At 41.5% G+C, this 72089-nt stretch overlaps 1 protein-coding gene across 2 annotated transcripts; it reads right to left on the reverse strand.

The window, feature by feature from the left end:
• Nucleotides 1–2809: 2809 nt before the first annotated feature.
• On the reverse strand, nucleotides 2810–51269 carry LOC137376500 (suppressor of cytokine signaling 5-like). Of its 2 annotated transcripts, XM_068045183.1 has the most exons (3): nucleotides 50980–51269; nucleotides 9645–11260; nucleotides 2810–9485 (listed from the first exon to the last, which is right to left on the reverse strand). In XM_068045183.1, exon 2 carries the CDS (start codon nucleotides 11243–11245, stop codon nucleotides 9662–9664), a length of 1584 nt encoding a protein of 527 aa, XP_067901284.1. In that variant the 5' UTR covers nucleotides 11246–11260; nucleotides 50980–51269; the 3' UTR covers nucleotides 2810–9485; nucleotides 9645–9661. The 2 variants fall into 2 exon arrangements, with proteins under 2 accessions (XP_067901284.1, XP_067901283.1); XM_068045182.1 differs by having other exon boundaries at nucleotides 2810–11260.
• Nucleotides 51270–72089: the final 20820 nt, after the last annotated feature.

The following is a 72089-nucleotide window of genomic DNA, read 5'->3' on the forward strand; positions in this document are numbered from 1 at the left end:
CCACCAAAATCAGTAACCTCACATTTATCCATATTATACTGCATCTGCCCACTCACTCAACCTGTCCAAATCACACTGGGAGCTTCTCTGCATCCCCCTCACAGCTCACGCTCCCACCCAGCTTTAGGTCATCTGCAAGCTTGGATATATTACATTTAATTCCCTCATCTATATCATTAATACATATTGTGAATAGCTGGTGTCCTAGCACTGATCCCTGCAGTACCCCACTAGTCACTGCCTGCCACTCGGAAAAAGACCCGTTTACTCCTACTCTTTGTTTCCAGTCTTCAAACCAGTTCTCTATCCATTTCAGTACCTTACCTCCAATCGCATATGCTTTAATTTTGCACACTAATCTCTTATGTGGGACCTTATCGAAAGCCTTCTGAAAGTCCAAATACATCACATCCACTGATACTCCCTTATCTATTCTACTAGTTACATCCTCAAAAAAATTCCGATATGTCAAGTATGATTTCCCTTTCGTAAATCCATGTTGACTTTGTCCGATCATGTCGTTTTCCAAGTGCTCTGTTATTACATCTTTTATAATAGACTCTAGCATTTTCCCACTACCGATGTCAGGCTAACCAGTCTATAATTCCGCTTCCTCTCTACCTCCTTTTTTAAAATAGTGGGGTTAGATTAGCTACTCTCCAATCCATTGGAACTGTTCCAGAGTCTACAGAATTTTGAAAATTGACCAGCAATGCATCTACTATTTCAGGGGCCACTTCCTTAAGTCTCAGATCATCAGGCCCTGGGGATTTATCAGCCTTAAATCCCATCAATTTCCCTAACACCATTTCCCTACTGATACTGATTTCATACAGTTCCTCCTTCTCACTAGATCCTATCTTCCCAACATTTCTGGGAGGTAATTTGTGTACTCCTTTGTGAAGACAGAACCAAAGTATGTATTTAATTGGTCTGCCATTTCTTTGTTCCCCATTATAAATTCCCCTGTTTCCGACTGTAAAGAACCCACATTTGTCTTCACTAATCATTTTCTCTTCACATATCTATAGAAGCTTTTACAGTCAGTTTTTATGTTCTCTGCAAGCTTACTCTCATACTCTATTTTCCCCTTCTTAATCAATCCCTTTGTCCTCCTTTGCTGAATTCTAAACTGCTTCCAATCTTCAGGTTTGCTGCTTATTCCAGCCATTTCATATTTCTCTGCTTTGGATTTAATACTATCCCTAATTTCTTTTGTTGAGCCACCCTTCCGGTTTTATTTTTGCACCAGACAGGAATGAACAACTGTTGTAATTTATCCATGTGCTCTTTAAATGCTAGCCATTAGCTATTCACTATCAACCTTTTAAGTAACGTCCCCCAATCTGTCATTGCCAACTCACGCCTCATACCTTCAAAACGATATAAAATCGGTTAAGTGAGTGGAGAAGATGGTAGATGGAGTATGTGGGAAAACGCGAAGTTATTCTCCTTGGTAGGAAGAATATAAATTTTTTTTCTTTTAAATGGTGAGAAACTATTAAATGTTGGCAGAGGGATTTGGGTGCCCATGCACACAAAACATCAAGTTAACATGAAGCTACAGCAAGCAGTTACGAAGGCAAATGGTACATTGGCCTTTATTGCAAGGGGGTTGGAGTAAAAGAGCAAGGATGTCTTGCTGAAATTGTACAGGGGTTTTAGCAAGATCACGCCTGGAGTACTGTAGTTTTGGTCTCCGTACCAAAGGATATACTTGCCTTAGAGATAGTGCAATCAAGGTACACTAAATTGATTCCTAGGCTGAGGGCTGTCTTATGAGGAGAGATTAATAGAATGGGCCGAGACTTGAGTTAAGAATGAGGTGATCTCATTGAAACACAAGATTCTTAGAAGGCTTCAAGAGGTACATGCTGAGAGGCTGTTTCCCCTTGCTGGGGAGTCTAGAATTAGGGGGCATAGTATCAGGATAAGGGGTTGGTCGTTTAGGACTAAGATGAGAAGTTTCTTCAGGGGGTTGTGAATCTTTGGAACTCCCTACCCGAAAGGGCTGTAGATGCTCAATTGTTAAGTATTGTTAAGTATATCCAAGGCTGAAGGGTCACTGACCTGAAATGTTAACTCTTGCTTCTCTCTCCACAGATGCTGCCAGACCTGCTGAGTATTTCCAGCATTTCTTGTTTTTATTATCTGAGATAGATAAGATTTTTGGATACTAAAGGAGTCAAGGCATATAGGGTAAAAGCAAAATACTGCAGATGCTGGAAATCTGAAATAAAAATGAAAAAAGTCAGACCTGAAACATTAACTTTGTTTCTCTTTCCACAGATGCTGCCAGACCTGCTGAGTATTTCCAGCACTTTGTTTTTATCTAAGGAATATAGGGATCTGGCAGGAAAGTAAAGTTCAGATGGTGGATTAACCACTTATTCTTATGGAATGGTGGAGCAGGCTCAAGGGACTATAAAACTCATTCCTGCGTCTGAGGCTTTATGCGACAAAAGTAGCTAACAAAATCCTACCTACCTGCAACATCACAATTACGTATGAGCAGGTGTGCATGCTCAACTGATCAAGCTAGGCTCAAAATATACCCATGTGCTAAGAATGCAGAATTAGAGATTCTCTGGCCAGGCTAAGCAATTATAGTTTAGTTGAATCACATGTTTTACTACCTTTGGTTAAAAAGTTTCAGCTGGCCTAAAACCCAAAATCAAAAAGTGGATTTGCAGAATTTCCCTGGATTGAAATAAGCAACTATGTCATTCTCACTTTTGAGAAGCAGCAACACTGTTTTTGATACTCTACACTGGGAAGAAAAGCACAAGTACAAATGCATTTAGTGTGTGTAGTCTTTATTCCATATTAAGACAATGAAGCCAGAGTGAACATCGAAGAAGTCTTCATGGTGTAAAGAAAGGGAAGGATGGTTGCATTATTACAGCAAAGTGTAAAGAGCTGATACTACAAATAAACTATTGTACAACACATCAGAATGAACATTAATCTACAGTTAGCAGAATCAGATTATTTTTTATATGCAATGTAAACAATATCCTAAACAAGCATTTACTTGTTAAGAGTATAACAGAATACATATTACAATAAATGCATTTATTGGCCACATAGCTAAAAACTGGATTTCTCAGAAAAACAAATGTAGCCAGGTTTTTAAAACTCAGAAGCACTAACAGTTATAAACAAAGCATTACTTACTTTACACATCTATAGCATTTAGCATACATCAACACACACTTCCCTCACAAAAAAAGTAAATTTCTAAAAATCTAAAAAGTGCACAATGTATTTGTTTGAAGGGCTGAACATATATGCAAATAATTACTTTAAGCTAAGCTGCTAAAATACTGTGACAGCACAAAGAACTTTAATGCAATATAAAGTACAATTAGAAATAATGACCAAGTATACAACCATATAATATGGGCTCCCATGCCACAAGTCACAGTGCCCACACAAAAAAAGCTGTACATTTTCTTTGAACTTTTATTTCTTTTCCTAGAATGTTTGCTAACAATTACAGATGGAGGCCAAAAACCATGAATGTACTACATAGGTTAAGCGGCAGTTGCTGTAACAAATGGACCTGGTCACCATCTTGCTCAAAACTGATTTTCAAAAATAAAACACGTTCAAAGGATGATCCAGCTTTTAATTTCTTCAACTAAATTAACTAAATACATGAATAGCTTGCTACAAGCCATTTACTTGCTGCTCGTGTGTGGTGCAATCTTTTAGACGAATTTTATAGAAAAAAAATTCAGATTCGAACCTTATCCACTGACCTTTGGCTCTTCCTCTTAAAAAAAAAAATGCTCATGCTTGCCTCTTCAGGATTTCTGCAGTCTATTCATCAGGTTGTTCAAATGAAAAATAAACCAAAGGAATAAACAATGAACTCAATATTTATAAATCGGTTTAGAAATCTTGCAGAGTGCTTCAGAATCCACTAAGCAAACTAGTCACAGCACAGAAAAAGGGATGAAAAGCTGCAAAACTCAACATTTTCTTCCCACCTATGTGCACAGCAAGAGACAGCATTCATTTTGATAGTTCATATACAGCAGACTTTAAAACCGTTCAGGGGAAATCGCAGAGACAATAAAAATGTGCCTTTTTCTTTCACAAGCATAGAAGAACCAAGGTATGAGGACCAAAAGGGGTCTCATGAAAATTCCAAAAATTGAAAGCACCAGAGTAATATTTTGCTGGGGTTTAAATTCATAACTGGGAATTCCAATTTTCACACTAGCCATCTTTATGGCCAGTGTGTGTGTCAGTTCAGCAGCAACTTTGTGCTGTAGACCCATGTTCATTTAAAACTGGGTTGAGACTGCCCTAATATTAAGTTTACAAAGACCATTAAAAGTAGGAGGTATATTTTCATTCAATTATTGGCTTGATTTAGGTTAGTGTGTTAGCTCAATATTGAATTCGTATAATCTTCCCTGCCCCCACCCAAGGCAATATTAAAATCACAGAATTGCACTAACTCAAGAACTACCATGAACATTTTAAATCATCCTTTGTAAAATTCAGAGGTACTGAGAATTTCATAATTTATTCAAATGGAAAGGCAATTTTTCATGGAACTTAATATCTACTTGTGGAGGCATTCAACTGTATTGAATTATTTTAAATTTAGAATCCATTATGTACATTCATAAACACAGATAAGCAAACAAAATAGGACACCTCTTTAAAACAGCTTGAAAATGGTGTATACGTAAAACACAATAAAGTGCAATACATAGACTTGACAATTATGTTTGGGTTTCACAAGAATTGTTTACCTTTAGAGCTATTAAACTGATACAAGATGCAGTTTTGATCAAAATCTGAACTTGAATTTATTGAAATACATTAATATAGAAACTTGGGCTGAGTCCTAGCTAGTGGGAGTTATGGAAGTGTTCAAATGCATTTTATTTTGCAACCACATACAGGACACTATTATTGCGCTATGAGAATCAACGGGTACCACATCATTTTAGAAATTTGTGCCTTGGAGAGTCAAGTGATTTCCACCCCATTATGTATATAAAAAGTTGTTCCTGGCCAAACAGCTTGGAGATCCAAAAGTACTGAAACTTAAGAGTGACACACACACAAGGGGTAGGCTAAGAGGAAGTTCAATATATGAAGGTTGATTATATAGCGACACCCCTTACTTAAATTATGATAGGTCAACAAATTCTCATTTATCCAATAAGAGCTTCAACTTCCACATAAAAACAGCTTCAAACTCTGAAAAATTGTGCAATAATGAAGATACAGAAGACATTTCAAGAGTTTTAGAAAAAAAACATTCTCAACTACCTATTGTTTCTTAAAAAGTTAGGAATTCGCATCAATTGGAAACCACAGTGCAATTTGACTGGTGTAGGCCCCAATAGACCACTACTCAAGATAGCATTGGTGGAAATGGTACAAGAACACTGCAGACGAAAAGTAAATATCTGTATTTATAATGCCTTCAAGCATTTATACAATGAATTGCTTCTTGAAGTGTGGTGACATACATAGGCAAATACGGCAACCATTCTACATTAGCACCATTTATAAACACCCAGGAAATCAATGATCAGCTAGTCTGGTTCAGATGGTACTGAATGAGGAAGACATGGTAAGGACACCACAATTTCCAATTCTTTGAATAATGCCATAGAATCTACAGGCCGCATCTTGGTTTAACTTAAGTGAAGTACAGCACCTTATGGAGATTATTGTCCAACCACAAAAGGGCAAAATTCTGTTAGTGGAATGTCCTACATCAATTTTCCTCTTTGGATGACAAATACCTTATTTGTACACAAAGGTTTAAATAACAAAAAAAGATTTTATTAAATTTCCTTTTCAACTACATTATCTCAATTGATGAAAAATGTGTAAAAAAAAACTTCCCTTCAGATTTATCTTTAAGTCAAGATTCTGAACATAATTAGACAGTTTGGGAGAAAAAGTTAATTGCTAGTTGTAAATAGGGTTGTGGACCCTGCTCTCATCACCATGCCTCCTTCAACAACCTGAGTAAAAGGGTCGTCCAGAAATTGAGAATCTGTCAAATAAGATTCCTTTTAGCTGAAAAATAGTACAGCATATAATGCTTCAAGTTTCAGGCTCATTATAAAACATCTGACAGGCATGTCACTTGAACAAATTATTGCATTCAAAAGCACCTTAAGTTGTAAATCAGGTGCAGCGAGAAGTGTTGATCAGAGGCCTATACTAATTAAAAATTACAGAGACTCTGAAGAGAACTAACTTACACAGTTGAACCAATTCTATAATTGAGTATGCATCGCCAGGGCACAACATAAAGATGGCTATTTTGCAGACAAGCTTAGATTAGTTTCATAATTTTCTGCAGGCATAGAAATGCAAATTGAAACCAGATGCAGTTGGGATATATACACAATTACAGTTATGGGAGGCTAACTGTGCTGGTGATACAAATAGTTACAGCTTAAAATGTGTACCTTCGACACATTTAGTAAGACATTAAATCAAACTACATGACCATATGCATGGCAAGAATCAGCCTTCTATACTAATGATTAGAACAGATTGGAACAAAAGTGAAACAGGAGTATTTAAAAGTTTACTGAACAGCTTAGAAGTTGAAAGAAACTAATTTGGAAGTATTTGGATGAAAGTTTGCATGCACAGCACTTGTGGACAACAGATCACAAAAATAAGTATACAACTCTTATTTAAAAAGAGGATAGTAGGGTGGGTAAGGATTTTCCAGGATATACCTGCACAGCACATAGTAGAAAAATGTGCGTTATTAAAGCAAAAGGAGATAAATATTGATAACTAAAATATGGAATAAAAACTGTTTAGTTTTAGAAACAGATTTCACATGAATACACTATCTAATTGACCTGGAAACCCCGAATCTGAAGTTTCCAGTATATATTGAATTAAGCTGGCACCTTCTAATGTCTTGAGCGGTCCTTTAAACAGTTAAAAGCTAAAATCCTGGCTGCACATTTAAGATTCTGAATCAGCACAAGGACATGAAGCAAACAATCTGGTTCACAAAATAAGTGTTTTTTCTACAATATAAAGCAACTCTGCTACATGCTGCTTTTTCCTTTGTCACAGAAGGAAGCTACACGGCATGGCAAGTTAGTTATACAAGCTGCAGTACACACAGGCCCAAATGAGCTAATCTTTGATAGGAATGGGCTTGTCATAGCCAAAATTGCAATAGCTGCCTAGCATGGCTGTTAGCACAAAGCAGGTGAGAATCACATTGCATTTTAGAGAGTGTCTATTGATCTTCTGGTCAGTGCTGCACTGATTTTATTTGTATTAGAAGAACAAGGCTAGAGTTAAGAAATATCAGTTTTTTTGGGAACCAATACATAAAGTATTTTCTTTGAAACCTTCGGAGTACTGGATATTTTAAGAAAAGTTTTAATCCAATGAGAACATGCAAGTAAAACACTCTTCAGAGTGATGTTACAGACATGAAATCATTTGAAATAAAAGTAGTGAAACTGACCCAGTTGTGACAAAGTGGGTGGAATCAAAAAACTAATATTTGGTGAGCATTGTAGTCTTCATCTTTATAGTGAAAGTTAAAACTAATTAACAATCCCTTCACTAGATGTTCACTAAAATACTTAGTTCATGTTTGAAATTTCAATTATGGTTGGTCGCGAGTCCCAAATAAGCTAATGGTCACCTTAAAAATGCAAATCAAATTCCCTCCAAAACATTAGCCACCTAAAACTTGCATTAATACATGGCATAAAGCTATGTAACTGTAATTAATACAAATAAAATTCTTGACCTTACTTCCTGGTAACCACATATTTGGAAGTGGCCCCATATTCATCAAAACATTGATACTAAGGGCCTATATTTGAGGGGAAATTCACTTGCACAAAGACAGAAAAGTTCACTATCCTGTGTTCTGTGATGTCTCAGTTAAACACTAATTGAGAGATTGTTGACATCATGAGACTTAGAATATTTTCATAGCAAAAACTACTGCCTGAATAGGGCAACAGCAACTACAGGAAAATTACTTTAAAAAAAAAGTATAATTAAAACACAGGAAGCAAAATCTGCCTACTGAAGTTCATCCCTCCTCTACCTTAACATAGCATCCAGCTGCAGTTTTACAAGTCCCTAGTGTTTGTGTGTCTATTCTCTTATGTCAAATTATTCCAACCCAAACCTTTGGGCATTGACTTTTTCTGATCAGTTTTAAATGTACTTCTCACTCATTTAAATTTATATTCTCTGGTCCTATACTCACCCTTAATTACAAAAATAAACTGTTATACTCCAACTGCACAATTGCTAGCCTGGAATCCTGCTCACACTTTTAAGAACAAACGATTTGTATGCAGTATCTGGATTTCTAAACTCAATTCAATTTACAGAATCCTCTACTGCAATCTCAGTTAAAAAGAAATTTCCTCTACACTGTTCAGACAGATTTTACATTGAGTGCCATTTTCAGAAAGTAACATCCATTGAGCTATAGTCTCGAATTGGTCACTCATTAGTGTTACTTAACTTTTCACTGGAGGATGTGGTGCAAAAACTGCAAGTAGCAACTTTGCCAAAGTGTCATGACACCTGCCACCAAGGAAAGAACAAAACAGAAGTTGCCTCATCCCCTCAAAGAAAATGCTTGCAAATGATTTCAAGATAGTAATCTCAAGCATGAGATACTGGTCATAAAAGAAAAGAAACACTTGCACTTTATAGTGCCTTTCACAACCTCAGGACATCCCAAAGTGTTTACAGCCAATGAAGTTCTTCTGAATGGTACTCACTGTCGTACTGCAAGAACTGTGGCAGTCAATTTGTGCATAGCAAGCTCCCACAAACAGCAGTGTGATTGACCAGATAATCTGTTTTTAGTGATGTTAACTGAGGGATAAATATTGGTATAGAGACTGGGATAACTCCCCCGCTATCCTTTGAAATAGTGCAACGGGATCTTTAACGTCCACCTGAGGGACATCTCACCTCAAAGATAGCACTTCTAACAGCGCAGTACTCCCTCAGTCAAGCACTCAAACTGCACTGTATAACAATATGCTACTCAACCATCATCTTGAAATCACTCCAGAGTATCTATCATTAACAAAAGTGAACATAACCTTGCAGACATCCAAACAAAAAGAAATCCTTCTAGTTTGGTTAAAAACATCCAGGTTAAATGCCAGAATAGTAATCCAACACAAAAGTGGTGTTGAATCTCCACAATGGCGATCTCATTAAAATTTGATTTCATTCCACCATGTGATTTCCAAGATTCTACAGTAAATGTGCATTCTATTTGCAGCTTCTGCATCAATTCTACAGAGCCCCATAGTTGCCCTAAATCAAATGATTCCTTTTTGACCATACTCTGAACAGACAACTACAAAAGCTAGCAAGTCCCTAAATGCCAACATAATAAACACATGCACATTCATCTATAGATGGACCTACAGCATCCACTGGAAATCAGACACCACGAAGTGCTCAAGTACCTGAAAGAGAAACCACACATTGTTAGTCAATTCAAGCTTTGAATAACTCAAAACACATTCTTTCTGAATAAATTTGCAACTATAATATCCCATGTATTTGGAGAGTAAGCAATTTTCAGCAATATAAAAAAGCCAAGAACTGTTGGGTGCAATCCTCACTTGATCTTTGATGGCTCTCATTCTAACCATCGCACCCTTACTTTCTGTTTGTAGTGGTACTCTTTCAGATACTCTTGTAGAGGCGGGGGAAGTGGAAGTGCATCTATTCCATCATATGTTGTACAGCTGCAGATGGCTGCACGGCAGATATACTGCAGACTGAAAGGAAGAGTCCTGGTCAGTGGAACAGTAAGCAAAGGTTCAAAAAACATGCATGAGCTAGGATCCTTATAATGTTCCAGAAGGCCGGTTACTGTGGAGGAGTGAAAAACACAGGGGTCATGGGCATCAAAACTAAAATTATGATTCCACTGCTCAATCCTGGCATGCAAGGAGCGGTTATATCGGCGGAAGCTCACAGAGAAGAGGTAGTCCTCTTGTGCCGAGTCCCTGAGTAAAAATGTGCCTTCAGGCTTGCCATCAAGGAGAGCCTCAGCTTCGTAACGGTCCATCACTCCCCAGTAACAAGAGTTACTTGTAATCTGAAGCAAGTCTGGCACCAGGCAATGAATGTAATCAATTTGCGTGTGTACTTTCCAGGGCCCAGTTCTGGCAGAGTGACTAAGGTTTTCTCCTGGCACCTGCCGTGGTTTCTGTTTGCGTGCCTGGAGACAGAGTGTCGTTGTGTCCTCTTCAGAGTCCCACTCTCCATTTGTCATTGCGCGATTGTCACCAGAAAGCTCACTCATCCCAGGTGCTAACTTTGGTCCCAGCTTGTATGTTTGATTCATTTGTGCAGTGGATTCAAAAGTGTGTATAAGGGCATTGGGAGGAGGGTCAACCCCTTCTTCGATGCTGAGCCTTCTTCTTTCTCGAAGCCTATCTTCTTCATCTTCAGCAGAAGCAAATGTCGGATCAAACGTCTCAAGCCAGCAGGGTGATTGCGAGCTCACAGGAGCAGTATGTTGCTTAATAAGATGCCATTTCTGGGCTAGGTCTGACCCAGCTGGGAAAGGACATTTTTCAAGCATCAGTTCAGAGAGCAATATTTTTCTCCTGTTTGAGAATAAGCTCTTAGACTGTTTATTACGTGTTCGTAGTGGAAAACATAATCCTACAGTTTCTTGGAAACGTTGGCGTATTGATTGTCGTGTCATAGTCCGATTAGACAAATTATCCATATCATGCATGGAACTTACACCATATCGTCTTTCCCGTCTCTGTAACCCATACCTTGTCCTACTAAAGCGTTTATCTGTATCAAATGACATTTGCATTTTTGTAGAACAAGAATGTTTCTTCTTCCCACCCCATGGAGCATGGCGGGAGTAAGAGTCTCTTCGAACAAGATGAGACTCTGGTGCAGCAACCAAATTTTCATTCTCTTTATCTAAATCAGCTTCAACCACCTCTGGGATGTCAGAAACACAGTTTCTAGTTCTTCTATTTGTGTTTAGACATGTGCCTGTAACCAATGGTATAGTTCCATGTCTATTTAGTGGACTCAAACCTTGCTGAGGCAGATCACCAACACTTGAGATTTTACCAACCGAACACTTCGAACAGTTTAAGTCATTTTCATTTCGGCCTCCAACTTCATTAACAAAAAGGTTCTGACATCTGTATTTTAAATTGCTCCACATCTTTCCAACTTTATCCATAGGTTAAACACGTACCTAAGGATACAAGAAAAAAGACAAGCTTAGCATTAGCAGTTCAGAAATAAGACAATATCCAATCCTGCACCATAATCTAAATAAACCAGAAATTAACACAGCCTGTTTCGATTGCATATCAAAATAAAATGCAATTTTACCAATTAAATTGAATTCTTGGTTTTATGCTTTTCATGCTTTAATCATTTGCATATTTGAATTCTAACTCTCAATCTTTTCACTAACAAAAGCACATGGATAGATTTAGTCAAGACAAACAATGCCAAGCCCCAGTAAATTCTCTGAACACTTCTACATTGGCTGTAAAACTAAAATTAAGCCATCAATAAACAAAATTTGCTTTATTTGATACTACATCAAATCATAACATCTCAAATTGCTCCAGATGCAATGATTTACTTTTAAAATGCAGACACTTATGTCGGCAAACATAGCCACCAGCAAGATTCCACAAACTGAAAATGGGAGGAATGGTCAGTTCATCTGTTTCTAGTTATATTGATTGAAAAAAAAAAGGGACATTGGCCAAGACTACAGGAGAATTCCCTGCCCCTCTTCAAATAGCACAATGAGGAGTTTTACATTCGTCTGAATTACCCAAACAAGCAGATAGGGACTGGATGTACTGAAGCACTCTCACATTTTACTTGCAGTTTGTAAAACCAACTCACTAGCAACATGACTGGCCTGTACAAGCAGTTTATATTACTATACAGCTTTCATGTGGTCAGTTTGAATACCTCCATAAACCAACAGATGTCTCATACTAAATTACAACTCCAAATCATTACCAAACTCTCACTAAAATTGATATTCTAAGAAGTGTATGAAACCAGACAGCCTACAACTTAACTTTTGGACAAAACATTTAAAAAGTCTCTTGTAACTTCAGCCACGATATACATTCTTTTTCCAAAAAGCCTTCCTACAGTTAAACTCGGCCTCCTTTTGAAACATGCAAGATAGTTCCAATTATTCAGCTGAGACCTCCTGGTTATTGACGTAAATTGATCTGATTTACTATTAAATCAAATGGTATGCTGATCCTTAACAGAAATAGATATCTTATGCTCGAAGACAAGTTCCAACATATAAGTTAGAGCTAACATGGAAATTTAACAAAGTGACTAGATATCTTCCCCAGCAACAAAGGAAGTCCTTACTTTTTTTTTTATTTGCTCATTCGGGGGAATGTGGACGTTGCTGACTAGGTCAGCATTTATTGCTCATCCCCAATTACCCTAGAGGTGGTGGTGGTGAGCTGCCTTCTTGAACCGCTACTCTCCTTGGGGTAGGTACACCCACAGTGATGTTAGGAAGGGAGTTCCAGGATTTTGAGCCAGCAACAGTGAAGGAATGGCAATATAGTTCCAAGTCAGGATGGTGTGTGGCTTGGAGGGGAACTTGCAGGTGGTGGTGTTCCCATGCATCTGCTGTCCATGTCCTTCTAGGAGGTAGAGGTTGCAGGTTTGGAAGGTGCTGTCGAAGGAGCCTTGGCGAGTTGCTGCAGTGCATCTAGGATATGGTACACACTACTGTCACTGTGAGTCAGTGGTGAAGGGAGTGAATGTTGAAGGTGGTGGATGGGGTGCCAAGAGGGCTGCTTTTTCTTGGATGGTGTTGAGCTTCTTTGAGCTGTACCAATCCAGGCAAGTGGAAAGTATTCCATCATACTTCTGACTTGTGCCTTGTAGATGGTGGACAGGCATTGAGGAGACGGGAGGAGAGTTACTCACCGCAGAATTCCCAGCCTCTGACCTGCTCTTGTAGCCAAAGCATTTATGTGGCTGGTTCAGTTCTGTTTCTGGTCAATGGTGACCCCCAGGATATTGATAGTGGGGGATTCAGGGATTGCAATGCCATTGAACATCAAAGGGAGATGGTTAGAGTCTGCTGTTTGAGATGATGATTGCCTGGCACTTAGGTGGCATGAATATTACTTGCCACATATCAGCCCAAGCCTGGGTGTTGTCTAGGTCTTGCTGCATACAGACATGGGCTGCTTCAGTATCCGAGGAGTCACGAATGTGGAATGTTCAGCACTAATCAGTGAACATCCCCACTTCTGACTTTATGATAGAGGGAAGGTCATTGATGAAGCAGCTGAAGATGGTTTGGCCTAGGACACTACCCTGAGGAACTCCTGCAGTGATGTCCTGGGACTGAGTTGATTGACCTTCAACAACCATAACCAGCTTCCTTTGTGCTAGGGATGACTCCAAGCTGCAGAGTGTTTCCCCCGATTCCCATGGACTCTAGTTTTGCTAGGGCTGCTCGATACCATACTCTGTCAACTGCTGCTTTGATGTCAAGTCTCTCACTTCGAATTCAGCTCTTTTGTCCATGTTTGGACAAAGGCTGTAATGAGATCAGGAGCTGAGTGGCCTTGGTGGAACCCAAAAGCAGCATCAGTGGAGGAGGTTATTGCTGAGTAAGTGCCGTTTGACAGCACTATTAACGACCCCTTCCATCACTCTGCTGATGACTGGGAGTAGACGGATAGGGCGGTAATTGGCCAAGTTGGATTTGTCCTGCTTTTTATGCACAGGACATACCTGGGCAATTTTCCACATTGTTGGGTAGATGCCAGTGTTGTAGCTGTACTGCAACAGCTTGGCTAGGGGCACAAGTAATTCTAGAGCACAAATCTTCAGTACTATTGCTGGAATGTTGTCAGGGCCCATAGCCTTTGCAGTTTCCAGTGCCTTCAGCCGTTTGATATCATGGAGTGAATCGGATTGGCTGAAGACTGGCATCTATGATGCTGGGGAACCCAGGAGGAGCCAGAGATGGACCATCTACTTGGCCCTTCTGTCTGAAGATGGATGCAAATGCTTTAACGGTGTCTTTTGCACTGATGTTGAAGATGGAGATATTTGTGGAGCCTCCTCCTGCCGTCAGTTGTTAAATTGTTCACCACCGTTCACGACTGGATGTGGCAGGGCTGCAGAGCTTAGATCTGATCTGTTGGTTGTGGGATCGCTTAGCCCTGTCTATTGCATGAGGTTTGGCATACAAGTAGTCCTATGTTATAGCTTCACCAGGCTGACCACTCATGTTTAGGGATGTCAAGTGCTGCTCCTAGCAGGCCCTCCTGCATTCTTCATAAGACCCCAGATGTTAGTGAGGATGACTTTGCAGGGTTGACAGGGCTGGGCTTGCCGTTGTAGTTTCTGGTGCCTAGGTCGATGCCAGGTGGCTTGCTTAGGCTATTTCACAGGGCAGTTAAGAGGGATGCCCAGTTTTTTTTTGTTGAGTTGCTAGATCTGTTCAAAATCTATCCCATTTAGCACAGTGGTAGTGTCACCTGTGGACCTGGACTTGCATGTAGGCCAGACCAGGTAAGGAGGGCAGGTTTCCTTCCATTAGGGAACCAGATGGGGTTTTACAACAAATCGACAAAGGTTTAATGGTCACACGAGATAAACCTTTTAATTCCAGATTTATTAATTGAATTCAAATTCCACCATCTGCTGTGGCGAGATTCAAATCCATGTCCCCAACACATTAGCCTGGGGCTCTGGGTTACTAGTCTAGTGACATTATCACTACGCCACCACCTCCCCTTTTACTGTATTATAAAATCTGCTATCGAGTGTACTTCATGTGTACAAAAAGAAAATGCATAGTTGCTTCTCAGAAGCATATAATGCATAGACTGTAATACCATCTCATTTCCAATGACTTATCAAAAGTAATTTAAGTAGCTTGTTTACAATGCTCCCAAACACAGCCATGTAGAAATACATGCCTTCAATAGTCATCCATTCACAATATATCTGCAATACTGGAACTAACATTTAAAGAATGGGCAATCAATGCTAAACGGTTTGCTTGAATGTGCAGCATCTTTTTCAAACATACATTTTGTGACCTTCATTTTTGGTACCTCAAATTACAGACAAGTCAATCACAAGCTTAAAACAGGATGCACAATATTTTCTTTTATATAGGAACACCCAGTGCCTTGTATGTTGCAGTCATCATACATCAACCAAGTTTGAAATGATGTACAATGCATGATAGCTGAACTGGAATTCCAAAAGCAGTATAGAAGGGCAAATAAATACAGATGAATGCTGCAGTAGAGAGAGAGATCTCAGGGTCCTTGTACATGAAACAGAAAGTTAGCATATAGGTACAGCAAGGAGTTGGAAAGGCAAATAGTGTTGGCCTTGATTGCAAGGGGGATGGAGTATAAAAGTAGGGGAGTCTTACTACAATTGTACAAAGTGTTGATGAGACCACACCTAGAGTACTGCTTACAGTTTTGGTCTCCTTATTTAAAGGAGATATATAATTGGATTGGAGGCAGTTCAGAGAAGGTTCACTTTATTCCTGGGATGAAGGGGTTGTCTCATGAGAAACTTTTTTTCCCCCCTTGTGGGATGTTTTACTGGTGTTGCGTTGATGAGCATTTTTAATCCGTCTTACCATCCCAGTAACGTAGATGGATTACAGGTTCTTGAGAGTGTTAAACTATTGTCTCTCTTGTTATGACTTGGTGAGAAAGTAGTCTAAGGTTCCCTTTCAGCCTTCACCTAGTCTTACCGTAACAGGGATTAATTTTAAACACACCGTTGTTTTTAGCTCCCCCTTGGCGAATCCTTGTTCACCGCCTTCCAATTGTAAGGCGGAGAAACCAGCACAACAGGCTTTCTTAGGTTTAAAGATGAAAAGTTGAAATAAAACTCCAATTTGGTTGGCACCCACACTGGCATGCATATGCGATACACATGCAAATAGAGACAGAAAAACGAAGACAGGTAAAGTGGAAAAGTTTGAGGCAATATCTGAACAGTTTTTATGATTCTTCGAGCTCACTGTAGAGTCCTTGATTCTAGGTAGATATTGCCTTTCGTTAGAGCCCAGTATTCTTCTTAAACCTCATTCACTGGAGGAGACTTTTCTCTCTTGGGGTTCATACATCTTCAATGGATTCAGAGGCTTGAGAGAAAGAGATGGAAGCAGACAGCAGCGATCTTCTCAGTCCAGAAACAAACAGACTGAGTTCAAACTCTGGCCAGTTCAAAAGAAAACCCTGAAACAGCCAGTTAGTCATGTGCTCAGCTGGTCTAACCACTCCTGGCCCTTGTGGATTGCATCCTCCTTAGAGGCCCTGGAATGCACTTCCTCACCTTCGATGTCTGTTAGCATGTAAATTTTTTTTCCCCAGCCACAGCTGATCTGTTTAACAAGTCATTTCCTCACTCCAACAAGAGTTAAAAATCAATGTTCATGACAAAATTGATGTGCCTCATTCTTGGCAGGTGGGGGCCTAGCATGACACTCTCCTCATTCTTCCTACTTCTCCCATTCCAAGTTCCAGGCTGTAGGCTCCAGCTCAGCCCCCAGCTGAATGAGCAAGTGCAGAATAGTGGCTGACTTGGCTTGCAATTAATTACTCTGCTGATCAATGTTTAACAATAGTGGACAATCCTACCCAGAATGCTATGTGCTGTAGAAAACCATGTATCTACACCAGCAGGGACAATGCACCCTCACATTTCACAAATCTAGAACTAGGGGGTCACTCATTGAAGACAGATGAGGAAAAATGTTTTCTGAGGATCTTGAGTCTTTGGACTCTCTTCCTCAAAAGACAGTGGAAGCTGGGTCTTTAAATATTTTTAAGACAGAGGTAGATAAATTCTTGATAAGCAAGGGGGTGAAAGGTTATCGGGGTAGGCAGGAATGTGGAGTCAAGGTTACAATCCAATCGGCTATAATCTTATCAAATGGTGGACTAGGCTTGAGGGGCCTACTCCTGCTCCTAACATGTATGTACGATATTTAATTTCATTTCCTATTTATCTGCCCAGACTGTTTATGTCTTCCTGTATTTTGGTGCAGGACTCCATATTCTTAGTTACACCAATCGTTGTCATCTGCAAATTGCAACAACATTCTTCCAATTAGCAAATTTAGAACAGTGGTCCCTGTTGGATAGAGCCTGGTAGGAGACACTCTGGTCTCTTCCCCATGGTGATCACACAATGACCCAGCACGTGGCTACTTCACACCTTTTGTTTCAGAAGACGACATTCAATTCCAGAATGTTTTAGGATGGGGTACAATTGACACCTCTTAGCTTTGAATATTTGTCCTTTTTTCTTGTCACAGTTTGAATACACAAAGGCCAAGCCTTTTTCTTTGGTGGCCATTTTGGAGTATTGTTCACTTTTTAAAAGAAAGGTCCCTTTTTTTTTTAAAAAAAAAAAAAGACTTTTTATAACTCCTCAGATTTTGTTCACGATTGTTACATCATCGCACTTCTTGTGTGCATGACACATTGCTCACAGAACGAAGTCTAGAAACACAGACCAATTAAGAGTCGCTTTGTAGCAGTGTGGCTGTTGGATGAGGAAGTCCTTGTCAGGCCTCCTGTGTAGCTCTTTTTTGTTGCATCAGTTTGAGCTGGAATGCAGATGAAGGAGAAGCTGCTGGGTTTAACTCCAAGTACTTTTGAGCCCATAGGGCCCAACAATTTCCAATATGGGACTGTCAAGGGAGATTAGGTTGCTACACAGACATATCCGTTCAACATAAAAGTATTGTTTTAGTAACAAATATTTCTGTCTAGGCTTTTAATCCATTTTACATAGATTTTTCTTTACTTCATCCTTGGAATATGGGTGTCACTCAAGGCCAGCATATACTGTCAATCCCCAGTTTCCCCTCGAGATGATGCTTCTTCTTGAACTGCTGTAGTCTGTGTGGTGAAGGTACTTCCACAATGGTGTTAGGTAATAAGTTACAGGATTTTCACCCATTGATAACAAAGGAACAGCGATATATGTCCAATTCAACATCAATTTGTATTTATAGTGTCTTTAACAAAGAAACGTTCCAAGCTGTTTCACAGGAGTGTTTTAAAGTAATATTTGACACCGAGCCACATAAGGAAATATTAGAGTCTCAGTACAAACCTCTTGTGTATTTGTGGAGACACAAACAATGCTGCACATTATTGAGGAATGTCCCCTCTACAGACTAAGTGGCGGACTAATCACCTTAAATTCAGCAAATGAGGCTATCGCTTGGCTCAGCAATTTGCACTCGCTAAATAAATAGGGCAAATGACCAAAAGCTTGGTCAAAGAAAGGTAGGCTTTAAAGAATGTCTTAAAGGAGGAAAGCAAGTCAGAGAAGTGGAGACATTTAGTCAGAAAATTCTAGAGCTTATGGCCTTGGCAGCTGAAGACACTGCCACGAATGGTGGAGCAATTAAAAACAGGGACGTTCAACAGGCCAAAATTAGATGAGCCCAGATATCCGGAAGGTTGTACGGCTGGAAGAGATTGTAGAGAAAGTGAGGGGCAAGGCCATGGAGGGATTTGAAAACATGGATGAGCATTTTAAAATTGAGGTGCCGCTTAACTGGGAGCAAATGCAGGTCAGTGAGGAGTGAATGTAGGTCAGTGAGCACAGTGAACGAGACTTGGTGTGAGCAAGGACACAGGCAGAACTTTGGATAACCAAGTTTATGGGGAGTTGAATCTGGGAGGCGGGTCAGGAGTGCGTTAGAATATTCAATTTTCAAGGTAAAAACATCTCCATATTTAAGGAAGGACATACTTGCATTGGAGGCAGTAGAGTGAGGTTCATTAGATCAGTTCCTGGGATAAAGAGGTTGCCCTATGATGAGAGGCTTAGTAAATTAGCTCTATACTCTCTGGAGTTTAGAAGCCTGAGAGGTGATCTAATTGAAACATGCAAGAATCTGAAGGGGCTTGGCAGAGTAGACACAGAGGTCATTTCTCCTGGCTGGGGAATCTAGAACAAGGGGTCACAGCCTCAGGATAAGGCACTGATTATTTAGGACTAAAATTAGATACTTCTTCACTCAAAAGGGTTGTAAATCTTTGAAATTCTTTATCCCAGAGGGTTGTGGATGCACCATTAAACATATTTAAGGCTGAGAGAGATATTTTTCTCAGGAAATCAGGATATAGGGAGCGGGCGGTAAAGTGGAGTTGAGGCTGAGGATTAGCCATGATCATTGAATGATGGAATAGGCCCGAGGGGCTTAATGGTCTACTCCTGCTTCTACCTAAATTCTAGTGAACAGTTGAGCAGATTGTGCCTATATTCATTGGAGTTTAGAAGAATGAGAGGTGATATTATTGAAGCATACAAGATTCTGAAGGGCTTGACAGGGTAGATACGGAGAGGATGTTTCCACTTGTGGGGAAGTCTAGAACTAGGGGGCATAGTTTCAGAGTAAGGAGAGGTCACCTATTTAAAGACAGAGATGAGAAGAAATTTATTCTACGGGTCACGAATCTTTAGAATTCTCTATTCCAGAGAGCTGTGGAGGCTAAGTCACGGAACATATTCAAGGCAGAGATAGATTCTTGAACTGTAAAGGAATTGAGGGTTATGGGGATCAGGTAGGAAAGTGGAATTGAGGCCAAGATCAGATGAGCCATGATCTTGCTGGTGGAGAAGGTTCGAGGGGATGTATGGCCCACTCCTGCTCTCATTTCTTAGGCTCTTATGCAGGAGGCGGGATAAGGAAAGAAACCCCCCAACTTCAGAGAACAGGAGAACAATACACATGTGGGGAAGTCAAGTCCAAAGGCTTCAAAATGACAGGGCAAAGCTTGGGCAGGAAATTAAGATATAGCCAGTTTCTAACAAGAAAAAAAGAAAATGAAAAAAGCATTAAGATTGCTATTTGGGATAGCATTACATTTGTGTTATACATTACGGGAAGAATTAAAGTTTAAAACAAAAGTGGAATTACTAACCTGTTCATCTGCTTTCTGCAAAATGAACCAAAATTTTACCATGACATGATCCTAGAGTGTTCATCAATTCCACCTACTGGAAGACTTAGGAAGTACATACAGGGATACATGCAGGGATTATGACATCCAGTTCCTGTTATAAGGAGAAGGTATTGTCAGACACCCAAGTTACATTACTGTTCAACTAGCTAATTGCAAGTGCGGATGTCTAACAAAGTGCATAAGATTGGAGCCTGCGTACCAAGGGAGCCGCAATGCAAGGGCAGACGAGTGCAAGTGAGGTTATTTTTTTTTGGGGGGGGGGGGGGGGGGGGGAAAAGGGGGCAGGGAAGAGCACAAGATGGGCAGAAGGAAAAGCTAAGAAGGGAGGGGGTACAAAATTAATGAGGGGGCAGAAGGCAGAGAAAGAATATCTATGGCACACTCAATTTTTAAACACGCTCTGCTCATGTTCCAGTTGTCACTGAATCATAGAATGGTTACAGCGCAGGAGGCTATTCAGCCCATCGTGTCCATGCCGGCTCTCTGCAAAAGCAACTCACTTAGTCCCACTCCTCTGCCTTATCAAATTCTCTTTTGAAGGCCTCAATAGAAATCTGCCTCCATCACGCTCTTGGGCACTACATTCCAGATCCTCAACCACTTGCTGTGTAAAAAAGATTTTCCTCATATCGCCATTGCTTCTTTTGCCAATCACCTAAAACTGTTGTCCTCTGATTCTGGATCCTTCCACCAATGACAACTGTTTCTTCCAATCCACTCTGTCCAGAATTCATGATTTTGAACATCTCCACCAAATCTCCTCTCAACCTGCTCTTCTCCAAGGAAAACAGCCCCAGCTTCTCTAACTTATCAGCATAACTGAAGTTGCTCATCCGTTAAATAAGCCTGCTTCATGGTGCTTCAACTCATGTCTGTTTGGTGCAAATTTGCTTCTTGCACCTCTATGTATGTTGCCCTTTATTCTTTAATCTAAACATGCATGCAATTCATCTTCCCTGGTGTTGAAACAGAAGAGAAAAAGAAAACCAGTTTACACATTAAAAAAAAAGGCATCACTTAATCATAAACAGTCAAGATGTGTACCTGAAAATCTATGTTTAAGTTCCGATCCAGAAAAACTGAAATAACGCAAGATGTATTAGGTGAACACTTAAAGCATAACTTAAAGAACGGGCACATTGATTCATGTAAGTGAGGTCCTGTTTAAACTCATCTGATGTGAAAGTATTCACAACATGGCAACTAAGGGAAAGATGATGATCAAACATTTGGATTTGAGAAAACTTTCCACAAAGGTTTCACATTGCCATTCAATGGCGAAGGTAATGAAGTCATGGAACAGGATGCAGGAGGTCGTCATTCAAATGGAAAATTAGCCAAAAAATAACTAGAGGATAGTTCAAGTGTACCTTTTCAGGCTGGAAAGAAAAATGACAAAAAGGGTAACCCAGAGAGTCAGTGTCAGGAACTTTGTTTTCAGATACATAAATAGTCAAATTACCTACAGTCTGGCTGATAAAGTCCTCCCTTAAAACTACACTACACTAGCTACTGGTGACTTTGAACATTCTGGTTCTCTGTCCTGTCTAGCAGCGCTCACCAGCATTGTTCCCAGCAATGAAACAAGTTTGGCACTGCAGAATGAGAGACCAGATCTCAACCAAGAATGTGTTCTAACTGTACAATAAAAAATCTAAACGACGAGACAGAGGCCTGCTTAAAATCATGCTGCGAGTCTTCACCTAAGCTTTTCCAGAAGCAATAGAATCCGTAAAAGCAGAAAGCAAGTCAAGTACCTTTATCCATTGAAGATTCATACCAGTCCAAGTTGCCTGCATTATTATAAACAGATTCCACTATCAATACTTTTCCACAAAAGGAAGACAACAATTTTTAAATGCACAAACCTTATACTGAAGTATTAGCGTGAAGGGATAAACAGCAAAATGGTTCTTTTTCCATGTCGAGATGGGAGTCATGATTGACCACTGGAATAGGAGTAGGCCACTCAGCCCCTCAAATTTGTTCCACCATTCATTGAGATCATGACTTCTGTATCCTTACTCTATCCATCAGTCACCCCTCTTGGCTCCATATCCCTAATACCCTTCACTAACAAAAATCTAGCAATCTCAGATTTAAAACTAATTGAACTAGCATCTACTCTTTTTTGTAGAGAGTGTTCCATACTTCTACCACCTTTCGCATGAAGTACTTACTAACTTCTCTCCAGAATGGCCTGGCTCAGATTTTAAGGTTATATCCTTGCCCTAGACTCCTCCACCAACAGAAAACTTTTTGTTCTACCTGATCAATTCCTAAATCCTAAAAACCTCAAGCAAACCACAGCTTAACCATCTATATCCCAGGGATGCAAGGGTAGTTGATGTAATCTCTTCTCATGTTCTAATCCTTGGCAACATTCTAGTGAACCTGCACTCCACTCCTTTCTAGGTCAATATCACCTTTCTAAGGTGCGATGTTCAGAACTGTACAAAGAATGACAAAGATTGATAAGGAAGGTAAAATTAAAGTACGAGAGAAAACTAGCCAGAAATATAAAGACAGATAGTAAGAGTTCCTATAGATATTTAAAAAAGAAAAAAGTTAAAGTGAGCATTGGTCCTGTAGAAAGTGAGTCTGGGGAATTAATAATGGATAAGGAGATGGCAGATGAAGTGAACAGATATTTTGCATCAGTCTTCACTACTGAGGATAAAAGTAACATCCCAGTATTAGCTGTAAGTCAGAAAATGGAAGGGAGGGAGGAACTCAAGAAAATTACAAATCACCAGGAAAGTGGTACTGAACAAATTGTTGGAGCTGTAGGCTAACAAGTCCCCTAGGGTCCTAAAAGAAGTGGCTAGTGAAATAGTTGATGCGTTAGTTCTAATTTTCCAAAATTCCCTATGTTCGGAGAAGGTTCCATTAGATTGGAAAATAGCGAACGTCACTCCTGTATTCAAAAAGGGAGGGAGACAGAAAGCAGGAAACTACAGGCCAATTAGCTTAACATCTGTCTTATGGAAGATGTTAGAAACTATTAAAGATGTTATAGCAGGGCACTTAGAAAAATTCAAGGTAATCAGGCAGAGTCAACATGGATTTGTGAAAGGGAAACTATGTTTAACCAAATTATTGGAGTTCTTTGAGGGAGTTACATGTGCTGTGGATAAAGGGGAACCGGTGGATGTATTGTACTTCAATTTCCAGAAAGTATTTGATAAAGTGTCATATCAAAGGTTATCGCAGAAAATAAAAGCTCGTTGTGTAAGGGATAACATATTGGCATGGATAGAAGATTGGTTATCTAACAGGAAACAGTAGGCATAAATGGGTAATTTTCTCATTGGCAAGATGTAATGAGTGGTGTGCCTCAGGAATCTGTGCTGGGACCTCAACATTTTACAATTTATACAAATGACTTAGATGAAGGAACCGAAGGTACGGTTGCTAAATTTGCTGATGACAAAGATAGGTTGGAAACTAATTTGTGAAGGGGACACAAGGGATATAGATAGGTTAAGTGAGTGGGCAAAGATCTGGCAAATGGAGTATAATGTGGGCAAATGCAAAATTGTCAACTTTGGCAGAAAGAATAAAAAAAGCATATTATGAGAAATTGCAGACCTCTGATATACAGAGGGATCTGGTGACCTAGCACATAAATCGCAAAAGGTTAGTACGCAGGTACAGCATGTAATTAGGAAAGCTAATAGAATGTTATCATTTATCGCGAGGGGAATTGAATACAAAAGTCGGGAGGTTATGCTTCAGCCATACAGGGCACTGCTGAGACCACATCTGGAGTACTGTGTACAGTACTGGTCTCCTTATTTAAGGAAGAATGTAAATGCACTGGCAGCAGTAGAGAGAGAGTTTACTGGACTAATACCTGGAATGGGCAGACTGTCTTATGAGGAAAGACTGGACAGGCTAGGCTTGTATCCGCTGGAATTTAGAAGAGCAAGAGGCGATTTGATTGAAACATAAAAGATCCTGAGGGGTTTTGACAGGGTGGATGTGGAAAAGATGTTTCCCCTTGTGGGAGAATCTAGAACTAGGGGTCACTGTTTAAAAATAAGGGGTCGCCCATTTAAGACAGATGAAGAGAACTTTTTTTCTCTGAGGGTCGTGAGTCTTTGGAATTCTGTTTCTCAAAAGGCCGTGGAAGCAGAGTCTTTGAATAGTTTTAAGGCAGAGGTAGATAGACTCTCGATAAACAAGGGGGTGGAAGGTTATCGGGGTAGGTGGAAATGTGGAATAATCAGTTCAGCCATGAGCCAATTGGCCTACTCCTGCTCCAAATTTGTATGTTTGTATGTTCATATATTCAATTTACTACTTCTCCAAAAAGTAAGTAAATCTAAATTAGTTTCCTGATGCAAGGTCAATTTCACCACAGTATGTCAATTCAATTCCAATCACAGTGGCACAGTGGTTAGCACCGCAGCCTCACAGCTCCAGCGACCCGGGTTCAATTCTGGGTACAGCCTGTGTGGAGTTTGCAGGTTCTTCCTGTGTCTGCATGGGTTTCCTCCGGGTGCTCCGGTTTCCTCCCACATGCCAAAGACTTGCAGGTTGATAGGTAAATTGGCCATCAGCAATTGCCCCTAGTACAGGTAGGTGGTAGGGAAATATAGGGACAGGTGGGGATGAGGTAGGAATATGGAATTAGTGTAGGATTAGTATAAATGGGTGGTTGATGGTCAGCACAGACTCGGTGGGCCGAAGGGCCTGTTTCAGTACTGTATCTCTAAACTAAAACTAAACTAAACAAAACGTTTTACACAGTTTAAAAAAAAAATCAATTGATACAATTGTGAATAGATGGCAGGGAACATGAAAATAAAATATAGCTTTAACAGTTAGGTCACAAAAAAAAACTCTACAATCCAAGTACAGTAAAAGCTTCGTCATCCAGCACTTTACCTACCGGCAAGATCTTTCATCCAGAATTTCCATAATCTCCCAAAGCTCTCCCATGCCAAGTTACCCTGAGTGCACTCACGCATACTGCAGGTATATTGGTGCACCAACCCTGAAGCATTAAGAGAAAATTTAAAAAAAAAAAAAGAGCTTTCCCAAAGCCGGGCCCTGGGTACCCCTTGGTCTTCCAGCAATAACTTCAGCACAGAAGGTCTGATCTCCATGCAGACAAAGGCAGGCGACAGGGCTCAGTGAGGCACAGCGGGCAGCATCAGTGCCCTACGGCTGTACTTCTGCCCAGCCGAGTGACAACAGGAAAGGTGGAAACCACTTTCCATCTCTTAAACCTGCAAGGCTAAGGTCGCCCTTCGCTGCTCATCAGTTGGTGGTGGCAGGGCTCAAGGGCCATCCAACAGTACCAGAACCAACCTGGTCAAACACTGAAAAGCTGCTCGGGAGAATTCTTAACCAATCAGGTTGGACCACCAAAAACTGCAAGAATTAAGGTTGCCATCTTCAGGTGGAAATGCTACCTTGCCTCAGTGACTGGTCCCCCATTCACTACAATGGGATTCTTGGCCCCTGCAGTCAAATGCGTTTTGCTCTGGAGTTCCGGGTAAAACTCTTATCTGGAATTTTTAAAAATATCATGCACCTCTCAGGTCTAGCACGTGCCAGATAAAGCTTTTATTGTATAATTTTAGTTCTCAATTAAGATACGACATACAAGCTCAAAGTTACTCCCTTCTTTCAAAACTGAAATTTTAAAAAGAATTTTATATCAGCATGCAAGTAACTCCTAAAATTTCACAGCATACATAAAAGCAGATAGGTGAATGAAGCTTATAAATCTATTTTACAACACACTTTCTGAAAGTTATATCCATGTACTAAGTATTCATGTCAGGATGTGCAGATTATTTTTGGTCATCCACACACAATCCTTCCTCATTAATCTGTTGCAATCAAGTCCTGATTTTAACATAATAAAAACAAAAAATGCTGGAAATACTCAGCAGGTCTGGCAGCATCTGTGGGGAGAGAAGCAGAGTTAACATTTCAGGTCAGTGACCTTTCATCAGAATTGGCAAATATTAGAAATGTAAAAGGTTTTAAGCAAGTGAAGCAGGGGTTGGAGGAAGAGATAAGAAAAGAGGTGTTGATAGGACAAGGTCACAGACAATAACTGACCAGAAGGTCATGGAGCAAAGGCAAACTGTATGTTTATGGTGTCGTGAAAGGCAAAGCGTTAGTACAGAGAGGGTGTTAACTGACAGAAAAATGAACAGCCCTGATTTTAACACTATTTTTCTAGAAGAGTGAAGAGCTATCAATCTTTTGGTTTTAACATAAAGTGCAAGATGCTTCACATTTAGTCCCTCCTTAGATGTGCCCGGTATATACAATTACTGCCCAGGAAAATAACATTTAACCTAGCCAATTCTAAACTTTAAAAAAATCCACACAATTAAATTCAATACAAGTGATTGCTAGTTAATCCACTCTTTTTCAAAAATAAAGATTTAATGGCGATGGGAATAAAACCTATAGATTTTGTAGGAGTTTGCTGAATTGTTTTCAATACGGTCTTTAATTTTAATGGTTATCTTTGATCTGGAGTGCGTAAAAGTTCATATAAACTTTAAGTCTGAATCTTCGTCCATGCTTCTCAGCAGCACTAGAATCAACAGGGATTGTGCAGCAGGTTGAAACTGACCATCCACCTTTGGTACCTGGGTTTAATCTGACTACTGTAATGGTCTGCATTACAAAATTGTTCCTAATTCTGCCCTAACTGGAAAGGCCACTTAGACAAGCCAAAAGAAAATGATGCAAGAGAGCAGAATAAAAAGTTTACTCTGCATTTAAACAATGCTATTTGAGTTGGGGGCATTGATGCAGAGTGTTCCTTTTCCTTGCATCTTGAACACAAAGGTTGTTTCTCTCCCCCCACCCCCCCCCCCCCCCCCCAACCACAAAAAGGTTTAGAAACAGAAAAAACTACGTTTCTGTTGGAACAAAATCAAGTGTCTCAACCTTTGCGTGCAAAATTTCTCATGTTAAGCATGATTGAGAAAATTTTGCCCATGCATTTAAGTTGACACACAAAGCTTACCTTCCCAAATTTTTAGACATGCAAAGGCAGCAAATGATACCTGCTGCAAAACTACAGACTTATTCAGTCTTTCAGTTAACAATCTTGACTGTTAAATCATACCATTTTGTTTCTTTCAATCTGTGCAAATTCGCTTTCCTAACAATTCTTCACTCAAATGAACTATTCCGATCTCCAGATTGACACTGGATCTATTAAACAGAATTTTACAACACTGAATGAGCGCATTCTGCAAAGGTCATGCACTGCCAAAAATCAAAGACCTTTATTATATTTTATCTACACAGAGTACAATGTGGGTGGAACAGAAATTATGTGCTTCAATTCTGAATTGTTTGTGAAATTGAACAGTTGCAAAAAGGGAAATGTGGTTAGAATTAACAGCTCCAATGCAGAACTAGCTCAGGCACAAGTGGCCTATGAGATTTCTACATTGTGATTTCACAGAACAGCATCAATATTGTTTCTAGAAACAACTAGCTGTTTTAGGATAAAAGCAAAATACTGCAGATGCTGGAAATCTGAATAAAAACAAAAAGTGTTGGAAATACTCAGCAAGTCTGGCAGCATCTGTGGAGAGAGAAGCAAAGTTAACGTTTCAGGTCAGTGACCTTTAAGCATATTAAAGTGGGGGTGGGGCAAGAGAACAAATGGGAAGGTGTTGATAGGGCAGAGGGTCACAGAATAACTGACAAGGTGGTCATGGGGCAAAGACAAAGACAGTGTGTTAATGGTGTGGTGAAATACTAATGTTAGTGCAGAGAGTGTTAAATGAATAATGAAAGCCCTAACCCAAAGCAAAACATGGTTAAAAAGTGTAATGAAAATACAAATAAAATGAAAAAAAAAAGGTAGGACTAAAAAATGTCATGCTCTGAAATGCTACTTTAGGATTTGTCACTGAAGGAACAGAATTAAATTTTTTATAAAAACTGCAGTTTTTTTGTAGAAAGACTCCAATTTTTGGGGAAAAACTTTATAATTCTGTTCCTTCAGTGACAAATCCTCAAGCAGCTAGTGGACATATTAACCAGAATTGATTTATACAATTAATCCCACAATTCAAAATCTTGGGCCAATAATACAGGTACGCAAACAGCCCAATCCTAGAATTAATTTAAGTAGTAGTAAGCAATTCTTATCTACAACAGTAAGTTGCCATATGCCATTTCTCTAACCTTTCTTAAAACAGCATATGGGGCCCTCCAAAAAAAAACGCAAAGAAGTCAGGGAACACAATCACACTAAACCCTCATCCCAAAATGCATATGCATTTCCAAAAGGCTGTGTCAACACCAAATAACTCCAGTATTTGTTTCCACAAGTGATCAATTCCTGACATTAACGGGTGATTTTCTCTACAGCTATCAGAGTAATTTGAGCTGAATTTTGGAAGCAAAAGGCCCTCAAGCCACACTTAGAACATTTTTAGCTTTAGTCATAAAATATGTTGGCCAGTTCCTTTCTTCCTGGAACCTTTGTATAAAAGGGAGCCAGAAGAGGCAGGACACAGGCTGAAACCAATGGTGAGCCATCATTATCTTTCTCACTGCTGTACAAGCTTCCTCCTAATTGGACCAAAATTGATGGAAGAAAAGTTACATCTCTCCACAGGTCTCTCAAATACATGGTTGAACTGATCAAGCTTATGACGATCACAAAAATCTTAATACTTTAGAAAACCTAGGAGTATAGAAAGTGCAGGGGCGAAGTAAAAAAGGAAATTAGAAAAGCCAAGAGAAGACATGAAAAATTATTGGCAGGTAAAAAAAATCAAGGAAAACTGAAAGATGTTTGATCAATACATTAAGAGCAAGAGGATAACTAAGGAAAGGGTAGGGCCTATCAGATGTACAAGCGAACTTATGCGTGGATGCAGAAGAAGTGCGCAGGGTTCTTAATGAGTTTATTTATTTCAGTCTTCACAAAGGAGAGAGGGGTAATGTACAAATTGTAGTTGAAGAGTGTGAAATATTAGATATGATAAGCATGAGAGGGGAAGTACTAGAGGGTCTGACATCCTTGAAAGTGGATAAATCGCCAGGACCAGATGGATTGCATCCCAGGTTGTAAAAAGCCAGGGAGGTAATAGCGGATGCACTGAGGATCATCTTCAAATCCTCAGAGGTACCAGAGGATTGGAGGTCAGCAAACATTGTACCATTGTTTAAAAAGGGTGCAAGGAATAGGCCAAATAATTATAGGCTGGTCAGTCTGACCTTCATGGTGGGTAAATTGTTGGAATCTATTCTGAGGGACAGGATAAATTGCCACTTGGAAAGGCACGGATTAATCAGGGATAGTCAGCCTGGATTTGTTAAGGGAAGGTCATGTCTTACTAACAATTGAGTTTTTTGAGGAAGTAACAAGGAGGATTGATGAGGGTAGTGCAGTGGCTGTGATCTACATGGACTTTAGTAAGGCATTTGATAAGGTCCCACATGGCAGACTGGTCAATAAAATGAAAGCCCATGGGATACAGGGGAACGTGGCAGGTTGGTCCAGAAATAGCTCGGGACAGGAAACAAAGGGTAGTAGTCGACAGATGCGAATGGAAAGTGGTTTCCAGTGGCGTTCCACAGGGCTCAGCATTGGGTCACTTGCTGTTTGTGGTATATATTAATGATTTGGACTTAAATGTGGGAGACATGATTGGGAAATTTACTGATAACACAAAAATTGGCCATGTCGTTGACAGCGATGAGGATAGCTGTAGACTCCAGAAAGATATCAATCATTTGGTTGAGTGGGCGGAAAAGTGGTAAATGGAATTCAATCCAGAGAAGTGTGAGGTAGTGTATTTGGGGAGGGCAACTAAAGTGAGGGAATACAAAATAAACAGGAGGATATTGAGAAGGATAGAAGTAGAGACACCTTGGGAGTGCATGTCCACAGGTCCCTGCAGAGTGAAGGCAGCATATGGAATGCTTTCTTTTATTGGCCGAGGTATAGAATTCAAAAGCAGGGCAGTAGTGTTGGAAATGTACAAAACGCTGGTTAGGCCACAGTTGGAATATTGCTTACAGCTCTGGTCACCATATTACAGAAAGGACAGAATTGCTCTGGAGGGAGTACAAGAATGTTGCCAGGGCTCAAAAGTTGCAGCTATGAGGAAAGATTGTGAGGGTTGTTTTCCTTAGAACAGAGGAGGCTGAGGGGTGACTTAATAGAAGTGTACAAAATTATAAGGGCCTGTTTCCCCTAACAGAGGTCAATTACCAGCGGGCACAGATTTAAGGTGATTGACTGAAGGATTAGAGGGGACATGAGGAAAAGGTTTTTTGTCTGGAATTCACTGCCAGGAAGGGAGGTGGAGGAAGAAACCCTCAATTCTTTTTAAAAGGTATTTGGACATGCACCTGAAGTGCTGTAACTGGCAAGGCAATGGACCAGGTGCTGGAAGGTGGAATTAGATTGGGTGGCTAGTTTTTTTTTTTCTCTGGCTGGCACGGACACGATGGGCTGAATGGCCCGCTTCTGTGCTGTAATTTTTCTATGGTTCTATTTTATGAAGCCTAGCATAATCAGATATTACAGCACATGAGAAGTCAGTCAATTATAACTAGGCCAGCACTAGCTCTTCAACTGGAGCAATCTACTTCAAATCCATTCTCCTATCTTTTCACCCATATTCTCTCTTTGCAAATATCTATGCAATTGCATTTTGAAGTATTAATTTCTGCCTCAAAGTAGCTTATTGTAAAGTATTTTACAATAACATCCCAATGACCCCATGAGAAGAAATGTGTAACTTGCCTCTTCATCCTCTAGTGATAATCGTCAGTTAACACTTACCAATTTGCCAAGAAGCAGAAACAATTTGATTTTCCATCCTCAAAACCTCAATTGAAAATCTGTCATAATTACATTGTCTCACTCTTGCTTTATTTTGCTGAATGCTCTGTAACCTTTCCACAGTTCTAACATCCTATAATAGTATGCACAAAAATGCATGCAATACTATGACTGTAGCCTCATCAACGTCTTATTGAAATTCAAAATTAATTCCTTGTTTTGATGGCCAATGCTGAAGCATAAAAGCCAGGATCTCACTTGTTCTTTATAGCCTTTTAACTTGTGCTATACCATGTATCTGCACTTTTAGATTCACATTCAGGATATATTTATTTTTGCTTTTTTCCCCCCTCAAAATGTATTGTTTCACATTTTTCTCCACCTGACTGCTGCTAGCAGTCCATCCAATCTGCCAACCTGCGTTGTCAGAGAGACTCTATAGACGTTTAAGCCAGAAGAAGCTAGTCTCTCTAATAATTTATCTCTGGTAGCATGCTGATTAATCTACACATATGGCTTTAATGTCCTTGGACAAATTTAAATCAAGATTTTGTTCTTGTCCTTTATTTTTTTAAAAAAATAAAATGGCTTTTTGACCTGCACTTTCAAATTATATATTTAAACTCCAAAATCTTTCTGTTCCAATACCCTTCAACATCTTTTCATTGAGTTTATACTCCCATTCCTTGTTTTCCCTCAAAAATGCATTCCCTCACATCTGTGAAAGTAAGGCCAAAGTAGCTGAAGACTATGCCATGCTGGTGGGCAAAGGGAGGGATAGATAGATGACCAGAGTTGAATGAGCCAAGGGTATAGAAGGGGATAAGGAGGAAGTTGGAAAACAGAAGGCAAAGTAAGACCATGAGCCATGAAAGGAATAAAGATCAAGACAAGGAGGAGTTTAAATCCCACGTGTTGGGATAGATGAAACAGTACTGACCAGTAATGACAGGTGTGATGGGTGTACAGATGATGATATGGGCAGGTAAATTTTGACCACATTGAACTTAATGGCAGAAGGAGATGGAAGCCAGCAAGGAAGCCACTGGATAAATTAAAGCTCGAGGTAATAAAAGCATGCTTAAGGGTTTCTGTTGCAGTGAAGGTAGATGGGAACAGAGGCAAACAAAATTATAGATGTGGAATTAAGCAGTGTTGGTGATGTTTAAAACTTAAGACACCAAAGTTTCGCAAGACCTGACTCAGCATGGTGCTAGGGAAGAGTAGAGTGTGACTGGGAAGAGAGCAGAGTTTATGGCAGAGGCCAGAAACGATAGCTTGTCATCTGAATGTTGAATTGAAAGAAATTTTGACTCATTCAACACTTACCAGTGAGATATTCCTAAAGTAGATGGATAGTTGTGGGGTCAAGGGAAGCTGTGAAGAAACGCTAGATGCAGCCAGCATGAACGTGAAAGCTAGCCCCAAGCTTGTCGATGATGTCACTGAAGGGAAAGCATATTGACAAGGAACAGAAAGGGGTCAAGGATATATTTTTGGGTAACACTAGAATTGACTGAAAAGACAGGCAAGAGAAGTCGCTCCTAAAGACGCGATAGAACAAGTAGCAACAGAAAAACAAGCAGTCCCACAGACTGGATAACGGGGAAAGATGACTTAGAAGGATCAACCATTAAGAAAGATCAAGGAAATGAAATGAAAAGGTTAAAGGCTCTAACAGGATGTTATGTGACGCTGGCCAATGCAGTCTCTGCTGTGAGCAGAGAAGAAGCAAGGCAAAGGATTCATACAGGGAGTCTTGGGAGTAATGCATACACAACTGGGAGGCAATTAGATGTTCAAAGACCTTACAAAGAAAGGCAGGTTAGAGATGAGATGGTAGTTGAAGAGGTGGAACCAGTAAAGGATGTTTTTTTTTTTGACAAAGTGGGTGAAGATGGCAGCAGAAAGGAGGGAGGTGCTGCTTGAACAATGGGAACCATTAACACAGATAGCAAGCATGACAACTGCAAATGATTCTTTCTTGGATGAGTGACGAGGATGTTCCCCCCCACTTCACCTACTATTTATGAAAATGTAGACATAGCTGTGAGATGGACATTGAGATTGGAGAGGAGTTGAAGTCTACCCCACCAAAATTTGTTGATCAGATAACATTACTGGCACATCACATCTGACTATATTGAAGCTGTGACCCTCACACCTGTAGACAAAATATTTCACGGCAGGTTTTTAAAAAGTATTCTGTGGATAACTATGACAATTGCTGAACCCCTACACCAATTGTCTCAGCAGTCATCCCATCAGCTGGAAGCCAGGGGAGGAGTTATTACAACTACTGTGATAGTATCCTGCTTTATATACCATGTTCAGACCTAATTTTTGTGAAACCGAGAATAGATGACTTACAAAATCTGATTCTTCAAATAATTGTTTTATGCAGGAGGAAGAAAGACAATACAAGATTATCTAGAGATAGCTATTAGCTTACAAGGGAAAGCAGCTTACTTTGGTCTGCCTAGATACTAAATCAATTCAAGATGCCTATAGTTTTTGAAATTACACATTTGCAACAGTGAACAAAACAGAACTCAAAAGGTTAATATTATGAATACTGGATTTTTGAGAAAGAATAGAGTTATTTTTCAACGCCTGCCTTCCCTTCAAAAGAAAGCCTTGAGTATATTTGGACATGCTCTGTTCCATTTGACATTCCCGCATTAAAGGACTCCGTGGAGCTGAAGCACCCAAGTAACATTCCTTAGAGTAAGCCCAAATAAAACAAATATGAGCAGCTCTGCTAGACTGCTGGCAAAACAACTCACTACAATTCAGTTATTGACACCGCCCTCCATAACACTTCCTGGGAGAAGATTAAGACTTCTTCTAAAATACACTGGACTGCATGTTAACAGAATTTAGTTAAAGGAGATGCTTTATGCCTAAATTATAGCAAAGGAACAGAACAGAAAAGGTCATTTACAGATGTCCATAGCCAATTACACCTACAGCTATAAATTGCTTTATCTCCACCATTAAGTGGTGCATTTGTCTCAGTATAGAATTACTTTAGAACAGATGAGCTTTTACATCCAGATAAACGGTGGGGACAAATTTTACTTTTCTGATCCACTCTCCAATTCTCAGAAGTTCCTTTTACCAAATAAGATAGAAGCACAGAATAGAACTGCACAGGAGGAAGTAACTCAGCCCATCAAGTCTGTGCCAGCTCTTTTGAAGAGCAATTCAGTTAGTTCCAACTCTCTGGCTCTTTACCCACATCCCTGCAATTTTTCTTTCTCCTTCAAATATTTATCCAATTTCCTTCTGAAATCTACTGTTGAATCTGTTTCTATCAGCCGATCAGACAGTGCATTCCAAATCCTAATCAATCGTGGCGTAAAATAGGTTTCCTCATGTCTCCCTGGTTCTACTGACAATCTTAAAATCAGTGTCATCTGGTTACTGACTCTTTAGCCACTGGAAACAACTTTTATTTGCTCTATATAAACCCTTCATGACTATTAACACCTCAATCAAATCTCTTTAGCCTTCTCCACTCTAGGTTCTCCAGTCTAGACATGTAACTATAATCTCTTAGCTCTAGAACCATTCTAGTAAATCTCTTCTGTACTTTCTCCAAAGCCTTTACATCATTCCCAACCTGTGGTACCCAGAATTGAACACAAGATTCCAACTGGGGAAGAACTCGGGATTTTTATACGTTTAGCACAACTTCCTGGCGTTTGTAATCTTATACCTCTATTTATAAAGCCCAGGATCCCATATGCTTGATTGATTAATTGCCTCATTAACCTGCCCTGTCAGCTTCAAAGACAGATGTACAAACACCCCGGGGTCTGTGTTCTTGAGCCCTCACTCAAATGGTTACCATTTAGCTTGTATTGTCTCTTCGCATTCTTCCTATCAAAACCTATCACCTCACACTTTACTGCATGGAACTTAATCTGCCACATAAAAATTGTAAAGTTCAACCCATTTCTGCCAAAAAGTTACTTTAAAAGAATTTTCTTAACTGTACTAAATGCAAAAACAAACAGTGGCCATCAACAGATGAAAATCTAACTAGCCTGATCCAACGTAAGCTTGTCTTTACGTGCAGATAAACCATTGTCCATTTCACCCATCTGATAACCTGAGGGGGAATGAACAGTATGTCTGATCCTAGAGTTGCACTCCATACAAAGGATGCCAGCTTCAGGCTTGGGCGGACATGCATGTTTAAAATTGAACCTGCGGCTACAAGAGCAGGTCCAAGGCTAGGAATTCTGCGGCGAGTAACTCTCCTCCTGACTTCCCAAAGCTTGTCCACCATCTACAAGCACAACTCAGGAGTGTGATGGAACACTCTCCACTTGCCTGGATGAGTGCAGCTCCAACACTCAAGAAGCTCGACACCAAGTCAAAGCAGCCTGCTTGATTGGCACCCCATCCACAACATTCACTCCCCCCACCACCAACGCACAAGGGCAGCAGTGTGTACCATCTACAAAATGCAGTGCAGCAACTCACCAAGTCTCCTTTGACAGCACCTTCCAAACCCACGACCTCTATCAACTAGAAGGACAAGGGCAGCAGACACATGGGAACACCATCACCTGCAAGTTCCCCTCCAAGTAACACACCATCCAGACTAAGAACTGTATTCAGTTCTCCTTCACTGTCACTGGGCCAAAATCGTGGAACTCTCTTCCTAACAGCACTGTGGGTGTACCTACACCACATGGGCCGCATCAGTTCAAGAAGGCAGCTCACCACCACCTTAAGTGCAATTAGGGATGGGCAATAAATGCTGGCCGAGCCAGCGATACCCACATCCATGAATGAATAAAAAAATTCTTTACCAATCTGTATTTTCATGCAGTAACACTAAAAATGTTAAAGGTGGCAAAGACTAGCACCTTCAATTCCCTAATGCCATCTTCTAGGAAGTGCAAAATTTTATTTAGTATGGGAACATGAGTCTTCAGGGAGTGTACCACTCTCAAACTGGACACTGCAGTGAATGACAACACCTTGAAGGTGTGCAGTCCAGATCATGGCACTACACAGGAAGGGACAGCAAAGAGTAGAAATGCAGTTAAGAGATTCCATAGTTAAGGGGACAGATAGGCATTTCTGTAACAGCCATCCTGAGTCCTGCAATGTATGTTTACCTTCCTGGGCCCATGATAAAAGGACATCATGGAGAGGGTGTAGAATATTCTGCAGGGTGAAGGGAATGAGCTCAAAGTTGTGGTACATATCTGTACCAACAACAGAGAGCGCAGGTACTGAGGTCCTACTGTCAGATTTCAAGGGACAAGGGAGAAGCTAACAAAAAAAGGTCCTCAAAAAGGTAAATTCTGGATTACTCCCAGTGCCATGCGCCAGCAAGAGTAGAAAAAGGATGGATCAATGAGTGACTTGAGGCATGCTGCAGGATGGAGGACTTCAGAGTCTTGGGACATTGGGAACAGTTCTGGGGCAGGAGGCACCTATTCAAGTGATGGGTTGCACACCAACAGGACAAGGACAAATGTCCTCGGAGGGAGGTTCATTAGTCTGGTTGGGGAGGGTTTAAATTGGCAGCAGGATGAGCACCAGCATATAGAAGCAGAAAAGAGGAATAAGGTGCATAAAGAAGTGAGAGTGTTGGGCAGTACGAGAGAAGGAAGTAGTACAAAGATAGGTTTACAATGCATGTAAATGCACAAAGTGTGGTGAATAAGGTTGGTGAGTTACAAATACAAAGCTATGTGGGAATAGGATGTTGTTGCAATAATGGAAACATGGCTCAAAAATGGTGAGAACTAGGCACTTAATATTCAAGTCTACCAAGCGTTCAGGAAAGATAGGGAAGGAAAAAGGAGATGGGTTTGCAGTACTGTTTAGGGAAGACATTGTAGCATTGGAAAGGGAGGATATCCTTAAGGAGACAAAGATAGAATACATTTGGTTAGAGTGGAGAAGTAAAAAATGTACAATCACACTACTGGAGGTACTCTTATAGGCCTCCAAATTCTGTGTTTGTGTCTTGCACACACACGCAGCGAGAGCGAGAGAAATCTGCAAGGAAAACAGATGTGCAAGAAGAACAGAGTGGTAAGTTTTTTTATTCTTCCACGGGATGCGGTTGTCACTGGCTAGGCCAATATTTATTGCCCTCAATAAGGTGGTGGTGAGCCACCTTCTTGAACTGCTGCAGTCCAGTGTTGTTAGGAAGGGAGTTCCAGGATTTTAACCCAGCGACAGTGAAGGAAAGGCAATATAGTTCCAAGTCAGGATGGTGTGTGACTTGGAGGGGAACTTGCAGGTGGTGTTCCCATGTGTCTGCTGCCCTTGTTCTTAGAGGTGGTAGAGGTCACAGGTTTGGAAGGTGCTGTCTAAGGAGCCTTGATGAGTTGCTGCAGTGCATCTTGTAGATGGTACATACTGCTGCCACTGTGAAGGGAGTGAATGTTGAAGGTGATGGATGGAGTGCCAATCAAGCAGACTGCTTTGTCCTGAATGGTGTCAAGCTTCTTGAGTGTTGTTGGAGCTGCACTCATTCAGGCAAGTGGAGAGTATTCTATTACTCTCCTGACTTGAGCCTTATAGATGGTGGACAGGCTTTGGAGAGTTAGGAGGCGAGTTACGCACTGCAGAAATCCCAGCCTCTGACCTGCTCTTGTAGCCACAGTATTTATATGGTTGGTCCAGTTCAGTTTCTGGTCAATCCTAACCCCCAGGATATTAATAGTGGGGGATTCAGTGATAGTAATGCCACTGAATGTCAAGGAGAGATGGTTGGATTTTTTCTTGTTAGAGATGGTCATTGCCTGGTACTCTTGTGGCACAAATGTAACTTACACTTATCAGCCCAAACCTGAATGATGTCCAGTTCTTGCTGCATATGTACACTGACTGCTTCAGTATCTGAGTGCTGAATGGTGAACATTGCAAAAATCAGTGAACGTCCCCACTTCTGACCTTATGATGAGGGAAGGCCATTGATGAAGCAGTTGGTTGGGCCTAGGACACTATCCTGAGGAACTCCTGCAGTGATGTCCTGGAGCTGGGATGATTGACCTCCAACAACCAGAACCATCTTCCTTTGTGCCAAGTATGATTTCAACCAGTGGAGGGTTTTCCCTGATTCCTATTGACTCCAGTTTTGCTGGCACTCCTTGATGGCAAGAGCAGTCACTCTCACCTCACCTCTGGAATTCAGCTCTTTGGTCAAAGTTTGGACCAAGGCTGTAACGAGGTCAGGAGCTGAGTGGCCCTGGCAGAACCCAAACTGAGCGTCAGTAAGCAGGTCATTGCCGAGTAAGTAGAGTGGTGATATTGGGGACTTAGGTACCCAGATATCAATTGGGATAATGTTAGAACAAAGGGAAAAGGAGGGGGAAGAATTTCTGAAATGTGTTCAGGAAAACTTCCTTAATTAGTGTGCGCTCAGTCCAACTAGGAAGGAGAGATTGCTGGATCTGATGCTGGGGAATGAGGTGGACCAAGTGTCTGTGAAGAAACACTTTGGTAAAAGTGATCATTGTATCATAAGGTTTAGACGAACAATGAAGAGGAAGGAACAATCTAAAATAGAACTTCTAAATGGGATGAGGGGGGATCTAGCCAGGGTAAAATGGAACCAAAGATTGACAAGAAAAACTGACAGAAACTATGCGTGATCTTTAAAGGAAGAGATGTTTCAGATACAGGCTAAGTACATAACAAGGGCGAAAGGCAAGGGAACTAAAGCTAGGGCTCCTTGGATGCCAAAGGAAAATGGAGAATATGAAGAAGCAAACCAGAGGGTGTATGATGTCAAGTGAGAATCGGCCAATACAATAGATTGAGAGGGGAAGTAAAGAGGAAAATATGACTCGCCAGGAGAAAATTGAGAACAGAATAGCAGTCAACATAAAAGGGAACCCAAAAATCTACCAGCATGTAGAATAATAAATAGGTAGTAAGAGGTGGGGTGGAGCCTATTCAGGACAAAGAGGGTGATATATGCTTAGAGGCACAGGGTATACTTAATGAGTACTTTGTGTTGGGGTCTACTAAGGAAGAGGTCACTGACAAAATATCGTTAGAAGCAGAGATAACAGAGTGAAAACTGACAAGGAGGATGTACTGGAAAAGGTTGACCATGCTTAAAGTGGATAAGTTGCCTTGTCCGGATGACTTGCATCCCAGGTTGCTAAAGGAAGTGAGAGTGGAGACAGTGGATGGGCTTCTGAAAATCTTCTCTTGATATAAGAGAGGTACCAGAGGATTACAGTGTGGCAAATGTGACACCCTTATTCAAGAAAGGGGTCAGGCTGTTCCCAGTAACTACCGGCCAGTCAGTTTATCAGTCACAAGTAATGTTTTAGAAGCAATAATCGGGGAGGTTTGAGTTAATTAAGGAGAGCCAGCACAGATTTCTAGAAGGCAGATTGTGCTTGGGTAATCCAACTGAGTTTTTTGATGAGAAGGTTGATGAAAGGAAAGCAATGGATGCTGTCTACATGGATTTTAAGAAATGTTTGTCAAAGTACCACATAAAAGTCTGGTTAACAAAATGAAGGCTCATGGAATAGGAGGATTAGTGCCAACTTGGATAAAAAAAAATTCTCATGGACAGAAAAGGTCATGGTTAAATGCTTGTCTAACATCCTCCAGTCTGATAAACAATGATGTTCCCCAAGGGTTAGTGCTAGGGCCACTGCTTTTTTAATAAATATAAATTACTTGGATATTGGGAGAGTGTAAAATTTCAAACATTTGTCAATAATACCAAACTTGGAGGTGTGGCAATAGAGTCAGAGGTATACAGCACAGAACAGGCCCTTCGGCAATGAGGATGCTACCAAACAACTGGACACAGGCTAGCAGAATGGGCACACAAGTGGCAGATGGAATTTAACAGAAGTGTGAGGGGACACACTTTGGCAGAAGGGGTAGGGAGAGGCAATACAGGCTAAATGGTACACTTCTAAATGAGTTTTCAGGGACAGAGGGACCTGGGAGTCAATGCATAGACCTTTAAAGGTCGCAGGACATATTGAGGAGAGTAGTTAAAGCATTAGGATCTTGAGCTTCATAAAGAGGTACTGAGTACAAAAGCAGGGAAGCTATACTGAACCTTTATAAAAGCTCTGGTTAGGCCACAACACTTCAGGAAGGATGTGAGGGAGCAGAGAAGATCTACCAGAATGGTTCCAGGGATAAAGGGATTTTAGCTACAAGGTTAGGTTGGAGAAGCTGAGGTTGTTTTCCTGGGAGCAGAGATAGAGGGGCGATTTCATAGAGGTGTACATTATATGACAGGTTTAGATAGGGTAGACAAAGAAAAGCTGTTTCCATTAGCTGATGGTACAAGGACTAACGGGACTCAGATTTAAAGGTTTTGGGCAAGAGATGCGGGGGATGCAAGGAAGAACTTTTTGAATGCAGCAAATGGTAATGACCTGGAACTTGCTGCCTACAAGGGTGGTAGAAGCGAAGATGAAGGATTTCAAAAGGAAATAAACCTGCAGGAGTACAGGAATAGAGTGGGGAATGGGACCGCTTGGATTGCTCTACAGAGCTGGCATGGACTCAATGGGCCAAATGGCCTCCTTCTGTGTCATAATGACTAGGACTTCTGCTGTCTCAAAAGGCTGCCAGTTAAACAGACTTGAAATTTAGCAACCCTACACAACTTTTGCACACTGCATGTTGAAAACCAGGTACAGTGGTTAGCACCGCAGCCTCACAGCTCCAGTGACCCGGGTTCGATTCTGGGTACAGCCTGTGTGGAGTTTGCAAGTTCTCCCTGTGACCGCGTGGGTTTTCGCCTGGTGTTCCGGTTTCCTCCCACAGCCAAAGACTTGCAGGTTGATAGGTAAATTGGCCATTATAAATTGACCCTAGTATAGGTAGGTGGTAGGGGAATTGAGGGACGGTGGGGATGAGAGGGGGTAATGGGATTAATGTAGGATTAGTATAAATGGGTGGTTGATGGTCAGCACAGATTCGGTGGGCCAAAGGGCCTGTTTCTTAAAATAAAATAAAACCCCACACTTCCAGTCAAAGACTGCTAGCTGCAGATTACAATTCACAGCCTCTAACATCCTTGTTGTACAAGGATGCCCTTCATCATGCAACACACCCTGGCACCAGCAGAAAACTCAGTACGAACAGCAACATCCACACTTGAAGACTGCTTCCCCATAATGGCACCTCTGGTGGAATATTGTGACTTTCATCACAGAACCAATTTCTAGGCAAATTAGAAGCTCTGCTGCTACTACTTTTAAAGCTCTCGAGTTTTTTTTTAAATTTATTTTTTTATTTAGAGATACAGCACTGAAACAGGCCCTTCGGCCCACCGAGTCTGTGCCGACCAACCACCCATTTACACTAACCCTGCAGTAATCCCATATTCCCTACCACCTACCTACACTAGGGGCAATTTACAATGGCCAATTTACCTATCAACCTGCAAGTCTTTGGCAGTGGGAGGAAACCGGAGCACCCAGCGAAAACCCACGCTGTCACAGGGAGAACTTGCAAACTCCGCACAGGCAGTACCCAGAATCGAACCCGGGTCCCCGGAGCTGTGAGGCTGCAGTGCTAACCACTGCGCCGCCCTACAAGCCTTTTCTGCAAGCTTTGTGAATACCCATAGATCCTCAGCCATGCAAGATGTCAGAACTATCCACAGCTGCAGTTTAGCATCTTAGCTGTGATCAATTACCTTATCCACAATTGCTAGCTATGAAAAAAATTATGTGGCAGCTGTTTGACTTAACAATTAAGTAGACAAGTTATATGCAAAGGTTCCCTCATGAATACATTCGCCCTCCCATGTGTCTAGCTGTTTTTACTCTTACTGAATGGGAGACTTATTTTGTACTTACAAGAAAAACAGGCTAATACAGGTAGCTGTGGAAATCAGAGCCTTGAGAGCTATGGGGACATTATTCAACCTCCCATATTGTTTCCATAGGGACTTTCACTGGAGATGTTAATTGAAAACTAACATTTGACTATTTACAGGCAGTAATACTGCAAAGTAAACAAGATGGTCCTACTACCTCCTGACTGTGATGGACCACTTTACAACAATGAATTCCCATATTTATTCAGGGGTTGTCACCCCTAAGCAGTAACTGCCTTCCATTTTTCTATTTATGAGTAGGTGCTTAGCCTGCCCACACAGGCTCATTGTGCTGCTTATAATTCATGTTTTGGTGGGGTGTTCCAAAATCAAAAAAAGCCTTACAGCTAGAGATAAAAGGTGATACTTTGCACTTTTCAGAACGCTGCATAGGTACAAGCAATAAAAACATCCTAAGTTTCAACATTACAAAAACTAGTTTTTGAGTTGATACCCTATGGTGAGTGAGGGATGGCTGCTCAATCAACATGGCAGCCCACACGCGAGAATAACTTTTCCATAAAAGGTAACTAATGCCAGGTCATTCATTTTGTGGGACATTAGCCAGCAAACTCAACACGAAGTCTACTTCCCGTCAAGATTCTTATCAATTTCAACTGACATGAGGGCCAAAGCCCCTCAGATTGTAACAAAAGCTACACTGATGGAAACTATGAAATTAGACGGAGGACCAGTCCAGGACCCAGGAGTTGTGTTTACAAAATGGGAAATACTAACCTTGATATTTATTGGATTTATGGTTATATCAGACTGGAGGATAGTAGACAGCAGTGTCCCCAAAGGTTCAGTGCCAGGGCAACTGCTTTTTTTTTGATATACATAAACGACAGATATTGGAATACAGAGTAAAATTTCAAAATTTGCCAATGATACCAAACTTGGAGGTGTGGCAGACAGTGAGGTTGATACCAATCAACTGCAACAGGACACAGATAGGCTAGCAGAATGGGCAGACAAGTGACAGATGGAATTTAATACAGAGAAATGTGAGGTGATGCATTTTGGCAGAAGTGATACGGAGAGGCAATACAGACTAAATGGTACACTTCTAAAGATTGCACAGGGACAGAGGAACCTGGGGACTCATGTGCATAGATCTTTAAAGGTAGCAGGACATATGGAGACTAGTTAAAGCATATGGGATCTTGGGCTTCATACATAGAGGTACCGAGTACAAAAGCAGGGAGGTTATGCTGAAATAAAAGCAAAATACTGCAGATGCTGGAAATACTCAGCAGGTCTGGCAGCATCTGTGGAGAGAGAAGCAGAGTTAACGTTTAAGGTCAGTGACCCTTCATCAGAACTGGCTATGCTGAACCTTTATTAAGCTCTGGTTAGGTCACAACTAGTGTATTGTGCCCAGTTCTGATCACCACATTTTAAAAGAAGGATGCGAGGGTCCTTGAAAGGGTGCAGAAAAGATTTACCAGAATGGTTCCAGGGATGAGAGATTTTAGCTTCAAGGTTAGGTTGGAGAAGCTGGGATTGTTTTCCCTGGAGCAAAGGAGATTGAGGGGAGATTTCATAAAGGTGTACAAGATTATGACAAGTTTGGATAGGGTAGACAAAGAAAAACTATTCCCATTAGCTGACAGTACAAAGACTAGGGGACACAGATTTAAAGTTTTGGCAAGAGATGCAGTGGAGAGGAGTGGGAAAAGGAGGAAGAGGGAAATGTGAATAACTTTTTCCCGACAGCGAGTGGTAGTGACCTGGAACTCACTGTCTGAGGGTGGTGGAAGCAAAGAGAATGAATGATTTCAAAAGAAAACTGGATAGACACTTAAGGGAAATAAACTTGCAGGGCTACAGGAATAGAGCAGGGAATGGGACTGACTGGATTGCTCTATAGAGAGCCGGCATGGACTTGATGGGCTGAAAGTCATAACGACTGAGAAGGTGGCCTATGAATTATGGTACCTACAGGTGGTTTCCCCAAACACCACACAGGTTTAATTCCATGGGGCGTGTGACTTTTCTTTCCAAATTTCCCACCCAAAAGTCAGACTGATTGACAGGCTTGGTTATCGAACTGACAATGACAGCTCCGGAAAAGGCCAGGAGCAGTTAGGTTAGTGATTTGGGGTGGTGACGTGAGGGGAGGTTTACAGGGCAAGAGTGCTAGACCTGGAGAAACATTCCTGCTCCTACTGGACCTCAAGTACCTGCCTTATTGCCTCCTTTTACCTGCTGTAGAAGTAATTCACTGGTGGTGAAGTGTCAACATCCAGTTCTGATGAAAGGGCACAGATCTGAAACGTTAACTGTGCTTCTCTCTCCACAGATGCTGCCAGACCTGCTGAGTATTTCCAGCATTTCTTGTTTGTGTTTCAAATTTCCAGCATCTGCAGTATTTTGCTTTTATTATTAAGTTCTAATTTTGTTATGGACATAACTTCAATAAACTTTTTAAAATTTCTAGAGTTTAAGAAATTAAGACATCTCAGGCTGCAACGTTGCTTACACCACATGCAGTATAATTTCAACACCATCAATACACAATAACTGGGTATACATATCTGAATAGATGAATCAGATATCCTGCCATTACGCTTTCTTCCTTCCCGTCAGTCTTCTTGATCCTCCAGCAATCACCTATTCTCAGTTAAGAGTTAAAGCAGATCAATTTCCAAACTTCTGAAAATGTTGCTCTTAAAAATGTAATTAGGTGGTAGATGCAGGTAGCTGCAATTTGATAACTCTCCGCTGCTCGAAAATGGGGAATCAACTCTATGATCAGAGTTTAAACATTACACAGTAACTTGATGGGGGATGTTTTTTATATTTTAAAAACGGTTTGAAATTTCTCTTATAACTGCAAGGATCGGAAATGCTAATTTCTTCAGCTTAGTCTTACTGACAAAATTAGCTAACAAGGACTCATCTTTAATAAGACTCATTTCATGCCAGTGTTGATTTGTTAGTTAAGTAATGGCTAAGGATATTACCCCAGCTCTGGAGAACGGAATGAGGAATTATAACCAAGAATATGCATTTGTATCGCATCTTTCATAACCTCAGGACATCCCAAAGCACTTAAGCACCAATGGATTACTTCTACAGTGCAGTCACTTATGCAAATGGAGTAGACAACTTGCACCCAGCAAGATCCCACAAAAAGCAAGTGAATAGCCAAGAAATCTGTATCGGTAGTGTTGACTGAAGGAGGAATGGTAGCCAAGAAATTAGGAGAACTCGTTGTTATTCAAAAAGCCAAGGGATCTTTACATCCATGTTAACAGGCATCTGGGACTTCCATTTAACATTTCAGCCAAATTATGGCACCTCCAACAGTACCACACTCCTTAGGAAGGCAGTGAAATATCTGCTTAGATCATGTGCTGTGTTGGGGCAATGTTCTTACTCAAGAAGAGTGCTACCATTTGAGCAAATTTGTGGATTTGTACATTTTATTACACCAATATGGCCATTTCTGTGACTGATTTATAGATCCATGGCAATAGAACCCAAGTACATACTAGCCTTGAAGTTCTGAAATTACAAACAGAAAGTACACTACAATTCAAGTTTTAAAACCATGTGCATTATACTTAAATTAACTTCTTGGTTTGTTCGAGCATTCTTTGAACTTTTAGTGATTTATATAATATCCAAGCTGTGAGATTTTCAAAGCCCTATGAAAGAATGAAATATACAGCTGAACAATGCAAAGAGATTCGAACAGTTTACTGCCGATCTACTTAAAACATTACTGAGCTTAAGGTTCTTGGCCGATTAAATTGGCAGAGTGCACAGCAGGATACTTTTAAAGAGTAATGGTAGTTGGTGGGGTCGGTACTGTTCCTGCGCAGCTCTCTCCCACTAAGAACACAAATCTGTTAATCCAATAACTGAAGCAGTAAAATCAACACTAAATAGATACTATATCAGTGTGTTTAATTGTTTAATCACTAAATTAACTTGTGAGCAGCTAACGCCTACCTGATCATTTCTAATATACCCCCCTGCAGAAAACTACTCTTTGTTCGGAAAACTCATTCACAAAATTTTTAACAGTATCACTGAGTTATGCGACTTTAATCACCATTCAGGTCAACTCAAAAGCTACTTAATCAATCAATGACTTGCCAAATGGTTGTGATCCAGGTTCATCCACTGGCCCTTAAGGTTGAACATCCCATATTAATAGATGTATAGAGATTCTTGACAACTCTGAAGAGTATTTTGCACAGGTATTAAGAGGATTTAGAAATTAAGAGATTCTTCCCAGAAATTTAAATGCTACAAAACACAAGTGCACACAAAATAAGTTAATTTAAGGAAAGATTATAAATTTAACAACCCTTATAATTGATGTGTACAAAGTATTCTAAACACTACAAAAAAGTAACTCAAAAGTTAACAAACTTGCCAAGCATAGGTGCTGTGATCAGTTGAAGGACTTTCGTGGGATGTGGACATTGCTGGCAAGGCCAGCATTTGTTACCTATCCCTAATTGCACTTAAGGTTGTGGTGAGCTGTCTTCTTGAAATCGCTGCAGTCCATCTGGTGCAGGTACTCCCACAGTGCTGTTAGGAAGGGAGTTCCAGGATTTTGTCCCAACAATAGTGAAGAACTGGCGATATAGTTCCAAGTCAGGACGGTGTGTGGCTTGGAGGGGAACTTGCAGGTGTTGGTATGCCCAGGTCCTTCTAGGTGGGAGAGGTCACGGGTTTGGAAGATGCTGTTGAAGGAGCCTTGGTGAGGTGCTGCAGCACATCTTGCACATGGTACACACTGTGGTGGAGGGCGTGAGTGTTTAAGTTGACTGATGAGGTGTTGGTCATGTGGACTGCATTTTCCTGGATGGTGTCAAGCTTTGAGTGTTGGAGCTGCACTCATTCAGGCAAGTGCAGAGCGTTGCATCACACTCCTGACTTGCGTCAGGTAGATGAACAGGTTTTGGGGAGTCAGGAGGCCAGTTACCCACCTCAGAACTCCCAATCTCTGACCTGCTCTTGTAGCCACAGTATTTATATGGCTGGTCCAGTTTATTTTCTGGTCAATGGTAACCCCCAAAATTCTGATAGAGTATCATGAATAAACTGGTAAACCTTCACCTTGAATTGTGAAATTAACCAACATCTTGAAGAGTAATCTTTGCAGCCCCAAGACATCACTGCAGGAGTTCCTCCGGACAACAGTCTTGGCCCAATCATTTCTAGCTGCTTCATTAATAGCCTTCCCTCCATAAGGATAAGACTTGGGCTGTTCCCTGAAAATTTGAGTGTTCAGTGCCATTCACTACTCGTTCAAATGATGAAGCAGTTTATGCTAGCCTACTGTAGAATCAGGTCAGGCATGGAGGATGTCAAGCAGGCAACATTCATGATAAGTGCTGTGCAAGGATTATTTCCAACAAGAGTCACCACAGCTTTCTATCACAAGGCAGTGCCATTGAAGATTGAGTATGCAGCCACATCACCCCAGCAGCTCAAAAGATCCAGGATGATGCAATTTGCTTGATCACCACCACTGTACTCAATATTCAATCTATGCATCATCAGTGGAACGTGGCTGCAGTACAAACTACCTACAGGCTGTAGTGCAGCAACTTAGCTTATTTCAGCATTATGTCCCCAATCTACACGGTCCATCACCGAGACAGACAGCAGCAGCAATGTCTGGAGAAGACTACCACCTGCAAGATCCCCTCTAAGTCAAACACACCAATTGGACTTGAACATAAAAAGTAATTCTCGATCATCACTGGGTTAATACTTAACACCATTGTGGGCGCACCATCACTCACTGCTAGTACCAGATGACAGCCCACGATTATCTTCATGGGTAACTAGGTTAATAAATGCAGGAAGGACAAGATTAGGCCTTGCTTTGATGCCACACCTATTCTTAATACAATAAAATCACATTAACAGTTACAATGAATTAATGCTAAGTAGAAATATAAACAGAAAGTGCTGGAAATACTCATCAGGCTTGGCAGCATCTGCGGAGAGAGAAACAGTGTTAACATTTCAGGTCTGTGACCTTTCACAGATACAGACCTGAAATGTTAAGTTTTTCTTTCTCCACAGATGCTGTCAAAGTGCTGGAAATACTCTGCAGGTTTGTTTTTATTTCAGATTTCCAGCATCTGCAGTCTTTTGCTTTTACTTTGTTAACTGAAGCTAGGGTAATGATTTTATATCAGTAGAAATTCATTCAGCTTTTCCCACACCATCAGGCTCAATAATTTGATTAAGAAGTTTGCTTGATGCACAATTTAGGATACCACAAAAAAGTCATGAAATTATTCTTAAATGATTAGTTGAAAGGTATGAATAGTGATTCGCTCCTGTCGACTTGAAGCAATTAATTAGGGCTATTTCTCACAAACTTGGTTCACACGATAAGTTTAGTCCTGGAATCGTTACATGCCTGTAAGGGACGAGTTGCATTTGGTTCTGAAATTATACAAATATGGTTAAGATTACTGTTGAGCATTAGCACATGTAGACCATCAAGTCCTCTTAGAATTTGGAAATAGATTAAGTTGAGGTCCAATTTTAAGCTGGGAGCATTTTTCAAATCCGAGGGAGAAGAGGTCAAACACACTGTCTTAAACTAAACAAAAAAGATTCCTCTCTTGCTGCATGCCAGGAGAGCAGAAGTCTTGGTCTTAAGATTCAGTAATACAGCAACATGGTCAAGCGCACTGTAATTTAATTGTTTATTGCATTGTAAATTGTTATATTAATCGCCACAAAGAACAAAAGAATACAGGAATGAGAGCATTCAGACCATTCATCTCATTCCATTCAGATCCTGATCCAGTGTCAGCCTTGGTTAGTGGAATCACACTTTCCTTTGAGTCATGAGGTCAATGGCTCAGGTCCCACTCCAGAGACTTGAGCACATAATCCAAACTAACACTTCAATGCAATACTGAAAGAGTGCTGCACTGTCAGAGGGGCCATCTCTTGGATGAGACATTAAACGCCTGCCTTTCCAGGTGGATGTAAAAGGTCCCATGGCACTATTCAAAGAACCGGTGGTTTTCCTGGTGTCTTGCTCAACGTTTATCCCCCAATCAACATCACTAACAGATGATCTAGTGCTTTATTTTGCTGAACACAAGAAATAGGAGCAGGACTAGCCCATATGGCTCAATCGAGCCTGCACCGCCATTCAATAACGTCAAGGTCGATCTTAGGCTTCAACTCCACTTTTACGCCCGGCCGCTCGCCATATCCCTCGATTCCTGAGACACCAAAAATCAGTGTATCCCAGTCTTTAATGTAGAGAATTCCAAAGATTCACACCCTTTGAATGAAGTTGCTGCCACCTTTCTACATTACATCTTAAAGTGTCGACATACTGAAAGGTGCTATATAAATTAAAGTTTGTTCTTTGTTATACAACTACAGAAAACTAGCAGTTTCATGGAGAAACACCATTACATTCCCAGCTGAATTCATTTTTTTTTTTTTAAATTGGGCAAAGCATCAGGATTTGTGGCAATATTTTCCAGACTTCCCCACACTTTTAAAAGGTTATATATACTTTGAGCATACATCAGGTAAGAAAAAAAGATTTCAATTACAAGCTGAAATTCATTTCACTATTTACCAATCCAACCAAGAGTTATTTACCATTTCTCAGAGCAAGCAAAGGCTGAAGGCAATTTTATTTAGTTTTCTGGAGCACCTCATGACACTACATTGTTAAAAGGGGTTAGACAAAAACCAACCACTTTAATAATCAAATTAGAAAATATTTTTTGCTGCAATACTTCAGTATTAATAATTACAAAGACACTATATTCCATTTTACTTTAAAGAAAATTTCAAATGCATTGAATCTGAGTATGCAGTGTCAAATTTTTAAAGGCAAGTTTCAAACCACAGGTCTCTCACTCTCACTAAAAAAATCTGGCCGTGACAGATCACAAAACAAATTTAAAAAGGCAAAACATGAACAAGCTCATGTCTAATACAATCACAAGTGATTCAAGTGCACAGTATATTTCAGCCCATACATTCAAATGTATTGAAATGACAGGAAACTGACTAATAAATTTAAATACATAGTAACCACTTTTTACAGAGAAACACAATCACAGTTCCTATTGTTGGCTAGTCAGATGTAAAATTCTTTTTTGATGACCCTACCAAGAAAACAAAGGAAATGAACTTGACCTAGTTAAATTAGATTTATTTCAGTCACATTCTTCAGTCTGGTTTTCACTGTCATTATTTTCCCCAATGACTTCACTACTTGCTCATATTTTTATTCAAATTGTGGAAGTTTATCATACAACCAAAAACCTAACAGATGCCTGAAACTACTTCATCACAAAAAAGTATCACAAAGAGAAAAACAAAAGGGATGACAAGAAACACCCATTACTATTTACTGACTCTTCACTTGCCCACATTCCATTTGGCACACCTGTGCATTAGAATCATAGAAAGTTTGAAAGAGAACAGGGCTAACAACAATAAAAATATATTCCGAAGGGTCACTGACCCGAAACGTTAACTCTGCTTCTCTCTCCACAGATGCTGCCAGACCTGTTGAGTATTTCCAGCATTTCTTGTTTTTATTTCATATTTCCAGCAGCTGCAGTATTTTGCTTTAATATAAAAATATATTTGGAGTTCACAGCAATGGGTGGCTCACTTTCATAACTTCAAAACACTCTTGCATTTATATAGCACCTTCAACAACCTCAGTGGCTCAGCCAAAGATGTACTTTTGAAATGTAATCACTGTTATAATGTACCAAACACAGCAACCGATTTGCACACAGCAAACTCACTCAAACAGCAATGTGATCATAACCAGATTTTTTTTTTAAAAAAGTGATGTTCATTGAGGGATACATATTGACCAGGACATCGGGGATAACTTTGTGGGGTGGGGGAAACTACTTACGAAACATGCTCAAGAAGAAACAACAAATACAGTTTAGCTACAGATGTACATTAAATAAATGTTTGAACAGGAATGTATGTAGCATAAAACTGTAAGTTTCCTGCTGATACTAGAAGAGCCTACAGCCAGGGAGCGATGAGAGGGAGCTGTTCTGAGCTCAATGAAGATTTTATTCCTTCCACTCCCCAAAAATATCGGTAGGGTCCATACAAGCGGAGCAAACATTCTAGGAATCGCCAATCCAGAGTTTTTAAAACACATTTTTACACACATTATATGTACAGCATTTCATCAGAAGATGCCCTATTCCCTACCACCCTCCCTTGTGGCGGAGGCATCCACTAAAGGCATGGATTGTTGTACTTACCTCAACTCCCCCACAAACCCTTCGCTTTGAGAAACATCTCAACCCGCAACGCAGCAAAAAAGAAATATGAACGAATTGGGAAAAACAGAGAAACGGCGCTGGAGACTCGGCTCAACCTACGACGAATGGAGGGCGATGCAAAGGCCGAGAGAAACCCAGCTCGACCGTGGCGGCCGCCGCCGGTTACCGGCCCCGGAGCTCGCCTAACGGAAAAGGCGAAAGCTCCCAAGCCACCGCGCTCACGCCGTTCCCCGGGCGGTTAATGGTGATCACAAACATTTGAAGGAGGAGAAGGGTGGGGGGGAGGGGGCAAGAGGTGGAGGCAGACAACCTAACCTGCTGGCGGAAACTCCATGACGACGAATGATTGACAGTACCGCCCGACCACTCGTAAGGCGCCTGTGCTGAGGCTCATGGCAACCAGAGAGCCAATGGGAGGCGGGAAGAAGGGCGGGGCGTGATGCGCAGAAGGTGAGTCAGTGCAGCTACTTGTATTCTGCTTCAGCCCACCCAATATCCAGATGGTAATGAAGTCTGCAGGAAGATCTTAAAAATACATCTAAAATGTTTTATAGTCAACTTTGCAAAATGCAAAGGAAATGTGAGAGAGCCAGTGAATACCATACCAATAGGGCAATAACAGTCATAAAATATTCACCATAATCAAAAGTCTGACAAAATTGCATTTCCAGCATACTTTTTATTTCAAAATACTAAAGACTTAATTGAATCATGGAATCATAGAATGGTTATAGCATAGAAGGAGAGCAATTTAGCTAGTCCCAATCCCTGAACCTTTCCCTGTAGGCCTGCAATTTTTCCCTTTAGATCCTTGTCCAATTTTCTTTTCAAAGCCACAATTGAATCTGCCTCCACCACACTTTCAGGCAGAGCATTCCCGATTCTAATCACTCTCTGCGTAAAAAAAGCTTTTCCCGCACGTCCCCTTTGGTTCTTTTGCCAACCACTTTAAATTGGTGTCCTCTGGTTCTCGACCCTTCCTCCAATTGGAGCAGTTTCTCTCTATCTACTCTGTCTCGATCCATCATGATTTTGAACACATTTATCAAATCTCTTAAACTTTTCTAAGAGAACAACCCCAGTTTTTCAGATCTATCCACATAACTGGAGTCCCTCATCTCTGGAACCATCCTCATAAATCTTTTCTACACCTTCTCTAAAGCTTCACATCCTTCCTAAAGTGCGGTGCTCAGAACGGGACGCAATCCTACAGTTGAGGCCGAACCAGTTTTTTAAGCAGGTTCATCATAACTTCCATGTTTTTGTACTCTATGCCTCTATTTATAAAACACAGGATCCCATATGCCTCTTTAACTGCTTTCTCAACCTGCCCTGACACCTTCAATGATTCATACACATATACACCCCCGGTCTCTCTGTTCATGCACCCCTTTAGAATTGTACTTTTTAGTTTATATTGCCTTTTCTCATTCTTCTTACCAAAATGTTTCCTGTTACTTAGACAATTTCCTATCCATGCTACCATTGTCCTTTTTATTCCATGGGCTTTAATCTTTGCTGGCAAGCCTATCATGTGGCACTTTATCAAACGTCTTTTGGAAGCCCATATAAACCACATCAACCGCATTAACCCTTTCTGTTACTTTGTTTAAAAAACTGAATCAAGTTAGTGAAATGCAATTTACTTTAACAAATCCGTGCTGGCTTTCCTTGATTAATCCACACTTGTCCAAGTGACTGTTAATTTTGTCCCAGATTGTCGTCTTTAAAAGTTTTCCCACCACTGAGGTTAAACTGACTGGCCCATTGTTGCTGAGTTTATCCTTACACCCTCTTTGAACATGGGTGCAACAGAAGACTTCCTTTTACCTTCTCTGTAACAGTAGTTCAAACCAAAAGAATACTGTAAAACAAACTTTGATTTCAAGTGTTTCACGCTGCTACTATGCAGTAACAACATGTGTGGTGTTCGCCACTAACAGGATGCTGCCGTCAAGCCAAAAAGACATCCTGCCTATCACACAAATGAGTAATGCGATATATGAATTTCAATGCCAGTGTGATGCTAGGTATATAGGCCATACATCCCAAAGACTGGCGGATTGTATCAACCAGATGCCCCTTCTGCTGTTTGCAATGGGCAAGGTACGGGCGGTACCCAACCAGCCCATGCTTGCAAAACTCAAAACACAGTGTCCAACATTAGATGTGATTCCACGATTGGGCAACATTTTCTAAATAATCTTCAGTGTGCTAAGAATTACGCTGATAACCATTTTAAGATTGTCGGTAGGGCTTGCAGTGTGGCGCATTTGTGCGTATTGGAAGCTACATATATTAATACACGGGGCCCTGTTCTTTGCAGATAGAAAGAACACGTACCAACATTGCGCCTGTTTTGGCTAAACAAAGTAAGTGACAGCCATTCGCTCGGTCATACCTCAGGGCAATGCCTTGACTAATCAGAGTCAAGCTGCCTGGTTTAAATTTCAAACAAAGCTTGGCAGTTAACTGCCAGTCACCATAAACTGGGGCATTCTCCATGGCAACGCCTCTACCAACCAGTTCACTTGCCAACCAATCAGCACTGTCTTCTCAAACAGTATAAAGTTGTTATTTTCCCTTACATTGGTATTCTTGCAGATTGTCCTGATGAGTGCAAGACGAAATGCTTCGACAACATGTCTTTCTTTTCAGCAATACTCAAATGTAATTTACTGCCACTTCTAGTAGTGCTTTGCCTAATGTGTTTGCATGAAATTGCTCTGTGCAATAATTTATTGCAGTTGTTAGCACTTTTAAAATAAATGTGGTTATTTGCATTATTTTAGCGCCATTATTGAAAATAAACAAGTTAATGCTGCTTTAAAACTGGTTTACAAAAGAATTGTATGTTGAAAGAAAGACTTGCATGTAGAAAACTAGTTTTTTATCCAAGAAATTTAAGCTCCCAAGTGAGGCATGGGATGAATCTAATCCTAGCGGCATGGCGGAGGCTTGAAATCTGAAAATAAAACAAAAATGCTATCAACACACAACGGCAACATCAGCATCTGAAAATAGAAAAGAAAGGTTAGATATTCAGACTATTAATCAGACCTGAAAAGAGAAAACAAGGAAGCCCCGTCGATCAAAAGAGGAGAGGTCAAAGTAACAGGTAGTAACAGTGGCCAGATATACTGCATAATGATATAAAGTGTCAGTTATTATGTGTAAAATAGCTTGTGAATGTATTTTTCCAAAAAGCTAGAAGGAGCTTAAATGTTCTGGATGATTCATCAAAGTATCTCTGGCTTTGAAAAGGTGTTAGAAAGACAGAAATTGAACAAAATGGAAAGTAAAGTTGAATGTGATGGAGAGAAACTGACCGGAAAATAGAACGGAAGCTAGGGTCTGAAGTTGCTAAGTCAAGTATTCATAACAGAGGGTTGCAGGAGACTATGTTCCTGAAGCTCACTTTGAGCTTGGTTGGAACTATTGTACATTGTTCCAATCAAGCTCACCACACCTCACCTCATTTATCACCTGTTAACAGTTCAGCATATCCCAATTCTGGTGTTCATTTCCTGAGAAGTACTTAATGTTCTAGTAACAGTGTTTATGCCAATAAGAGTACTTCTGCGTGAGCATCTACATATACAAAAACAAAGTCAATCAATGGCTCGAGTTCCAATTCTGAGCGTTCAAAGTTTTACACATTGACTTGTTGCTATTTTTGTCCTATTGCAGTTATTTAAATTCCTTAATTGAAATATGTAAAAATACCTATTCAAAATGAACAATATTAACTGCTACTTTCTCCTCCCAATGACTATATACAGCTGATTTTCCCACTTCCAAAATGCTTCTCCAACCCACCTCCCTAACTGTATATTTTGAGTGGTCCACATGGTTAATGACTTCATGTCTCAGATTGACCATTTACACTATTGGAGAACATTAGTTCATAAGTTTCTAGGTTGCTGAGAAACAGAAAGGGGTTATCAGAAAATAGTAACAGCTTTAAACCTGTAAGTGCTCAAACTGCTACTGAGTGTTTGTCTCCTCAGTGCTAATTGTATAGAATCATAAATCATTACAGCACAGAAACAGGTTGTTTGACCCATCATGTCTGTGCTGGTGTTTTAGTCCACAAGAGCCATCTAGTTTTATACAACTCTCCTGCTTCTTTCCCCCACTCTTTATTTTTAAAGCAACTATCTTTTTTTTAAATTCATTCATGGGATGTGGGCGTCACTGGCTATGCCAGCATTTATCGCCCATCCCTAATTGCCCTTGAGAAGGTGGTGGTGAGCTGCCTTCTTGAACCGATCCAGTCCATTTGGGGTAGGTAGACCCACAGTGCTATTAGGAAGGGAGTTCCAGGATTTTGACCCAGCGACAGTGAAGGAACGGCGATATAATTCCAAGTCAGGATGGTGTGTGACTTGGAGGGGAACTTGCAGGTGGTGGTGTTCCCATGCATTTGCTGCCCTTGTCCTTCTAGTTGGTAGAGATCACGGGTTTGGAAGGTGCTGTCTAAGGAGCCTTGGTGCATTGCTGCAGTGCATCTTGTAGATGGTACACACTGCTGCTACTGTGCGTCGGTGGTGGTCGGTGAGGGAGTGAATGTTTGTAGATGGTGTGCCAGTCAAGCGGGCTGCTTTGTCCTGGATGGTGTCGAGCTTCTTGAGTGTTACTGGAGCTGCACTCATCCAGACAAATGGAGAGTATTCCATCACACTCCTGACTTGTGCCTTGTAGGTGGTGGACAGGCTTTGGAGAGTCAGGAGGTGAGTTACTCGCCTCAGGATTCACAGCCTCTGACCTGCTCTTGTCGCCACGGTATTTATATGGCTACTCCTGTTCAGTTTCTGGTCAAATCTGCAATGGTTTGTAGCAGAAAATTCTATATTATAACCACTTACTTTGTGAAGATTTTTTAAAAATTTCCCTTGCAATTCTTTTTCTAATTCTCTTATATTTGTGCCAAATTGTTGCCATGTCACTGAAATAATCTGTTATTTATCTTATCATAACCCTCCATAAACTTGAAGACCTTTATCTGGTCATCCCATAACCACCTCTGTTCTAGCGAAAAAGCCATAATTTCTCAGGTGTCTTTCCATGTGTGTTACCTCTCATCATTGGTAACATTTAGTGCATCTACACTGTACCTTTTTCCATTGCTTTTATATCCTTCCTCAAATGCGGTGCTCAAATCTGCCCAGACTATATTGTATAAAGTATAATGTCAGATGATCACATTAAGGGAAAGACACATTTACTCAGGCATTTTGCAATGCCATCTGCAGTATTTAGTGAAGTAAACTAATGAGAGATCATTTAAGCTGTGACAGCTCAGTGAAATTGACCTAAAGAGAGGGTTTGATCTGAGCAGGAGTTGGGTTGATTCATCACAATGTCAATTAACAGGTAGCTGTTAACTAGTCAATTAATGCAGCAGGACAAACAAGGTCAATATTCTATGGAACTTGCATGATTCGAGAGTTCCTGAAAACTAAGGACAATCATGCAGACTTGCTTGAGGTTAAAATCAAAGGACTTGAGCAACATAAGGACTATTTCAGAGGGCAGTTAAGAGTCAACCACATTGCTATGGGTCTGGAGTCACATGTAGGCCAGACCAGAAAAGGATGGCAGATTTTCTTCCCTAAAGGGCATTAGTGAACCAGAGGGTTTTCATGACAATTGTTGGTAGTTTGACAATGGATGGTGATGGTAGAATGGGCCTGTTGGGCTAAATAGTCTGTTTCTGTGCAGTTAATACACTATGTAGTACAAATGGACCGCTGGGTTGAGCACTACCTAGAACTGTACTCCAGGGAGAATGTTGTCACTGAGACTGCCCTCAACGCAGCCCAGCCTCTACCAGTCATGGATGAGCTGGACATACAGCCAACAAAATTGGAACTCAGTGATGCCATTGATTCTCTAGCCAGCGGAAAAGCCCCTGGGAAGGACAGCATTACCCCTGAAATAATCAAGAGTGCCAAGCCTGCTATACTCTCAGCACTACATGAACTGCTTTGCCTGTGCTGGGACGAGGGAGCAGTACCTCAGGACATGCGCGATGCCAATATCATCACACTCTATAAAAACAAAGGTGACCGCGGTGACTGCAACAACTACCGTGGAATCTCCCTGCTCAGCATAGTGGGGAAAGTCTTTGCTCGAGTCGCTCTAAACAGGCTCCAGAAGCTGGCCGAGCGCGTCTACCCTGAGGCACAGTGTGGCTTTCATGCAGAGAGATCGACCGTCGACATGCTGTTCTCCCTTCGTCAGATACAGGAGAAATGCCGCGAACAACAGATGCCCCTCTACATTGCGTTCATTGATCTCACCAAAGCCTTTGACCTCGTCAGCAGACGTGGTCTCTTCAGACGACTAGAAAAGATTGGATGTCCACCGAAGCTACTAAGTATCATCACCTCATTCCATGACAATATGAAAGGCACAATTCAACATGGTGGCTCCTCATCAGACCCCTTTCCTATCTTGAGTGGCGTGAAACAGGGCTGTGTTCTTGCACCCACACTTTTTGGGATTTTCTTCTCCCTGCTGCATTCAAGTCTTCTGAAGAAGGAATTTTCCTCCACACAAGATCAGGGGGCAGGTTGTTCAACCTTGCCCGTCTAAGAGCGAAGTCCAAAGTACGGAAAGTCCTCATCAGGAAACTCCTCTTTGCTGACGATGCTGCTTTAACATCTCACACTGAAGAGTGCCTGCAGAGTCTCATCGACAGGTTTGCGGCTGCCTGCAATGAATTTGTCCTAACCATCAGCCTCAAGAAAACGAACATCATGGGGCAGGACGTCAGAAATGCTCCATCCATAAATATTGGCGACCACGCTCTGGAAGTGGTTCAAGAGTTCACCTACCTGGGCTCAACTGTCACCAGTAACCTGTCTCTTGATGCAGAAATCAACAAGCGCATGGGAAAGGCTTCTACTGCTATGTCCAGACTGGCCAAGAGAGTGTGGGAAAATGGTGCACTGACACAGAACACAAAAGTCCGAGTGTATCAAGCCCGTGTCCTCAGTACCTTGCTCTATGGCAGCGAGGCCTGGACAACGTATGTCAGCCAAGAGCGACGTCTCAATTCATTCCATCTTCGCTGCCTCCGGAGAATACTTGGCATCAGGTGGCAGGACCGTATCTCCAACACAGAAGTCCTCGAGGCGGCCAACATCCCCAGCTTATACACACTACTGAGTCAGCGGCGCTTGAGATGGCTTGGCCATGTGAGCCGCATGGAAGATGGCAGGATCCCCAAAGACACATTGTACAGCGAGCTCGCCACTGGTATCAGACCCACCGGCCGTCCATGTCTCCGCTTTAAAGACGTCTGCAAACGCGACATGAAGTCCTGTGACATTGATCACAAGTCGTGGGAGTCAGTTGCCAGCGTTCGCCAGAGCTGGCAGGCAGCCATAAAGGTGGGGCTAAAGTGTGGCGAGTCGAAGAGACTTGGCAGTTGCCAGGAAAAAAGACAGAGGCGCAAGGAGAGAGCCAACTGTGTAACAGCCCCGACAAACAAATTTTTCTGCAGCACCTGTGGAACAGCCTGTCACTCTAGAATTGGCCTTTATAGCCAGTCCAGGCGCTGCTCCACACACCACTGACCACCTCCAGGCGCTTACCCATTGTCTCTCGAGACAAGGAGGCCAAAGAAGTACTATGTAACAGCTGGAGACAATCAAAAGAAAGATATTTGAGAACATAAATTCCAGAAGATGAGAGAGATAAAATGAAGCAGAGTCAGCAGAAGCGGGGTATATTGGCCCTATATTCTCTGGAGTTTAGAAGAATGAGAGGTGATCGCATTCAAACATACAAGATTCTGAAGAGGTTGGACAGGGTAGACATTGAGACATTGTTTCCGCTGGTCTGGGAATCGAAAACACAAGGGCACAGTCTCAGGATAAGGGGCCGATCATTTAGAATTGAGATGAGGAGAAATTACTTCATTCAAAGGGTTGTGAATCTTTGGAATTCTTTACCTCAGAAGGTTGTGGATGCTCCATCATTAAATATATTTACAGCTGGGATAGGCAGTTTTTTGTTCTCTCAAGGAATCAAGGGATATGGTGAGTGGGCGGGAAAGTGGAGTAGAAACCTAAGATTAACCATGGCCGTATTGAATGGTGGAGCAGGCTCGATGGGCCATATGGTCTACTTCTGCTCCTATTTCTTGTGTTCAGAGGAAGGACAGTGGGTGGCCATTCTTTGAAGATAAAGAAAGAGTCAGAGATCCTCTGTGGGTCTGGAGTTGTTTAACAAGTACACAATATTGGATGTCTGTGTTGCAGATGAGGTAAAATTAGAGAGAATAATCATGAACAGGACCACAGCACTGAGAATTACCCATGGTGGGTTGGCAAATAAGAGTTACATAGAACAGGAACATTATACTTGTGGTGAATCTATAATTAGAGGAACTGATAGCCATTTTTGCAGCAATGGCAGGAGGTCCTTAATAGCATGTTGCTTCTCAAGTGCCAGAGTAACACACATAACAGTGTGAGTTGAGAAACAAGTAGAAAAGGAGGGAGAACAGCCAAAAGTCATGGATCATGTGAAACCCAGTGACATAGGAAAGAGTAGGGTGGAGGTGTACTAAAGAGAAATATTGGGCAGTAAGTGGGGAGATGGTGGTGTAGCCGTATGTCACTGAAACAGTAATCCATAGGCCCAGGCTAATGCCGTGAGGACATGGGTTCAAATCCTACCATGGCAGCTGGTGGAATTTAAATTCAATTAATTAATAAATTCAATTAATAATTAATAAATATCTGGAATTGAAAACTAGTCTTAGTTTTGGCCATGAAACTACCATCAATTGTCATGAAAACCCATCTGGTTCACTAATGCCCTTTAGGGAAGAAAATCTGCCATCCTTATCCGATCTGGCCTTCATGTAACTCCAGACCCACAGCAATGTGGTTGACTCTTAACTGCCCTCTGAAATGGCACTCAGTTGTCAGGAGCAATCAGCAATGCCCACATCCCATGAAATAAAAAAAAATGTAAATGCTAGATTAAAGAGAAGGAAACTAGGCTAATGTAAGGATTACTCTTGGTACATTGTGTGAATCGTGTGACATTGATCACAAGTCGTGGGAGTCAGTTGCCAGCATTCGCCAGAGCTGGCGGGCAGCCATAAAGACAGGGCTAAATTGTGGCGAGTCGAAGAGACTTAGTAGTTGGCAGGAAAAAAGACAGAGGCGCAAGGGGAGAGCCAACTGTGCAACAGCCCCAACAAACAAATTTCTCTGCAGCACCTGTGGAAGAGCCTGTCACTCCAGAATTGGCCTTTATAGCCACTCCAGGCGCTGCTTCACAAACCACTGACCACCTCCAGGCGCGTATCCATTGTCTCTCGAGATAAGGAGGCCCAAAAGTAAAAAAAGAACTCTTGGTACCACACACGAGATAAATTAGAGAAAGGCAGATTAGACACATCAAAGCACCATTTTACACTTGATATGGAAAAGAGAGTTTCAGATTTCTGGAGCATTGGGACCAGTTCTGGGAAGCTGCAAAGGTGGGGTAAACTTCACCTGACCCAAACTGGTACTAATGTCCCTGCAATAAATAGAGTATTTAAGCTTTCTATGCACAAGTCAAAATTTTAAAATGGCATAGAGAGAGAAAAGGTTGGAGACAATGGAGATGGGAAATCTTACAGAAATTAAGCAGAATGATAAATTAAAAGAGGCAGACAACCAATATGTGGAAAACCTAAGAGGAGAAAGCAGTCAACCAAATAAGAGGTGTCTATATTAATGGTAGGGGTATTCCAAGTAAAATAGATGATTTAGGACCACAGAGCCAACTAGGAGGTATAATGTGCAATATGCAATTACAGAGAGCTGGGCAAGATTGGGATCTATATATAACAGGATATAAGATTCTTAGAAAAGAAGGGACAAAAGGCACAATTATGGCAATAGAAAAGTGGAATCTGTATAATTATTAAATTACATAGATTTAAAAAATAATCTCATTCTTGTTTTCAAATGCCTTCATAGCTTTGCCCCTGCCTATCTCTGTAATCTCCTTCAGCCCACCACCTACTCTGAAATATCTGCCCTCATCGAATTCCGGCCTCTTTGGACATCCCCAATTTTAATTGCTCCATCATTCTTGGTCTGTCCTTCAGTTGCCTAGGTGTAGCTCTGGAATTCCCTCCCTAAAACTTTCCGCCTTTCTACCTCTCTTTCCTCCTTTAAGACGCTCCTTAAAACCTACCTCTTCGACCAAGCTTTTGACCATCTACCTTAGTATTGCCTTATGTGCCTAAGTGTCAGATTTTGTTTTAGAATGCTCCTGTGAACTGCCTTGTGATGTTTTATTACGTTAAAGGTGTAACATAAATACAAGTTGTTGTTGAATTTACAGCACAGAAATAGGCCTTTCAGCCGAACTGGTCGTGATAGTATTTATTCTCCACACAAGCCTCCTGCCAACCTATTTCATCTAACCCTATCAGCATATCCTTCTATTCCACTTACCTTGCTTCCCCTTAAATAAATCAATGCTATTCTTGTCAACTACTCTATGTGTAAATTAATAAAAATAAATGACTAGGTGGAATGACTATAGCTAGAATTAAGGAGCAGAAAAGTTAGTAAAATGCTGATTGGAGTATTTTCTGAACTTTCTAACTGTGATGATTTAACACCAGGAATGTATATACTGACCAGGGAGGCCTGTGAGAAGAAAAATGAGAGGCGATTCAGCAGGAAGCCATCTTCTGCTTACATTCCTAACTCTGACTCATAGTTTCTTTGAGCTTGGCAATAATAACATGGGATTGCGGAATCGCCCTATGTAGAAATAATTGAACATTTTAATGTGCGCATATATTGGGAGAGAAATAGCAGCGGTGTAGGAAAGGGAATAATATTATTAAATTAATTAACAAAGTTTCCTAAAGACTTACCTTCCGGGAGCAGAGAGGAGCGGACCTGTGGGGAGAACACCGAGCGTGAGAAGAGGATAAATTGAGCCTGAGGATCGAGGCCCAGTCACTTACCTTCCGGGAGCGGAGTGGAGAGCAGCGGACCTGTGGGGAGAACACCGAGCGTGAGAAGAGGATAAATTGAGCCTGAGGATCGAGGCCCAGTCACTTACCTTCCGGGAGCGGAGTGGAGAGCAGCGGACCTGTGGGGAGAACGCCGAGCAAGAGAAGAGGATACATTGAGCCTGAGGATCGAGGCCCAGTCACTTACCTTCCGGGTTTGGAGAGGCGCGGACCTGTGTGAGAGCAGTCCAGGCGTGCCAGAGTTTGAAAAAAAAGTCAACAGTGACATCACAGGAAAGCTGAAAGGTGATTGGTTGGTGAGTAACAGCTGTTATTGCCAGGAAATAGCTTTAAAAAAATCAGGGGAAAGCTCTTTTTGTAAACCTACCATATAAGTGATAAGGTTAGTACGACTAAAGCGTGTTTTTTTTAAAATTAGTGTAATTTATTAAGGACTTTGGATTGTAGCGGATAGTGTTTGGAGTAGAACAAGGCCCCTAGCATAATTAGTACTTTTTAAATTAGAGGGAGTAACTAAGTAATCTAAAGGTAAGTCATGGCAGGAGAGCTCGCACCCGGTGATATGCTGCTCCTGCACTATGTGGGAAATTAGGGACGCTTCCAGTGTCCCTGACAACCATTTGTGCAGGAAGTGTATCCATCTGCAGCTACTGGCTACCTGCATTACGGAGCTGGAGCTGCAGGATTCACTGTGGAGCATCTGCGATGCTGAGGACGTCGTGGATAGCACATTTAGCGAGGTGGTCACACTGAAGGTAATGGCTGCACAGGCAGAAAAAGGATGGGTGACCACCAGGTGGAGTAGTAGGCGCAGTCAGGAAGTGCAGGAGTACCCTGTGGCCATCCCCCTCTCAAACAGATATACCACTTTGGATACTGTTGGGGGGGGGGGGGGTGTGGGGAGGTGGCCTCCCAGAAGAAAGCAGCAACAGCCAAGTTCATTGCACCATGGATGGCTCTGCTGCACAGCGGTGGAGGGGGTGGAGGGAGAATACTGGGAGAACCATAGTGATAGGAGATTCAATTGTAAGAGAAACAGACAGGCGTTTCTGTGGCCGCAAACGAGACTCCAGGATGGTATGTTGCCTCTCTGGTGCTAGGGTAAAAGATGTCTCGGAGTGGCTGCAGGACATTCTGAAGGGGAAGGGTGAACAGCCAGTGGTCGTGGTACATGTCGGCACCAACGACATAGGTAGAAAAAGTGATGAGGTCCTGAAAGATTAATTAAAAAGCAGGACCTCAAAGATAGTAATCTCAGGATTACTTCCTGTGCCACATGTTAATGAGTATAGGAACAGGAGAATAGACCAGATTAATGTGTGGCTGGAGAAATGGTGCAGAAGGGATTCCTGGGACATTGGGATCAGTTCTGGTGAAGGTGGAACCTGTACAAGCGGGACGGGTTACACCCAGGCAGGGCCAGAACCGATGTCCTCAGAGGGGTGTTTGCTAGTGCTGTTGGGGAAGATTTAAATTAGAATGGCAGGGCGATGGGAACCTGAGCAGGGAGACTGAGGAGAAGGAAACAAGGATAGAAACGAAAGACAGGAAACAAAAAGGCAAAGTGGAAGATATAGAAATCAAGGGCAAGAAACAAATAGGGCCGTAGTGCGAAATAATGTTAAGATGACTAAGAATGTTAAAAAGACAAGCCCTAAAGGCATTGTGTCTCAATTTGCGGAGTATTCGCAATAATGCAGGCGAATTAACCACGCAAATAGATGTAAATTGATAAGATATAGTTGCGATCACGGAGACATGGCTGCAGGGTTACCAAGGATGGGAACTGAACAACCAAGGGTATTCAATATTTAGGAAGGACAGGCAAAAAGGGAAAGGAGGTGGAGTAGCGTTGTTAGTAAAAGAGGAAATCAATACAATAGTAAGGAAGGATATTACCTCAGAGAATCCCGATGTGGAATCTGTATGGGTGGAGCTAAGAAACACCAAGGGGCAGAAAACGTTGGTGGGGATTGTATATAGACCCCCAAACAGCAGTGGTGATGTAGAGGATGGCATCAAACAGGAAATTAGAGACCGATGCAATAAGGGTGCAACTGTAATTATGGGTGATTTTAATCTAAATATAGAGTGGGCAAACCAAATTAGCAATAATACTGTGGAGGAGGAATTCCTGGAGTGCATACGTGATGGTCTTTTGGACCAATATGTTGAGGAACCAACTGGAGAACAGGCCATCCTAGACAGGGTATTGTGTAATGAGAAAGGATTAGTTAACAATCTTGTTTTGCGGGGTCCCTTGGGGAAGAGTGACCATAACATGATAGAATTCTTCATTAAGATGGAGAGTGAGAGAGTTGATTCCGAGACTAGGGTCCTGAATCTAAATAAAGGAAACTATGAAGGTATGAGGTGCGAGTTGGCTATGATAGATTGGGGAACATTACTTAAAGGGATAGACAATGGCTAGCATTTAAAGTGCGCATGGATGAATTACAACAATTGTTCATTCCTGTCTGGCACAAAAATAAAACAGGAAGGGTGGCTCAACTGTGGCATACAAAAGAAATTAGGGATAGTATTAGATCCAAGGAGGAGAAATATAAAATGGCCAGAACAAGCAGAAAACTTGAGGATTGGGAGCAGTTTAAAATTCAGCAAAGGAGGACAAAGGGATTGATTAAGAAGGGGAAAATAGAGTATGAGAGTTATCTTGCAGAGAACATAAAAAATGACTGTAAAAACTTCTATAGACATGTGAAGAGAAAAAGATTAGTGAAGACAAATATGGGTCCCTTACAGTCATAAATGGGGGAATTTATAATGGGTAACAAAGAAATGGCAGACCAATTAAATACATACTTTGGTTCTGTCTTCACAAAGGAGGACTCAAATTACCTCCCAGAAATGTTGGGGAACACAGGGTCTAGTGAGAAGGAGGGACTGTATGAAATCAGTATTAGTAGGGAAATGGTGTTAGGGAAATTGTTGGAATTGAAGGACGATAAATCCCCAGGGCCTGATAATCTACATCCCAGAGTACTTAAGGAAGTGGCCCTAGAAATAGTAGATGCATTGCTGGTCAATTTTCAAAATTCTATAGACTCTGGAACAGTTCCAACAGATTGGAGGGTAGCTAATGTAACCACACTATTTAAAAAAGGAGGTAGAGAGAAAACAGGGAATTATAGACTGGCTAGCCTGACATCAGTAGTGGGGAAAATGCTAGAGTCCTTTATAAAAGATGTAATAGCAGAGGACTTGGAAAACAGTGACAGGATTGGACAAAGTCAACATGGGTTTACGAAAGGGAAATCATGCTTGACAAATCTACTGGAATTTTTTGAGGATGTAACTAGTAGAATAGATGAGGGAGAACCAGTGGATGTGGTGTATTTGGACTTTCAGAAGGCTTTCGATAAAGTCCCACATAAGAGATTAGCGTGCAAAATTAAAGCACATGGGATTGGGGATAAGGAACTGACATGGATAGAGAACTGGTTGGCAGGCAGGAAACAAAGAGTGGGAATAAACGGGTCTTTTTCCAAGTGGCAGGCAGTGACTAGTGGGGTACCGCAGGGATCAGTGCTAGGACCCCAGCTATTCACAATATATATTAATGATATAGATGAGGGAATTAAATGTAATATATCCAGGTTTGCAGACGACACAAAGCTGGGTGAGAGTGTGAGCTGTGAGGAGGATGCAGAGAAGCTCCAGTGTGATTTGGACAGGGTGAGTGAGTGGGCAAATACATGGCAGATGCAGTATATTGTGTATAAATGTGAGGTTATCCACTTTGGTGGCAAAAACAGAAAGGCAGATTATTATCTGAACGGCGATAGATTGGGAAAGGGGGAGGTGCAGCAAGACCTGGGTGTCCTTGTGCAACAGTCGCTGAAAGTAAGCATGCAGGTACAGTAGGCAGTCAAGAAGGCAAATGGTATGTTGGCCTTCATAGCGAAAAGATTCAAGTACATGAGCAAGGATGTCTTGCTGCAATTATACAAGGCCTTGGTGAGACCACATCTGGAGTATTGTGTGCAGTTTTGGTCTCCTTATCTGAGGAAGGATGTTCTTGCTATGGAGGGAGTGCAGCGAAGGTTCACCAGACTGATTTCTGGGATGGCAGGACTGACGTATGAAGAGAGATTGGGTTGATTAGGCTTGTATTCGCCAGAGTTTCGAAGAATGCGAGGGGATCTCATAGAAACCTACAAAATTCTATCAGGACTGGACAGACTAGATGCAGGGAGGATGTTCCCGATGGCGGGGGAGTCCAGGACCAGGGGTCACAGTCTAAGGATAAGGGGTAAGCCATTTAGGATGGAGATGAGGAGGGATTTTTTCACCCAGAGAGTGGTGAACCTGTGGAATTCTCTACCACAGAAAGCAGTTGAGGCCAAATCATTAAATGTATTTAAGGAAGAGTTAGATATAGTTTTTTGTGCTAAAGGGATCAAGGGATATGGGGAAAAAGCGGGAACAGGTTACTGAGTTTGGATGATAAGCCATGATCGTATTGAATGGTGGAGCAGGCTCGAAAGGCTGAATGGCCTACTCCTGCTCCTATTTTTTTTCTATGTTTCTATCAAGGCCCCAGAATTGCTCAGCTGTTCTGGCAGATTCTTGCAGTAAATTTCGGCAGGAGTCTGACAGAACAGCCACAAACTCAGGACCTGGATATGTTGAGCCCATGCCTTAAGTCAGCGTTTAATGTATAGCCTTTTAGAGGTGGAGTCTCCACCCGGCTCTACAGGGATATCAACATAAAGGAATGGGGTGTTACTATGTTGTGACTCCCCATGCCCTGGCCCTCAGTTATCTGGTGTAGCATAAGTTCAGGAATACCTCAGCAAAACTGGCAGAAGCAGAGCCCATCTGCTGCCTTGACCGAGATTGTGGCCTGGACCCCAAATATCAGGTGGGTGTAATTTTGTTTTACTTTTTAAAATTTTGGGGTCACAGGGGGCTGTCAGGTCATTCTTTCAAGTGAGGGAGAACCTGGTACCCGCTATGCCGGTCGTCATCTGCCAAAGTGTTTGGGGTCTTCGGCTGCAGGAGGGGCGTTTCAGATGTGTCTTCAAACCACTGAAAAGGCCCATTTCTGGAGCCTCTCCTCCTGACCCCATGAACATCAGTCTAGTGAGCCACAGAGCTCTGCAGCAGTTGAGACTTCAGCATAATTGCTGGAATTGTGTCCCCAACGTTCCTTTGGGTCCACAGCTTCAATCAAGGATGAAAAAGTAAACAATTTTGAGTACAAACACTCTGGAAATAAGGGAGTGTTTTGGGAATAGTGACCATAATATAATTGAATTCACTGTCAGACTTAAAGGAGAGAAAAGAGAGTTACAAACCAATGCTTTGTTTGTAAACAAATAAAGAGGATACAACAGCAGACATACAGGGAAGACTTGAAATTATTGGAGATAGTGACAGTAAAACTGGAAGAGATTGAAGAATGGATTGAAGCCAAATAGGTATTCAGATCCAGGCTATTTCCACACTGTAGGAGAGTGTTAAAAGAAATAGCATGGGTTAGATATAATCCTTAAAAACTTGATGGTTGCAGGAGTAGTATCAGAGGATTTTAAAGTAGCAAAAATTACATAAAAACATGAGAAATAGGAGAAAGAGTAGGCCTAATGACCCCTTGAGCCTGCTCCACCATTTAATAAGATCATGGCTGTTCTTCTACCTCAATTCCACTTTCCCACCCTATCCCCATATCCCCCTATCACTGATTCCCTTCGTGCCCAAAAATCTGTTGATGCCAATCTTGAATATACTCAACAACTGAGCAACCACAGCCCTCTGGGGCAGAGAATTCCGAAGGTTTACATCCCTGAGTGAAGAAATTTCTCCTTATCTTAGTCCTAAATAGCTGACCTCTTATCTGGAGACTCTGAACCCTAATTCTGGACTCTCCAGTCAGGGGAAACAGCATCTCAGCATCTACTCAGTCTCTTCTCATGGGACAACCCTCGCATCCCAGCTAAGTAACTGCAGTCCTGTGAGTTAAACATCAATCCTAAGAAAATAGCTAGAATCCAGCAGAAGGGACAGAGTAAGTGAGCACTTGGAAAAATATAGACCAATTAAGGAAAGTCAGCTGGGTTTTAGAGTCCACAGGAACTGTTGTGTGTGTATATAGCCTGCATTTTGAATCAAGGGGAGGCTATGCATGTTTACACATGATATTAAGGTTAGGCATATGGTGAATTGTGAAGAACAGAGAGAAAATAGCAAAAGGATATAAATTGCTTAATTGTAACTTATGGGGAAGAGCACATTGGATATAATATTGGCAGATTAAAGCATCTGAATCAGGAAGTAATAGAGTGGGTAGATGAATAAAAAGATTTATGAGTCCAGATAGCTTACAGGTGTAAAAAGCAACCATTGGTTCTAATATGGTTTGAGCCTCTTCACAAGAGGCATTAAATTATAAAAGTGCCACTTCATTTGGAACATAACATCGAGACATAAAGCATTCTTCAGTTTTCCAAAAGGATCAGTCCTGCATTCAAAGTCCACAGTTCACTTTTTAAAAGTCAAGTTTTATCTTTCCATATACCTCTTAAAATTATTTTAATATTTTCCATGAGTTTACACATTTGCTTAGATCTTGATATAGAAGAATGCCTTCTATATCACAACAACAACAACTTGTATTTATACAGTGCCTTTAAGATAAAACATCCCAAGGCACTTCACAGGAGCATTATGAAGCAAAATTGACACTGAGCCCCTTAAGGCAATGTTAGGGCAGATGACCAAAAGCTTGGTCGAAGAGGTAGGTTTTGAGGAATGTCTTAAAGGATGAAAGAGAGGTGGGGAGATGGAAAGGGAGGGAATTCCAGAGCTTAGGACCTTGGCAGCTGAAGGCACGGCCACCAATGGTGGAGCAATTAAAATCGGAGATGCTTAAGAGGCTAGAATTAGAGGAATGCAGAGATCCTGAAGGGCTGTTGACCTGGAAGAGATTAGAGAGATAGGAGGGGCAATACCATGCAGGGATTTGAAAACAAGGATGTGAATTTTAAAATTGAGGCGTTGCTTAACTCAGCCAGAGTAGGTCAGCGAATACAGGGGTGATAGGTGAATGGGATTTGGTGTGAGTAAGGACAAAGGCCACAGAGTTTTGGTTGACCTCAAGTTTACGGAGGGTAGAATATGGGAGGCCAGCCAGGAGTATATTAGAATTGTCAAGTCTAGAGGCAACGAAGGCATGGATGAGGATTTCAGCAGCAGATGAGGAGAGGCAAGTGAGTGGAAATAGGCAGCGTTAGTGATGGTGCGGATATGTGAAAGGAAGTACATCTCGGGGTCAAATATGATACAGAGGTTTTGAGCAGTCTGGTTCAGCCTCAAACAGTTGTCGGGAGAGGGATAGAGTTGGTGGTGAGGGAAAGGGGTTTGTAGTGAGGACCAAAGACAATAACTTTGGTCTTCCCAATATTTAGTTGGACGAAATTTCTGCTCATCCAGTACTGGATGGTGTACAAGCAGTCTGACAATTTATAGACAGTGGAAGAGTCGAGAGAGATGGTAGTGAGGTAGAGCTGGGTGTCATCAGCATACATGTGAAAACTGACACTGGGTTTTTCGATGATGTCGGGGAGGGACAGCATGTAAATGAGAAATAGGGGGCTAAGGATAGATCCTTGGAGAACACGAGAGGTAACCCTGCAGGAGGGGAAGAGAAGCCATTACAGGTGATTCTCTGGCTATGATTAGATAAGAATGAAACCAGGCGGGTGCTGTCCCACCCAGCTAGACAACAGCAGAGAGGTGTTGGAGGAGGATGGTGGGGTCAACCATCTCAAAGGCTGCAGACAGGTCAAGAAGGATGAGAAGAGATAGTTTACCTTTGCCACAGTCACAGTTGTCATTTGTGATTTTGACAAGGGTTATTTCAGTACCGTGGCAGGAGCCAAAATCAGATTGGAGGGATTCAAATGTGGCATTCTGCGAAAGATGGGCACAGATTTGGGAGGCGACAAAACATTCAAAAACATTGAACAGGAAAGGGATGTTGGAGCTGGGACAGTAGTTTGCAAGGACAGTGATGTGAAGGGTTGGTTTTTTTAAGGAGGCGCTGATGATGACAGATTTGAAGGAGAAAGGGACAATATCTGAAGAGAGAGAAACCTTAATAATATCACCTAACATGGGAACCAGGAAGGGAAGTTGAGTACTCAGCAGATTAGTGGGAATAGAGTTGAGGGAACAATAAGTGGGTCTCATGGACAGGATGAGCTGTGAGAGGGCATGAAAGGAAATAGGAGAGAAACAAGAGAATGATGCGAGTTCAGGGTAAGGGTATGGGGAGACCTTAGAGGAAGTTTGGCCCAGTGGTCTAGGGGAAGGAAATGTACTGGCAGAGGCAGCTGATCGAATGGTCTCAATCTTAGCGACAAAGAAGTCAATGAGCTCCTGGCACTTGCTGTTGGAGGTGAGGATGGAGGAGACAGGGTAGAGGGGTTTAAGAAGAAGGTTTGCAGTAGAGTAAACAAGCCAGGGGTTATCTTTACATTCCAGGATTATCCTGGATTGCTGAGTAGCTTTAGCATACGAGAGCAGGACCCGATCGTGTTTTATATGGTCCAACCATATTTGGCGATGGATGGCTAAACCAGTTGTCCGCCATGTCTGTTTAAGTCTGTGTTCCTTGGACTTTAGAGAGCAGGGATGAGGGTCGTAACAGGGGAATGGGCAGAGTGAGAGAGAGTTATGGTTTTAGTACGAACTATTGCTTCAAAGGTAGAGGTGAGGGTTCAGTTAAGCAAATCGTTAGCTGCAGAAATAGGATGGTACTTTCTTATATGTACATTGGGAGTCTTAGAGCAACAATATGGCTAAAAAACCTAACAAATTCCATAACATCATTAATTTATATAACACCTTTAACACAGAAAAACATTTCACAAAAGCATAAGGAAAAAAATGAATGGAAAGCCAAAGAAAAAAATATTAGGGAGGTTGGCAAAAAGGTTAGTCACAAAGATAGTTTTTAAGGAAAGTGGCTCGGCCCTTTTTAAGCCAGCTTAACAGATGCACAGAATTATTTTCCCACAATTAGTAAGTTTGATGCTGGTGGTTCAACATTTTCCTCACAATCGTCTTCTTTCTAATCCTCTGCCTTCAAAATAACGGCTGACACATAGGGCTGGAACTTTGCATCAGGGGTGGGAAAAGGAAATCGGGATCGTTTCCAGGTCCCGAACCTGCCCCCGGGGAGAGGGGGGTGGTGGTGAAACAGAAATGAGTCCCGGATTTCATGGGAGTGATCCCAAATGGGTTTGGCGGCCAATTTTTAAAAATTCATTCATGGGATGTGGGCGTCGCTGGCCAGGCCAGCATTTATCGCCCATCCCTAATTGCCCTTGAGAAGGTGGTGGTGAGCTGCCTTCTTGAACCGCTGCAGTCCATATGGGGTAGGTACACCCACAGTGCTGTTAGGAAGGGAGTTCCAGAATTTTGACCCAGCGACAGTGAAGGAACGGCGATATAATTCCAAGTCAGGATGGTGTGTGACTTGGAGGGGAACTTGCAGGTGGTGGTGTTCCCATGCATTTGCTGCCCTTGTCCTTCTAGTTGTCAGAGTTCGCGGGTTTGGAAGGTGCTGTCTAAGGAGCCTTGGTGAGTTACTGCAGTGCATCTTGTAGATAGTACACACTGCTGCCACTGTGCATTGGTGGTGGAGGGAGTGAATGTTAGTAGATGGGGTGCCAATCAAGCGGGCTGCTTTGTCCTGGATGGTGTCAAGCTTCTTGAGTGTTGTTGGAGTTGCACCCATCCAGGCAATTGGAGAGTATTCCATCACACTCCTGACTTGTGCCTTGTAGGTGGTGGACAGGCTTTGGGGAGTCAGGAGGTGAGTTACTCGCTGCAGGATTCCTAGCCTCTGACCTGCTTTTGTAGCCACGGTGTTTATATGGCTACTCCAGTTCAGTTTCTGGTCAATGGTAGCCCCTAGGATGTTGATAGTGGGGGATTCAGCAATGGTAATGCCATTGAATGTCAAGGAGAGATGGTCAGATTCTCTCCTGTTGGAGATGGTCATTGCCTGGCATGTGTGTGGCGCGAATGTTACTTGCCACTTATCAGC

This window comes from Heterodontus francisci, chromosome 13 (genome assembly GCF_036365525.1).
Source record: "Heterodontus francisci isolate sHetFra1 chromosome 13, sHetFra1.hap1, whole genome shotgun sequence".
Taxonomy (NCBI): domain Eukaryota; kingdom Metazoa; phylum Chordata; class Chondrichthyes; order Heterodontiformes; family Heterodontidae; genus Heterodontus; species Heterodontus francisci.

What these genes read in the sequence shown, in the direction of transcription:
- LOC137376500 (XM_068045183.1), bottom strand. Translation starts at nt 11,245, where the DNA reads ATGGATAAAGTTGGAAAGATGTGGAGCAATTTAAAATACAGATGTCAG.